Source organism: Carassius auratus, chromosome 6 (assembly GCF_003368295.1).
Source record: "Carassius auratus strain Wakin chromosome 6, ASM336829v1, whole genome shotgun sequence".
Taxonomy (NCBI): domain Eukaryota; kingdom Metazoa; phylum Chordata; class Actinopteri; order Cypriniformes; family Cyprinidae; genus Carassius; species Carassius auratus.
Genome location: NC_039248.1, coordinates 16,594,604 through 16,666,692, shown reverse-complemented (window position 1 = coordinate 16,666,692; position 72,089 = coordinate 16,594,604). Strand labels below are relative to the sequence as shown.

Below are 72,089 nucleotides of genomic sequence, written 5' to 3'. Positions count from 1 at the left end.
TTTTTTTTTTGGATGGATGTGGGAGATGAGATCTGGGTATTGAGTCCATTAAAACAAGAGTATCTGCAGATTTTTCCTGTTAATTAAGGAATATCACACAAAATGAGGAGAAGCACACTTGAGAGGTAACTCACCCTTTAGATTTTCCCTGTCTTCATTAAGCTTTGATTACAGTTTACGGCTGTTATTCAGGTCTAGAGTACAGTTAAGATGACTGACCATTGTAGCCAGTCATCCCTGAATTTTCATGTACAACAAAAGCTATTATGAATAATACTGTGAATAAATAGTTGATTTACCACAGGGAGTTCCAGTTCTGCTACTGTAGATTTAAACTCCAATCCTAATTGAACACAACTAAACCAGCTTATAAAGGATTTGTTGACAGGATCAGTTGAAACTTCCAGGCAAGTGTGTTTTGGCTGGTTGGAACAAGTGATGTATAAATACACACAAATGCATGTATATATTTTAGAAAAAATATGTAATGTTTATATATTGAATATATTTATGTATAATATAAATTTTATGAATATAAATGTAGATGTAAATATATGTAAATATTTTTCTAAATATATACTGTATGTGTGTATATTTATATATACATAATAAATATGCACATAACACATACAGTACAGACCAAAAGTTTGGACACACCTTCTCATTCAAAGAGTTTTCTTTATTTTCATGACTATGAAAATTGTAGATTCACACTGAAGGCATCAAAACTGTGAATTAACACATGTGGAATTATATATGGAATTATATACATAACAAAAAAGTGTGAAATAACTGAAAATATGTCATATTGTAGGTTCTTCAAAGTAGCCACCTTTTGCTTTGATTACTGCTTTGCACACTCTTGGCATTCTCTTGATGAGCTTCAAGAGGTCGTCACCTGAAATGGTCTTCCAACAGTCTTGAAGGAGTTCCCCGAGAGATGCTTACCACTTGTTGGCCCTTTTGCCTTCAGTCTGCGGTCCAGCTCACCCCTAAACTATCTGGATTGGGTTCAGGTCCGGTGACTGTGGAGGCCAGGTCATCTGGCACAGCACCCCATCACTCTCCTTCTTGGTCAAATAGCCCTTGATGCCTTCAGTGTGACTTTACAATTTTCATAGTCATGAAAATAAAAAAAACTCTTTGAATGAGAAGATGTGTCCAAACTTTTGGTCTGTACTGTACATATATTATGCACAAAAAAACGTAAGTGATTAATCATGATTAATCCTTTGACAAGACTAGTTGGAACCAAAATATGCGGGATGTTTGCCTTCTTAGAGCATGACTGGTCTCCTCTGATCTACTGTAAATAAAAAAGGACAGTGGAAAGAGGCTGACCATGAGACTCAAGATTTTGCATAGACCCTTTTGGACATTTCATGCACACTGCCCAGAAACAAGATGGTTTTAGATTTCAGAACTGAGCGTTAGGCCTACTGTGTTTTCATTTCCTCCGATGATACACATCTCATCCTAATTTTGTTTACTGTCAGCCCATTTTTACTTGTGAAGTTTGTAAAATCCAAACAAGAGTTAAGTTTGAAACAATATTTCTTTGGAGTACTTCCCAAATCTATGCCAGCAAAGTTTAGGTGTAGCAAGTGTAGCAAAGTATTGCTTATATTGTCAAGCGCAAGTCATGCATTTGTAAAAAATAATACTAAAACTAAAAAATAAATAACAAATAAGTTGTCTATTAGCCTGCATTTTCCATTTTATTTATTTTATATCATTTTCACTTTGTGACTTATTTATGCATGGTCTATCAAAACATCTGCATGAAACAAATCATGTAAGGTGAGGGATAAGTTGTCTATAAGATATTTCATATATAGGTTATAATTAAAATAAAGCACTAGAGTCATTCATTACCATCCACGATGACAGACTTTACCATGCCATGTCGACACACCACTTAACTTTGCAGTTTGGATGTTTCTTTAGGTAATACGATATTTCCAACTCCACTTGCTGGTTGCTTGTTTCACTCCACTTGTCTGTGTTTGCATGTTCAAGGCAGGCTTTGAGTGAAAACATAATCAGCACACTCCAGGTGGTAAAGGAATCCTTTAAACTTTTTTTAAACTTTTTTTTTTTTTTTCGCGGTAAGTCGCGGAATTGAGATTTTCTCATCACAACAATGGCGTTCCTGAATTAATTTTGAAAAAATCGGCTAAGGGCATTTCTTTAAGAACATCCACAATAAAATACATCAGTACAAGCAGCATACATTTAAATAAGCTAATTAAATAATTAATAAAATTAACAATAAAAATGTAACATTTAAAATAAAATAAAATAAAAACTTTATGGGGATAATCAATACAAATTGCCGAATATTTCAAGAGTTTTTTGTTTTGTTTTTTAATGGCACAAAACATGTTTTTTTTTATCAATAATAAGTTATTATAATAAATGTCTCCAAAGAGATTTCTGCTAGCTTATTTTTTAGATTGGTACCCATTCTAAATGCTCGTATCAGCACATGAAGGTTCTAAGCTCAATGAGTTTGTTTCATGTATATATTTTAGACCAGTCCTTAAACTATTTCAATTTAACCATTAAAAATATCGGACTATTTGCTTTATTATAACATTCCCAGAGTGTGAGATTTGTTCAAGGGTTATTCTCAAAGACGTAACATAGGATTAAATTGAGAAAGAATGGAATTGTGTCAATTCAAAAAAGCACTGGTTTAGATGCACTGTGACTTGCTCTCCCTTGTGAGCTGTGCGTTAGTCTACTGCGATGCATGAGCCATTGTGAGCATGGCAAACGTTATACCAAAACAAACAGCATTCAGGTTACAGGCCAATCGATCTCCAGTCATTAGCCATGTGCGTGTGGCGCCAGTGGATGACCAGCAGAGCTTAGGGGTAACCCAACCTGCCCCTAATGAGACAGCACCCCAGCAAGCCACAGATAATTGATTCTGGTCAAAAAGGCTTTGTGTCACAGGAAACGGGACAAAATCTGGAGGCCAAGATGGACGCAAAGATTTAGAGCAAACTGATAAGAGCTCAGGACAGGACATAATCTATTATTCATCCCTCTGTGCTGACATTCCTGGAATATGTGGCACAAAAAGGCTTTTTTTCTATCTAAAATTACTGGAGAGAAACATTTTATGCACTGTGAAGTTAGGTGAATCACTCTTCTCGGTAACAAAGGTAGCACTTGAATTATGTTCATTGTGACATACATCATTCATAAAGAAACTTGGCTAGTGCAGACTAAATATATTCCCATTAGCACTCTACCATACCCATAACTCTCAGCTTGTCTTTGCCTGACTATGTTGAGCACAGAGACACACTGTCTACTAATAAACCCCGAATGGCAATGAGGAGGCGCATAGAACAAACTGTCATACCAAACTGGAAATCATAAAGTATTCTATTAATACAAGTTGTGTCTTGTCCTCACCTAGCCTAATTTATTCCATTTTCTACATGGAGTTAGTGAGTCCTCCTTCACATTAGGGCAGTTCATTTACAGTAGGAGTCTAGTGAGGACTGGTACATTACCATGGGGCAGAAGCCGGAACTCTAATAGACGGGAAGAGTACTGGAGGGCAGTTCCCGCTTGTGGAATACTGATGATTAAGTCTGTCCTGGGTCCTAAGAGGAGAGTAAGTGCTGAACCGCCTGCCCGAGCTGGAACACGCTTGTGCAAGCAGGCAGCGCAGAAGACTCAATGAGATAATGATGTACCTGTCCTCCACTATAACTCTAATCATGTCTCACCTCCAGATCAGGCCTTTATAAGGTCACAACTAATTCACTGCAAGGAATTAAATAGCCTTTATTGTTTTAATGAAGGGCGCTTTTTTTAAGAAGAAAGAAGAGGAAGATAAAAGGAGGATGGAAAGAAGTGTGCAATAGGTGGAGCACAATTATCTACCACAATCTTTTTTTCTTTATTTTTCATCTAAGCTAGCATGTTTAACTATATAGGGGTCAATGACAAAGAAGAGTCTGCACGATAAAGACATATTTTTAAAAGTATAAAAAGTATATATTTGTATCAATAGTTTTATTGTGGTTTTGGAATTTTTTTTATTAACTAAAAATGTCACTTGGGGGAACTATGAAGTAAAAGGCAATACAATATTTTCCATACACTTTGAATAAATGTAAAGTGTACACATTTGAAATCTGTAAAATATTGTTAAAAATATTAAATAATAAGTAAATAAAAATGAGTATAAATTCTATTTTCTTGATGATTTGAATAAACAGGGGTGTTCACAACATTATATCTTTATATATATATATATATATATATATATATATATATATATATATATATATATATATATATATATAATTATTTTTCTGGAGACACATCACATGACAACCTGATATTTCTCACATCTGATACTTTAAGTCACAGTCACGTGGTTTTCTTGGAATGAAATAATAATAATAATAATAATAATTAACAATAATGTAGGTCTTTTAGGTCAACAGTGTAGAGATTTTAATTCAGAACTGTAAAAAAAAAAAAGCCTTTACTGAAGAGGTGTTCATTTAGTTTTATTATACAAATTGCGTTTTAATGTACATTTTAATAAATGAATTGATCAGACAATAATGAGCATCACATCATTGACCCTTCCCCCTTTTACAACCGAAACATTAGGCAAACAAGCATTAGGCCTAAGATATTGCACTGGTGGGAATGAATGTCAATTTGTAATGAATGTGAAAGCCAGTCAGAGTACAGAAGTAGGGTAACACTGCCCAATACGATCTGAAATTATAGCCTTTCCACCGTGCAAATTAATGAAGTCGACAAACACTGGCCAAATGCATGCGACCGGGCTTTAACGAACATCTGTGATGGTACGGGGATCTGAGGGGAATTCCTCATAAAGGGGCCATGCAGCTAAATTTATGTTTCTCCTATTACCAGACCTTTAAATAATAGAGTAAAATAAATAGCATCCATTAAACTGATCGCATTGTGCTAACTCAAATTGTGTTTATTATGCTAATGGTACATGAAATTAAGAAAAAGACCTTGATGTCAGGAGAGTTAATTAATGGACTTTCTGAGAAAGCGCAGAGATGTAATTCTTTTCGGGGTAAGCGAGTCTCATTTCTCAGTTCCATGGGTCCGAGCACTGCTGATTGCATGAGTTATTCTTGCAGATGTGCCTCTCACAGCGAATTCCCTTCATTAGAAATGAACACCTCATTATATAAAGCAGCTAATTAAACATAATATAGCCCTGCAATGACTCATTAATACACGGCTCCTGTCCAGAAACGCTATGACTTTAGCATTTCAATGCATCTCTATATTTATGCAAACAATGTTAATAAGAACACTAATAGGGAGCTCAACACATTTTTTGCAATTCGTTTTATTGTTTTTTAATCCACCTGCTATTTTTCTTCACTAGGTGCACCTGTTATGGTTTCAGTCCGCATTCAGTGAATTTGTGCAGCCTTGGTTGTTAATGCACTACACATCTGTTCTTCAAAGGACTCATAATCAAGTTCACTACAAATCATAGTTAGGATATTGTAATTATATAGGACAAAACTAAAAAGATTGGAAAACCATCTAGGCCACTGTACTGAATCTCAATCACACAAGTTCCAACTTTCCCCCTCCTATGCAAACACACACTTTATACCATCACTAAGCTCCATAATTCATTGCTAATTAGAAACGCTCCAGAATACACACATGCTCCAAGAGAAAGGGAAGTCATCAATAGATCACTCTAAGTGTAACACTTTATTCCAGTAACTGTGTGTTTGAGGGAACAAAGACAGACAGTCCTTACGCCACTAGTTGGCGACAAGACTGTCCTTATGAGTGAGTCATTGAATCATTCATTCAACCAAACATTTCAAATGCATTGATTCATTGTAAATGATGTGTTGCTCATACATACTAGACAATTTAACATCTTTTGATCATCATTTGGGACTGTTTTAAATGCAGAGCAAAAATAGCATTTCAATATTGTGACCACATTTACACAATATTAACTTTATATATGTTTATATAAAATCAATATCATGCTTGTCTGAATTTGTCTTACTCTGGCAGACAGTTTTGTGTGTGTGTGTGTGTGTGTGTGTGTGTGAAGGAATGGTTTGCCCCTAAAAATATAATTTTGACATCATGTACTGACCCTAAGATCTTTTCATGACATTCATCAGACTTTAATTCATCTTTGAAACATAAATGAACATATATGAATGAAATCTAGACTCCTGTCCTGACAATGAAAGCTTAAGTAGTTGTAATGAGTTTCTGTTGACCATATTTGATGTCTTCTATGCATGTTCATTGATTAATTATAGATTAATTCAAGACTAAATTATTTTTTTTCATCATATAAAGTGATCCAAAATACTTAAACTGTTTGATTAAATATCTTCATTTTTGTTTCTAAGATATACAAATCTTATGATTTTGGAATGACACAAGGGTGAGCAATTGATGCATTAATATATATATATATATATATATATATATATATATATATATATATATATATATATATATATATATATATATATTAATGCATCAATCAATGCATCAATTAATTTTTTTCATCATATAAAATGATCCAAAATACTTAAACTGTTTGATTAAATATCTTCATTTTTGTTTCTAAGATGTACAAGTCTTATGATTTTGGAATGACACAAGGGTGAGCAATTGATGCATTAATATATATATATATATATATATATATATATATATATATATATATATATATATATATATATATATATATATATATATATATATATATAAAACCAATTAAAAACAAATAGAAAAAAAATATTTCAATAGGACAAAATACACTTGTATGAAGTCTTAATATCTTATGCAATGTTGCTTCTCAAGTAAATTTAGACTTTAGGCATTTATTATATATTTTAACCATGAAACAAAAATGAAAATGATTTAGATGATGCTTCACACCCAAGGCAACTGATACTTCATTTATAGCAGTATAGTCTCCATGGAGAAACTTTTTCTCCTCTCACTAACTCTTGCCGACACCAACCGATGTAAGAGATATTACTATGAAAACACAAGTGTAATTCTATGTTTGTACTGCTGTGGTTTAACATGCATATATACTTAACCTATGATTCATAGCTTTCATTACTCCTGGCACAATGCTAATTTAAAAATATAGCTGGTTCATATCAGCCAACAATATACATGCCACATAATTAAAAGGGTTCAACACACCTTGTTCCAACAACACTCACTTCCCAGGCTCTGTTTCATGAGAAAACATTTATTGTCCATTCTGTGAATCCACAGGAGACGGTTCAAAAAAGGCCTCTTGGTGGAGGTTCAACTCTGTCTGCTTCTGTGTAACACAAAACCTTCCTGAAAGTCTGGAGATCTGACAGTGGCTTGACGTTGAGCTGTGTTAATTACTGTAATGGCACACATTCTCATTAAGACATTTGTTTACGTGTCCCGGGGCCTCGTGGAGTCCAAGTGGCGCTCTTGCTCACTCGTATGCCACCGTGTCGTTTTGTTCATCATGACGACGATGGCCTCGTTAGTGTAGACAGCTGTTCCTCCCAGCCAAAGACAAGGCCGTGGCAGCTAGGGCAGGCTCCATTGGGTCAGGACAAGCAGTGGCACAACTCGGGAAAGGGGAGGACATGCAAGCCTGTGCCCCCACTGCGTCAGAAATGCAGCGTGCCACTAGGCGGGCTAATGTTAATGAGTTATCCGAGGAAGAGGAATAGGAAGAGGGTGCCCTAGGACATTCGCACAACCCCCACCCTTTTCCCAAGATACCCACTTACTAAGTCCATGTGGTGGGCTCCCACAGACCCTCACCCTTTCCTAAAGCAAACATGCATGCTCCCAGAATTGAAGATTGATGCCAGAAGCATCAGCAGTGGAATTTGTATCTCACACGCAAATATGCACATACACTGCCTTCAGGCATAGCCTGAAATATTGTATTTATGAGATCCAAGCACATGTATGACCAAGTTAAGTTTGCGTTCTTAAAAATAAAGGTTCCAAACAGTGGTTTCTGGAGTAATGCCACCAAACCATTTTGGGTTCCCCAAATAACCCCAAAAAATTTGCTTTCTTGGAATGAAGAGCACTTTAATAATCCAAAGTACCTTTTTTCACCATATACATTTGTGATAGACAGGTCCCCTGAATGGTGAAGATTCATTATTGAATAATAAATATAAAAATAATAATAAAAAAAAAAATAAATGTTTTTAGGGGTGTGTATTTGGAATCCTAGATGATAACTATAATGACTTTGAACGAGGCATGTTAATGTTAAACATGCTGACAAAGAAGTCTTGTTAATGATGCAAAGTGTATATATATATATATTAATAATATCAAGATGCATTTAAAATCATTGTTCACCCAACAATGAAAATGGACTAAACATGTTTTTGCCCTCAAGCAATTCAAGCTGTAGGTTTGGTTCTCCATCTGAACAGACTTCTAGAAATGTATTATCACATCACTTGCTCACCAATGGATCACCTGCACTGAATGGGTGCCGTCAGAATAAGAGTCCAAACAGCTGATACTGTAAAAACATCACATGTGCAATCCACTCAACAATTCCTTAATTAATTCACCTATTCACTCACCTTCCAATGTGAAAAAAATAAATAAAAAATTAAAGCATGCACAAAAAAGCAATATAGAAATAACTATATCAATATATGTAGCATATGAAAAATTTAAATAAAATATAGATAATTAAAATGATAGAAAACTTCACTTTTTTAATAATAACAATACAAATTAATCAACAACGAATGCTCATCTCGGAAGAAGCAGCTTCCCAGGTGCACTTAAAGGCAGCAATATATTCTGGCAGAACATGCTCTTGATTAGCTCATCAGAGAAGCATTCAATGTCTACTCATTAACCTTTGCATTAACCTTAGGTGAGAACATGCGTAGGTTTATCCTCTACTCCACTGCAGACAGCAAAGGCAGGGGATATTAGAAAGGAGCTCTATGTTCCCTCGCCAAAATCCCACCAAATCTGGGAAGAACTCTCTTTCACTCACTTCCGTCTGCTGCTCTGAATGCCAATCAGCACGTACCAACCTCCATTTTTAGAAGCTGGTATAGTAATCAAACCAGATGACGCCATATTTCTGCTCTCTCTGTCTCTCTCTCTCTCTCTCCGGAAAAACAGTAATGAGGAAAAGCAACACCCCTCCCACAACCTTTGGATTTCACACACTTTCGAACTGTGAAGTGTAGGTTCAATGAGGAATTTGTTTTTAAAAAAAATGTTAATGAAACACTATCAGTTGATTGTATTTAAATTGGTAAAATTTGTCTGTGTCTATAAAAATGTAGCAAAGGCAAAATACTTTTTTTTTTTTTAAGTCTAGTTATTTAATGTGAGTGTGCTAAACTATAAAGCTTTAATTTCACTATCATCTCTAGGATCTAGCTGAAACTGGTATCCTTTGTTGGGCACCCTTCTGTCGCTGCCACAGAAAGCCTTTGAAAAACAAATTCCAGGGAGTAAAAGAGGAAATAGATTAATTTGTCATTAAGGCATAGCCTAATTGCAGTCAATTCGGAGCAAACTTAAATTCAATTTATGCTCATTAAAATGAATATGCGGTGCGTTTCTCCCCATCATTGCTTTGAGCTCGCAGATGTGAATAAGGGAATAACTTCATCCTTATTAAATAGAGGGGAGTTTATTTGGCCCTATTGTAGCCGAGCCACTTTGATTTTTGGCACAGATCGGAGAGAAGAGCAGCTGGAGGAGAAATCAAGTTGAATCCATGCCTCGGAAAAATGACGGAAACGTGAGCGTAATAATATTTAATAATTAAATCCGCACAAACAATGTCGAGCGAATAAAGCAATCTGCAAAAAAACACGCAAATGTTATTTGCATAATTGACACTGGTCCCCCCTCACCATACCGTCATCCCCATGCAGCACACCCCTCCCCCCATAAATGAATAATGAAGATAATAAAAGATGTTGCTAAAATTGGGCACAATAACAGCAAAATTTCATCAAGGCCCCCGCGCTCTGATTAATCTGCTCTTGCAAATCAGCACAGTGAGGAGAGAGAGGGCGGGAAGCGCGTGATTAACAACGCCGGGGACCGTTGCGCTGGGCACGCTGCCCTGCGCGCAAGCCGCCCCTCCGCGCGCAGCTGCTGCGCTCGCGCTGTCTGGCGGTGCCGCCGCCCGGAGGAACGTGACCAACTTTCCGCTGCCTTAATTTGTAATGTTGTTAACCCCTCGCGTACCGGTCCGTGGTTTAAAGCATCATTAGGCCCTTTCCCGTTTCGTATTCCACCTCGAGCGCACCTCTCGCTTAAATTAGCCGCGGTGTAGCCTACCTTGGAAACAAATGAGGAAGCCCAAGGCCTATCTCTCTCTCTCTCTCTCTCTCTCTCTCTCTCTCTCTCTCTCTCTCTCTCTCTCTCTCTCTCTCTCTCTCTCTCTCTCTCTCTCTCTGTTTATGTGGGGGTTTGCAGTTGATATTGTTCCCCAACTCCAGTCTGGTTCTTTAAATGATTCAGTGCGTGATGAAATGGAAACTAATTTAGGTTATTGGAAACTGGATTACAATTCGTATGATGTTTTGTTGGCATTAAAGATTATGTTATTACCGCACTCTCATTGATTTAAAAGTGCTTACACAGGCTGCTGTGTCCTTCAAATCATGGAGGGTGTATGAAACGCTGTTTGAGCGTAATAGAGCATAGGTGTATCCCTGCCATTTAATTTGATGAGTAAACACAGCATGAAGCCATAGGCTACACAGACCTCCTGTGTGAATGCTAAAGGAAATATGACTCGACAAGTGTTTCTCTCCCTTCCCTCTCTCTTGGTCAAGAGCTGACTCTACTGCCGTCATTTAGATAATAACTGTGCTCATTTACTAATGTTTATTAGGAATGAAAAGGAAGCAGAGTCGTATATTTTCTCTTTTAGACTCCTAATTAAGTTTGTTTTTAATAGTCAATTAGCTTGATTAAAATCATAACTGTGGAAAACAGTTTAAAGGGCACCTATATGCCCATTTTAACAAGATGTAATAGTGGTCCTGGGTGTCTCCAGAATGTGTCTGTGAAGTTTCGGCCCAAAATACACAACAGATCATTTATTACAACAGCTGGAAAATGTCATTTTTGGGGTGTGTCTAAAAAAAATTAGTTGTTTTGGAGTATATCGCTTTAAATGCAAATGAGCTGCATATTCCCGCCCCTTCTCCAGAAGAGGCCATTGTGTAGGTCTCTCTGCATTGCATATTTACAGCAATAAACAGTCGATAGAAGCAACATAACTTAAGAGTGAGAGAACCAGTGTTCAGTCGTACATGTGGGAAGCCAAACGCACTGAAAGTGGGACGAAACGGCGCGTGCTACAGAAAACTTATCTCACTGATCAGTTAAAAATACTTAATATATACAAACAAATTCAGTTAAAACACTAATCACTATAACAACATGACATGACATTCACAAAGGAGTCAGGAGTGATTAACGTATTTAGGTAGATTTTGAGGAGCATTTCCTTGATAAATGAAAGTAATCCACAGTGTCCTCAGCAGATCAGATGTTGGGAGAAAATGAAGACTCGTGTTCAGTCTTACATCCAAACACATAGCATTGGGATTGTTAGAGACACATTGTTGATGTTACAGATGCTCGAGCACTGAGAAATGGAGAACAGAAACAACCGCTGAGGGCAGAAATCAGCAATGCAGAGCTGTCAATCAACCCTGTGGCCCCGCCCTATGCACTGTGATGTCACAGTGCACCAGAATCAAAACGGCAGGCCTAGTGAGACTAACTTGGTTTAAAGGGGATTAAAAAATGAGGAGTGGGTGGATTTCTATCAATGTATAGGGTGGTTATTTTCACACACTGCCAACACATTTATGTCCAAACAGTATGTAAAAGTGGAATTTGCATATTAGGTGCCCTTTAATGTCGCTGAATTGAGACTCAAAACGTGAAGTGTCACTGTCCAACTGTAAAACTATTTGCATATTGCCCCCATAGTTTTAATGTATTTATTATTAATTACCTCACTTTACAAGGACATTTCTATTCTTGCATCGTTTTAAATTAGTGGCATTTTTGTGATTAAGTGCTGAAATTATTGTTAATGGTTAGTTGGTAATTACAGTAGCTATAAGGTTGAGTTATGCATTTAGTATCAGACAGAAGCCCCCCTCCTCTCTCCACCCCATAATCAAAAAGACAACAAATGAAAAAACAACAGATGGGCGATGAGAGCACTCTCGATGTGCGAGTTCTCAGTTGCCATTCGCCCAAGTGCTTAAACACACATTCGATGTGATTAACATAGAACACACATTCAGAGCATCTCTATGAGTCAGATATGGGAAACAGACTTCAGAAGAAAAATATGAAATCACTTTCACTCTATTTTTCCCTCCCACTGATTGTCAGTCTGCGATTTGCTACAACAAGATATTTAAAAGCGTTTCAGATGTTCAATGAGCCCACATCGGTTCTTTGAGATATTAACAAAGATATCGGTGTGACAATTACACCCAAATCTCTTCTCAAACAGAGATTCAGATGGAAATTAACCTCTGGTTGCATAAAAGACATTCCAGGTGATATTGTATGTCACTCAGCTCTTCCTTTTGCACTTTAGAGATAAAATATTAATGGGAATGATTTGCTGAAATAGTTACAAAATCATTCAGTGTTTAATTCGGAAAAAAAGATGAGCTATTCAATTCGATTAACTTCTGAACAGTCAGTGTGTTAAAAAATGGGATTCCAACAAGTAAAAAGCTTTTGTCTTACAGAATTTGTAATCATTTGGACATCATTTTTTAATCTTTTTTTTTATTATTATTACTATTTTTAAGAAAGAAGAAAGAAATTAAAACTATTATTCAGCAAATATGCATTAAATTGATCAAAGGTGACAGACATTTACAATTTTCCAAAATATTTATATTACAAATAAATGCTGTCCTTTTGAGTGTTTTAAAATATATATATATATATAATAAATGTAAAAAAAAATTATATTAGAAAAAGTGTTTTTAACATTAATAATAATAATAATAATAATAATAATAATAATTTATGAATGGTTCATAAGAGAAAGAATACTGTAGTAATGTCTGCTAAATATTCAGCTTTTCACAACAGCACATTACATTTTAAGAAATATTAAACTAGAAAACAACTATTTTAAATTGTAGTAATATTTCACAATATGGATCTTTGATCATATAAATGTGGACTTGGTGACCATAAAATAAATCCTTAAATATATATATATATATTTTTTTTTTTTAGATATGAATGTACTGAAAGTAACTCATGGCTCAAAGCTGTGCAGAACAATCTAAATGACAGTAACGGTTGGAACTCCAGACTTCTCTGTGCTGTTATTTCTGCAGGCGTATCTGACCTCAAGTCTGTCCATTGTGGCATTAACACCTTTGACATCATTAGCACTATAATCCCTCCACTCATTAGTGTATTAATAAAAGCTATGAACATCTGTGATGTACATCAGCACACAAAGCACATGTATGAATGACACTTTCCCTTATTTAATGACAACAGTCTCCCTCAAGCACCCAGCAAAGATCACTCATGACTTAATGTTCCCGCAAGTCAGCCAGTCAGCCTTGTAGCCTAACTTGTAAATTCGGTACAATTAGTGGCCTCTTGCATAGCCGGAGACATCATTTGATTTTAACCTCCTCTGTCCAATTAACACAATGTAGGTTGGAAAATAAATGGCAGACGCTGGGGCAAATTAATTATGTGTCCTGCAAGATGTTAGCCAGCGAGCACCATACTGAGTTGCCATTGGAGGCGAGAGTGTGTGTGGGTGCATGTGTGTGTGTGTGCCATATGGCTTGTGTGAGAACGGACATCATTCGGGGTGCAACAGAGAACCCCCTGGATGTCTAGCAGATATTCTCACTTGGATCTCTCAGTTTCGATTGGACTACATGCAGAATCGCTTTGTCTCTTTAAAGAAGAGCAACATTTTATGTTGTTTGTTTGGAGAGAATGTGAAAGTTGAACGCAATTACAAAAGCTTTTCCAAATCTGGGTACCATTACATTGTTTGTTCTCCTATGTCCTTCCAAAATTCTCTTTCTGCAGTTCAAACATTTCAACACAAGCAGTTTGTGTTTCTCATTGTGCAATATCGCCCTCTAGAGATTAAATTAAGAATGTTGCAAAACATTTCTTTGCTTCGATCAGTAGTTGTTTTTTGTTTTGTTTTGTTTTGTTTTGTAACAACAACAACAAAACCTGAGGTAGAAAAGTTGAAATAGAATAAAAAAATAAAACATACTTCATTAATCTTAATAATCCAAATTGTATTTAAACTTTGAAAAACATCAAAAGCTGAAGTTTGCATAAAAGGAATCTTTAATGTATGAAACCATAACGGTGGAGACGGTGTTATATTTTTATTATATAATCAATGTGCATCCATTGAGGCCAAATTAAACAGACCAAACAAATATTTTTCAAGAGAGGAGGTCTTTCAGAGCTTTGCCTCAGCATGGAAAACATCAAAATGCATTAATTCCCCTGGCAGCTGAATGCACTGAAACAGATCTGCCTTAGTCTAAATATTTGATGCATTTTTTGGTGGTCTGAGTTGACTCGGTGTGTATAAACATGAGGTGTGTTCTGTGCGTCATGGCTCAGGTGGCGGATTTGTAAGCTAGAACTCATGAATGTCACAACATCCTTGTTCGTACACTGGCCCGTAATGTGCTTGATAAACATAACTACTGCCATCTGCTTCAAACTGCAAAAGGAAATGGAAGAGAAATCTGTGATTACACATTGTGTTCTCAACCATTTCAAAATATGGCACATACAAAATTGGAAAAAGACAAGATCAGAACAACAATAGCTTAGTCAGCCCACCCAAGGAAGTAATCATCCTGCTGAACAGCAGATGGGTCAGTGACAAACAAGAGTATACACAAAACAGAAAGTTGATTTTAAAACACATGTGCTAAGTAGAAATGTACTGGATTCTTGTTGCTTTCTTTTTCTTTTCTTTGGCAACTTTTATCTGATTTTTTCAAGAAGAATTGAAACATTTAGGCTTTTTTTGTTTGTTATGTTTTTGGGAATTCACACTTCATAAATTTTTACAACTTGAACTACTCTTGGCTTATGGTAAAAGAAAAAACAAGCCCATATGATCTGATATTTTATGTTTTATTGAGCCTGACACAGTCAGGAGGGGTCTGTATGGGCCTTCTTTATGATATCATTTTCTTGTGTTATGGTGATCACACTGCATGACTCTTGGCAGACAGAGAGAGAGAGAGAGAGAGAGAGAGAGAGAATTATGTAAGCTACAACTCAAAGTTTTCTTTTTGAAACATTAATCACCAACACTTTTTAGAATTTGTTCTTTTATACTGGTTTGGAATGACATGAGAGTGAATAAATAAATAAATGGAATCTGTCACCTTTTTCAGTCCTTCTGAGTTTGCAGGTATGGTTATTAAAACTACCTTTAAAATAATGGAGATACATTATGTGTATAAAAATATAAATGTGAAAAATATATATTAAACACAACCATGTACTGCTTTATTTAATTTGCTTTTTATTAAGACTACAAATCAGAGATTCTGTCGAAACTTGTTTATTTCCGGATCCCTTATTTCAGCGATAATATCAGTAAATACTACTGTACATGATCTGTCTATGACTTTCAATAATAAGAATAATAATATCAATAAAATGTTTTATATTTTATACTCTTTTCTTCATAGATACAGTATCCTGACAAATATATATATATATATAAACCGATTCCAAAACAGCTGGGACACTGTACAAAAAATGTGAGTAAAAAAGGAATGGAATAATTTACAAATCTCATAAACTTATATTTTATTCACAATAGTATATAGATGACATATCAAATGTTGAAAGTTAGACATTTTGAAGTTTCATGCCAAATATTGGCTCATTTTGGATTTCATGAGAGCTATACATTCCAAAAAAGTTGGGACAGATAGCAATAAGAGGCCGGAAAAGTTAAATGTACATATAAGGAAAAGCTGGAGGACCAATTTACAACTTATTATGTCAATTGGCAACACGATTGGGTATAAAAAGAGCCTCTCGAAGTGGCAGTGTCTCTCAAAAGTCAAGATGGGCAGAGGATCACCAATTCCAACAAAGCTGCGGTGAAAAATAGTGGAGCAATATCAGAAAGGAAGTTCTCAGAGAAAATTTGCAAAGAGTTTGAAGTTATCATAATCCACCGTGCATAATATCATCTAAAGATTCAGAGAATCTGGAACAATCTCGGTGCGTAAGGGTCAAGGCCGGAAAACCATACTGGATGCCCGTGATCTTTGGGCCCTTAGACGGCACTGCATCACATACAGGAATGCTACTGTAATGGAAATCACACAATGGGCTCAGGAATACTTCCAGAAAACATTGTCGGTGAACACAATCCACCGTGCCATTCACCGTTGCTGGCTAAAACTCTATAGGTCAAAAAAGAAGCCATATCTAAACATAATCCAGAAGTGCAGGCGTTTTCTCTGGGCCAAGGTTCATTTAAAATGGACTGAGGCAAAGTGGAAAACTGTTCTGTGGTCAGACAAATCAAAATTTGAAGTTCTTTTTGGAAAACTGGGATGCCATGTCATCCAGACTAAAGAGGACAGGGTCAACCCAAGTTGTTATCAGTGCTCAGTTCAGAAGCCTGCATCTCTGATGGTATGGGTTACATGAGTATGTGTGGCATGGGCAGCTTACACATCTGGAAAGCCACCATCAATACTGAAAGTTATACCTAATTTCTAGAACAACATATGCTCCCATACAGACATCGTCTCTTTCAGGGAAGACCTTGCATTTTCCAACATGATAATGCCAGACCACATACTGCATCAATTACATCATCATGGCTGTGCAGAAGAAGGATCTGGGTACTGAAATGGCCAGCCTGCAGTCCAGATCTTTCACACATAGAAAACATTTGGTGCATCATAAAGAGGAAGATGCTACAGAGAAGACCTAAGACAGTTGAGCAAATAGAAGCCTGTTTTAGACAAGAATGGGACAACATTTCAATTCCTAAACTTGAGCAACTTGTCTCCTCAGTCATTTGCAGACTGTTATAAAAAGAAGAGGGAACGCCACACAGTGGTAAACATGGCCTTGTCCCAACTTTTTTGAGATGTGTTGATGCCATAAAATTTTAAATCAACTTATTTTCCCCTTGAAATTATACATTTTCGCAGTTCAAACATTTGGTATGTCATCTATGTTGTATTCTGAATAAAATATTGAAATTGGAAACTTCCACATCATTGCATTCTGTTTTTATTCACAATTTGTACAGTGTCCCAACTTTTTAGGAATCGTGTATATATATATATATATATATATATATATATATATATATATATATATATATATATATATATATATATATATATATATATATATATATATATATATATATATATATATTATAGTGTGTGTGGGTGTGTGTGTTTTTTTTTTTTTTTTTTTTTTTTTTGGCAGCTTATAAACACATTGTAAAGTGACAGGTATTGCATATTGTAATCTTTTGTGCATTCAACGCATTCAAATCAGATATATCTCAATTTACACGAAAAACAGAAACATGAGCAAGGAGCTTTATCTGGTAAGCCAGGGTTTGCTTACCTTATTAATGAGCATCTGAGGTGACACAGGGAATTATTTACATTTGTTATTTGCTCTAGTTAATATGGAGATTAAATTAGGTGCTGCTCCCTTTAACCCTGACATTGACAGCTGTGCTCTTTTAAAGTTGATCCCTCACTCGCATTCACAGGGGATTAAGGATTGGAAATAGCAAACAGTTTGAATGTGCATAAAAATTGATATCTGGGGATAAGCTATGGATAAATGAGCTGGGAAAATGGTTATGAAAACCTCTGGATGAATGGTCAACACCTGCTGTGGTTTGAATGGCTTTTTTTTTCCTATTGCTGGTTATTTTGCTTCAGCTTTTTGCCAGATGCAAAATGAATCCTAATCGAATTGGAATCATTTGTAGAAGAATGTTCAAATAAACCAGAAATGTGTATAAAAAAAAAATATTTAAATAAAAGCACAATTAAAACAGTGTTCTGGATATTTGATAAAATGACAGTCTAAATTCAAAAGTTTAGAAACATAAAAACAGACTGTACTTCACATGTGGTGTTTGCAGAAGGCCCATCCCATATGCAAAAAGAATGCAAACTCTATAATACAATTAAACATAAGCACATGTGATATATGGTGTGACCTGAGAAAATGTAAATACATCTTATGCTCTTCCTGCATACTGTAATTGACCATGATGAATGCCTTTAATTGTTCTATGTAGATACCATCATCATTCTATGCATGCAGGCTGTGTGTACATCAGTTGGGCCAACTTTGTCTTAATTAAGTGTCTGTGTGCATAGATTTCAAACGGGGAGATGGAGTGGATTTGGTCCAGATACACCACCACCACAAAAAAAAAAAAAAAAAAATCTAAATCATATTACTAAGCAACCCCTGAAGGGGCTTTGAATAAACTGGAGCGAGTTTTTGTACAAGCAGTCATACCCAGACCCATATGAAAATAATATACTGATGTGACTGTTTTACTTGAATCTTCATAAAACATGATCAGATCGTGGGAATGTATTTAGATTATTATTTATAACAAATTATCCTGATTAAAAAGAGCCCAAAATCACTATAATCTGACACTTATATCTAAAGATTTTCTAAATCTTTGGTTCCAAATTTTGAATTGTATACACCTTGGTTGAATTTTTCTCCTACCTTGTTTATTTCATGAGATATTGAAAATCAATTTTTCAAATTTCCCTTGACCACACTAATTTATCTGGCATTTTATCACCCATTCCTCAGCATGAGAATATACAAATGAAAAAAAAAAAAACTTCCCCCATAAAAATATAGAAACAAATGTTATCAGACAATCCCTACCTTTTGATTCTCATTGCTATGGTCTTGGAGTTATGAGTCATTATCTTTGTGTATGGCACTCAGTTTTTTTTAAATTCCTTCAAAGAGTCATGAGCTAAACAAAAAGGCCTGTTTCGTTACAAAATACTGTAACATTTGGATACTTTAAGCTATCACCACAAAATCTGAACGAGATACAGCTAACATGCTGGAGAACATCATCAAAACATCATCAAAAAAAATAACATTTTCCTCCTACCTTATTTCTGTCCTGAGATATTGAATGTCAAATAAGACAGGTCACCAAAAGGGTTTGATTACTAACATTCTTCAGAATATCTTCTATTGTTTTCTGCAGAAGAAAATCATACAGGTTTGAAATGACAAGGGGTTCACTACATGATGACAGGATTTTAATTTTTGGGTAAACTATCCCTGCTGTTTTATATTTCACAGTCACAAAAATTATACATACTTTGACAATTTATTAAAAAACAATAATAAGTCTATAGTATGTTATGTTCAACTGACTGTAATACGAAATGAATACCTGTAATACTATAATATTACCAATATTTTACTTTAATAGAGGTAAATGATATGTGTAACTGTATGAATTCCAATTTACGATTTTATTGTTTGATTACTTTATATTAATATGATAATTTTAGATATCATGGTGTCATTTAAAGCAGCCAAAACTATAACCAACTAAATCAAATCACCACTAGATGGCGTAAAATACACGGTAATGATAAGTTTTCACCATGAAAAATCAAGGCAAAAAGCGTTGTATAATAATAATAATAATAATGTTTATAATAATAATATAAATGGTTTTGTGTGCGTTTTCATAATAGCCTATTTATACGAATACAAAGAAATAAAAAAGTATAAAATAAAAATAACTAATTAAAAGATTATGCAAAACAATTAAGGCTTAAGGTTCTCGTCATTAATAACAATAATAATACTAATACTAATACTACTACTAATAATAATAATAATAATTACAAATAATGATAATAGTTTATATTTCATAATGTCGTTTAATTCATCTAAACAAAAAAAGTTAAGGGTACAATTAACCACTAGGTGGCGTGAAATACATGGAAAAAGCCAGGTGGAAGTATTTAGATCTCCAGTGGGAATGTTGTCTCTGATAGGACTGCTTTTGCCAACACTGAAATGGATATAGCCTAGTATTCAGCAGTTTTATACAGCACAGTTTAATAAGAGTCTGATCGTGTTGTGTGTTTGTGAATGTGCGCATGATGCTATGTTTTCAGTCTCTATAACAGCCATTGAGAATTACAACTCTCAGTTCATTTTTGAATCATAAATTATTTTGTTCTAAAATATGCATATGTGTAACTAAAGAAGTGTGGAGGACAGAATATACAAAACCTGTAAAACTCTGCATTGAATGTTAACCCTATTTGATGACCAATCGAGTAAGAGAATACTGACGCATCTCTAAGCTTGCTTGATTAGTCACGAGTCATGAATCATGGCCAACCTGAAAAAATAAAAAAATAAAAAATCCATTGTTATTGCCCCAAAGACTGGTTTTACTGGTTTTCCCTTGAGAATGCACAGAGCTAATATTCCATTCATACTTTTATGGTAATAGTCGTTTCTCCATAGTTGCATGATTTCTCATAAAGAACAACATTGAGTCTTTATATTAACTGGGCCATAGAACTCCATAATACTCTGTCATTCTAAATGAGGAACTCCTGATGCTATATTGCATGCTTTAGTCCAATATCTACTAAACAAATTGGTGCAACCTATTATAAAAGCAACAGCAGATTATCATGGATGATAGAGAAACACATGCTCTTACACAGGAAGCTCAATTGTTACTAAAGGAAGTGTCTACCTCTTAGCTCCTTGGGAGATTGGAAGTCAAAAAGCCAATGGTGGTTTCAGAGGTTTCAAACTCCCCGTGGTATCAACCAAATTCAAACCAAAGAGAGAACAAAAAGCAGCCCGAACAGATTTATGAACAGTGTATTTAGATATCCTAATAATCAATATAAACTAAAAAATATCATTCATCAAATAAAATATTGTTCATTAATAAAGAGGAGAGAAGAAAACATAACAGAATCTAAGAAAACGTGAGAAGATTAATGCATCAAGATTACAGTCCTTACAATGACTGTATTATACTTTGTTCTTATTTCATCATGTAGCTGTCAAACCTAAATGATTTATACATACTATATTTGTGTCTAAGCTTGATTTTAAAAAGAGAAAAAGCTGCAAGACAGAAATACTGTTTAAAATATATTTAAAAAGCTACTATTTAAAATTAATAATAATGTCATTATATCATATTATATTATATAGGGGCTATTATGATACCTTATATGTAATACAATATAGGCCACTGTATTATTATTGTTATTATTATTATTAAGTGCTATTTGATATCTGTTTAATTTATTTGTGCTTTACATAAATCCCTGTATAAATGTCATAAATAAACAATACAGCCTATAAAACACCTATTCCTACATTTTTGAATGGTTGAAGCCTAGAAAACTCTGAGCCCCATGCACCTCGCAGCCTATTTCAGTCTTGTGCAAAAATGTAATTCCACAAATGCAGAGCATATATTACTCTCCGATGTGTTTCTGTCATTTTCAAACATTAGGCGCTGGTGTAATCTGATACGAGGCTCTAGTAAATATTTAAGAATGATTTAAACTCTATATTTGGCAGTGTGCATGGACACTCATGGGAAAATGCTTGCACAGAGTTTCTGATCACATGACTGGAAGTGTAGGATTTGACTCCAGCTGGGAGAGCAGAGGAGCGGAGCGTGTTCAACTATACACGCGTTCAGGACACTCGCATTTCCACGTCCCTGTACGTGGATCTGTCGCGAAAAACTATTGCATTGGTTTCCTGAAACCTTTAAAGCTTTTATACAATTGTTTATACATACCATACAAGGATATTTCGGCAGCGTCATGGGAATTGGGAAGTTTACCGGCTGCGCTATGGAATAGCCCAAGTCGTGGATCCGATGTGTTTTCTCCAGAATCATTAAGAAATACGAGCTAACCAGGAGTGAAGTGGAGAGGTTTAACTTACTGACATTCCTCCTTTTTGCTCCCTTGAGTCTGATTCAAAGTTATTAAGAGGCAAGATGGCGGCCGATCCCGTGCAGGTGAGAGAATGATTTTATCTCTTGTTTACTAACCGCGCGCTTCAACACTGTCAGCTCACTTTGATCGCTGTGGCTTTGTTTTTATCTGATCACTTCTTTAACATTTCAATACTCTTCCTAAGCGTTAGATAGTGACTTTTAACTGTGTCTGAAAGGGTTAAATGTGGCCTAGAAATATTGACAGACCAACTGTTGCTTCAGTCCCAGCCCATAGATAAACTATGCTTTTTTTTTTTTTTTTTACTTCAGACGAAGAGTGTTATTTGTATATAATATGTATATAAACATAAATTCAGTCGCTTTCAGAACAGCGGGTAGCCTACATAATGCTACCTCTTTGTGCTTAATTCGCAAAATGTTAATTTACTGTTTCTTAAACGTAATATTTTTGATACAGTTAGCCAAACTATTTGAAAAAAAAAAAGTAGCATTTTTGTATACTGCCTGAAAATGCACTAATAATGTCCTCTCGTCTTCTCAAAACCCCTGTGAGCTGTTTTCATGAAGAAAATATGAATGTTTTAAAAAGGAGTGTAGCTATGTGCACACGACATAAATGTAGAAACTGTGGAGCAGAAGCTCTCTTTAGTGCCTGTGGTGAGGGAAAATCTGGAGTAAAATCTATTATTAGTAACATATCCTGAACGATTCCACCCTGGCAACTCCCTGAAACACTGCTGAATACTGTATGAGGTAATGTCAGTGTTTGCTTGCCTGCTTAATAATAATAATACTAATACTAATAATAATGATAATAATATATTATTATATTGCAAGGTATTTGAAGAAAATACTTAACTTTATAAACAACTGATGTCAAACACCATCACTGAACAATATGCAAGTTTTGACTTGTTTCAGAATTAATTTAGATAAGTATAAACTCTTTTTTTAATGAAAAAAACTGCAGGTCATAAATGGATATTTTGACTTATGTAAGGGTTTTAGTCCAGCTGTTGCAAGATTTGATGGCCTTCACACCATTAGTCATGTAACAAAATTTTCTATCTGATTTGCATTTGTTTATTTCTTAAGGCATGTTTTCTCAATATGTTGTATTGTGCTGTTGCTTTTTTTGAACTAGCTACATTTACAGTTAGTCATTCAGCAGTAGCTTTTATCCAAAGCCCTTTGTTTATTTTAGTTATGACATAGGCTAGGTTTTGTACTGTCCCAACTGTCATTCTTAAGAGACAAAATATGTTTCAAACAAAATGTGATTCAGGTGAAAACAATACAAAGTGAAGTAGTGTAGAGAGTGTAACTGGTTGTGAATCAGTCCTTTGTGAATAGGAGCATTTCTAAACTCATGCCATTTTGTTGCTTTGAGAGGGAGTAGTTTGATTGCTGTGTTTGGGTTGTCTCCTCCCCACCTAATTGCAGTGAGACTCAACTGAAACCCAACAAGTTAACTGATACTCTCAGTTCGAAAGTTCAGAGGGACTCCGACAGGTTGTTGCTTTTTTTTGTTTTGTTTTTTTTTTTGGCCGGAGTGTTGGACAGGTATCCTCTAGCCCTTATCTGCAGCCAAATCCCTGAAAGAGAAAGAGGCATTAGCTCAGAAATGCTGCACTCTTTGGGTATGAAGTTATTTGTGTAGCTAAGGGAAGAGAATGTAAGGATAAGCAAATTTTATTTTCTTTAAAGATTAGTTTATATCATTTTGACAATGATCTAAAAACTAATCTTTAAGAAAAGAAAATTTGCTTATCCTTACATCCTCTTCCCTTAGCTGCACAAATAACTTCCTAGCCAAAGAACTGGCATAAGCAGTCCACAAAATATTTCCTTGTTTGCTGAAGTTGAAAGCACACTTTTTTGGAAATAGGTCTGGGCCAAAACAATTGTAGTTTTTTTTTTCCGATTAATCTTTTTTTTATATATATATATATTGCGTTGATATCTGACAAGCTATGCAATATCGCGTTCATTATCGCAGATGAATCGCCTTCAATAATGAACGCAAAGTTGCGTAGCTTGTCAGTGATCTACGGCTCTGTCTGTTAAGTGCCGCTCCATTTGAAAGCATGTGATGGCGATTTAGCGCTAACCACGGAACCAGATTTACTGACTAAATGTGAATGATCATATTATTACATATATCGCCCAGCCCTGTATTTACCCTGCACTATATTACAACGAAAAGCCTGTCATTCATTCAACACTTATCATGGCGGAGATCCTGTTGATGAGAACCAAGAACAAAGTCATATGTGTGATTAGCAATGCTCAGCGGAAATTCTATAGTAATACTATAAATATGCGGAAGCATTTAATATCACTCATAAGGCGCCATGATTTCCGCAATCAATCAGTGAATGAATGAATGGCGGGGCGCACTGTTTTGTTTACTAATGTAACGTTACACACATACTAGGGGGAAAGTCGTGGCCTAGTGATTAGAGAGTTTGACTCCTAACTCTAGGGTAGTGGGTTTGAGTCCCGGGCTGGCAATACCATGACTTAGGTGCACTTGAACAAGGCACTGAACCCCCAGCTGCTCTCTGGGCGCAGCAGCATAAATGGCTGCCCACTGCTCTGGGTGTGTGTTCACGATGTGTGTGTTCACTGCTGTGTGTGTGCACTTTGGATGGGTTAAATGCAGAGCACGAATTCTGAGTATGGATCACCATACTTGGCTGTATGTCGCAGAGTTTTTTTTACCCTCTGTCGTCTCACTATGTTGATATGAATACACAAATATCATCTCCAGCTGCTATGAGAGTCACTTCATTGGCATTTTACCAGTTCATTTATAAAAACTCATCATATCACAATACACAGCAGCTGCAAGTTCCTAACTCGTCAAAATAAAAGCATTTAAAAAATATAGTCAGAATATATTTCTATTTAGCAGTCTTAAGACTTAATGCTACTACTGCTAATACATATTAATAAATCTTTATTTTTAAACAAATAATCATATTTGTTTTCTTAATTTTAACAGTAAACCTCTGTTGTACAGCACTTTGTTTGCCAAAAAATAAAAGGGTTTACTTTTCATTTGATTAGGATAAATACATTTTTTATCCTAAAAAAAAAAAAAAAAGAAGAGGAACATTGTATAGGGCCCTAGTATTGTTAAAAAAAGGACCCTATACAAAAAAGAATATGTTAGGGCTGCACGATAAATTGCATGCGATTATTTAATGTGCATCTTGTCAGTAAAGCCGGTTCTGTAATCAGCGGTAAATCTCCCATCACCTGTGCGTGTTCACATGGAGCGTGTCATTGTTTTGTAACACCTGTGGTTTTGGTTTCAATCCGTTGTGCTCTGGCTGAATGCAGATTTTAGAATACACACACACACTAAACTTGCAGCATGCATGCATTAATATTGCAGTTCCTATTCTACTGGGTATTCTCTAAAGGGTTCTCCTGCCCGATATGCCCGATAGGTAGCAGTTTGCAGAATACATATGATATAGGAAGTTATTATAAAGAAGTAAATGAAATGGACTTCTGTATTGATAAATAATCAGCTGAAAGTAACAGGAAAGTAACAGTGTAATGTTGCATCTCAACACTGATACCCGCTTATTTACATTGCAGATTGCTTGCAGAGAAATTTCTAGCTAAACCAAGTACCCAGTATATAATAACCATCTTTCTTTTTGAAATGATTAAATGTAATGTTATTAAAATTGCAATTATTACAACTGCTACTAGTTTAATTATTACTATTGCTACAAAAGAATACATCCCATCCATCAATCAGTCACAGACCTGTCAAGAACCTCCTAGTCAAACAGGATAGGGCAGCTAAAACATGTAGAATGACAAACCAGGTTTTTAAGTCATTATTATTAGTGCTTTTATATTTGGCAAGATGGAAATTCGGTTAATCTTGATTTTTACTTGGCAAGTCACCTGAAATATGTTCCCATTTATTTCATCTAGTTCTATAAAGAACCCTGTGCATAATGTTTCCTGAGTGATCTGTGCCAAAGCACCAGGTCTATTGGCTTATGTGTTTGCTGTGAGTGCGAGTTAACTGCAGAAGTGGTAATGGAACAAATAAGGCAGTGGGTTAGAGCAAAGTCTTTTTCACTGTCGAGGGTGATGGGGGTCATGGTAAAACCATAATAGGATGAGCTCTGAGCTCAAACTCTCGGGATGATGCTCAAACCCTCATTGGCTCTGAGCTCACAAATGACTCTTTTCACTGGGTGGAGTTTCAGAGACTTGGCCAGACACTGATGTCACCGAGGGCTTCACATGTAGGAACTCCTCTGCCTAGCGCCTACCCATTTTGAACTCTTTAACTCACAAAAGTAAATCTAAACGCATGAACACTACAACTTGGGGATATAGCAAATAATAATATAATATTTTATGAAATAGTTTAGTATTTATTTTTTAATAGTTAATTTATATTTAATATATTAGTTGTATGCATTAATGTAACAATGATAGTAATATACAGTAATATTAACCTGCATTATTGGAAGTATTAAACTGAGCTGGTTAAAAAAAAAAAAAAAAAAAAAAAGTTTATAATGCTATTTAAATAGATGCATCACTAAACAAGGAGAAAACTTCAAACTAGTGTCAAACTAAAATGGTCTAGGAAACTTATTGATGCATTCAAATTATTGTAGTTTTAATAATAAATAATGATAATAAAAACATGTATATAAAAAGTACTTTTCATACATTAAATGCAGCTCAAAGTGCTTCAAAAATATAATAGTGGCATTAAAAGAAACATTGGCAATATAATTTCAGTAGTTTTCTCCTAGAGAGGAACGAGAATGTTAAGGGGAGAGGTTGAAACTGCAGTATCAGTTTCAGTCTTTCTCTGGGTGTGTTTACGCTTGGCATTAACATGCAACCTGCATCTGGACGTTGTCCACATACTCATTGAAAAGACAAGTGAGACACAAGACAAGGTAAGTGAATGTTATCCGATCAGCGTGTCCTGGTCCAGAGGTAGTCGAGCACGCACTGTGATCGGATCTCAGTGTAAACGCAATCCAGCCAATGTGTCTGCATTCACGGGTCGACATCACACGAAACCCCACCCCCTCTCTCCCGAACGATCACAAGAAAGCAGGAGAACACCCGTGTGGAGTGCTAGTGAGACTCCTACATTAATCTTTGTTTTGTAAAGTGTCCCATGACTGAAAAAGCTTTTCAAAAGAAAACCCACCACTTCAGGTTGACTTTGCGCTGGGCCATTCTCTGCAGACTTATTTAACTACTGTGTGTGAAAAACAGATCCGATTGTTTATCCAGACAAGCCCCTTTGTTGGACTCGGCAAATTGCCGGAACATTGCCGTGTCGCCTTCTGTGTAAAAGCAAACACGTCCCGGGATTGATTCCGGCATTGAACCCGGATCAGGGACCTAGTACCATTGCCGGGTTCAGTCCCGGGACGATCGCTGTGTGAACAAAAGCCAGATCTAATGCTGTGTCTTAGTGATGACGCACGATGTCGCGCGACTCTTTTACCAGCTGTTTTGAAGCAAGATCAACATTCGCGACAAAAAAATATGTGCAAACTGTAATGAAGCAGAGGTCAGTTTGTTTAGTAAACCCAGTGTTAATTTTAGCTGGAAACTGCAGTGAAGTCTATGTGTAGTAGGGGTGGTGAAAAAAATCGATTATTGATTAATCGCGAGTATGTTATGGACGAGTATGAATCGATTATTACATTTTCAAAAATCGATTTTTTTTTTTTTTTTTTTGCATTATTTTATTTTGTAAAAAAAATTATACCGGGAGTTGAACGTCACGAACGCGCCCAGTTCCAGTTAGCAAGCAGCCAGAACAGGTGTGTAAAATGGAAAAACCAGGAGCGAGCAACCAACCGAACCACCCAGCTCCATCTGGGCTCAAAGCAAGCGTGTGGATTTATTTTGGTTTTCATGGCAGGAGCTCTAACCCTCTTGGCGCCATGGTCGAGTTTACTCGACCAGATGCGGCACTGAATAAAACGGCCGATTTTGTCAAATAGGGTGTTAAATTTCACGCGACCTCCCCTGCACCAGATAGCAGACATGTAATACTTAATCTCTGACTCAAAAAAACGTAATGCTCCTTAACAAAATCTTCGAGAGCGCATTGAATCAGTGCGAAAAAAAAGCGGAGCTAGTGTGAGAGTGAGCCATTTTAACTGACCAATGTTGTCAACGTCAGCGAGTATTGGCATTAGATTATTATTATCATTATTATTTTTATTATTATCTAATGGCATCAATAAAGCTTCAATAAACCCGCAATGAAGTGTTGGGACTTCTATTCGCGGACACTGATTCTGAAGGGGAATATCTGTATCCAGAAGATGACGGTGATATTGAAAGTGAAAGTACACCAAGCACAAACGGTGAATCCTTTGCCCAATGTAAATGGTCCTTTGCCAAATGTCAGAGGTGTGAATGAACAATGTTTGCAGGGGTCGGAGTGTTCATTGCGAAATTAGCAGGCGTGTTAGTGTTGCGGGGACGAGGCGGGAGATTTTTTCCGCGCTAGACATGTATATTTGTCTTCTGACCGCACCTCTCCGCAATCGCGGCGACAGTATTGTAGTGAAGACTTTGTCTAATGCCAGTGGGTATGTTAAACGAGGTCGAAGTATTCATAGGACAGTTAGGAGGCAAGGTGGGGAGTCGCAATGACCCTGACAGTAGTCCGAGCTGTGCACACTCGGCGCGTGCGCGAGGCAGATCTGTCCGCGCTGCTCATAGCAGAAGCAGAGGCGATGTGACACGGGGCATAGATTTTGAACTAAAAAGGTCTTGTCTACTTGTGTTTGTGTGTCATATGAATAATATATATGTGCCCCATACATGGAATCAGAGTGCCTGCTGCATGTAGTAAACTGAAAATCCCAACCGCTACATGCATTCGGTTTGTTTCTACCATTTATTAGTAATGATTTACACAGTTTGTTTACTACTTACTGTTGTGAAATGGAAAATCAATAATCGTTAATCGAGAATCGTTAATAATCGAAAATCGACTGTAATCGAATCGGGACTTCAATAATCGTAATCGAATCGAATCGGGAAATCAGACAGATTAACCACCCCTAATGTGTAGATATGTTTTTGATATTTTGCAGTTTGCTTTGGTCGCCTTATATCTTGTACAGGTAGGCTAAATAATCAGAAGCTCTTTCTAACCTCAGTGTGTCACAAGCCATGTCGTCTGCTGTTTGGGAGTTAGTTTATGCAATGTAGCCACTGTATCCAGAGTGGATTTGTTCCACAGCCAGATCCTTCTCATAAGGTGGGGCATTTATTATGGGAGAAAACCCCAACCAAGAGTCTTTGCCAGTGTTTTTTGTTCTTAATTTCTTCCTATATACAGTTGGATATGTTCAAACCCCCCACCCTGTCACTGACTCATGCTTTTGGCATTATCTTACTTCAGCATCAACTCCTGGCTTTTCTGTTAGCTGCTTTACTTTCCGTGTTCAGCCAGCCAAAGCATTTACAGGACTCTCCACAGACAGCACACAGAAGTTTCCCTGTCTCTTACTGCTATATATCAGAAAGCTGAGGAGGAAAGTGAGGTAGTTCTCCATCCACACAAGGTTCTTGGCTCTGAAAACCAGTTTACATCTTCCATTCCCTTCTTGTGACCCGTTATACATGGGTGGCCAGGGGGTGGCCAAGGCTAATTCAAGGGGTCCATAGACCATGACAGAAAATCAGTATAACTCCAACCTGGCATAAAAAAAAGCATGAATAAATCCTATGATTGCTGATTACTTTACATTACCCCACATTAGCTATATATTCCTACATTACCTTCAAATGTTAGTGTATTGAAACGTATTTCTTACTTCTATCACCTCATTAACCAGTGGTCGAAGCAAAAGATCTAACGTTGACTTGTAGGCTACAATGAATTTTGTATATGTTGTTCAGGGAACCTTAAACTTCAACTTTGTTCAAACAGGGCTGCCAGTTTTTTTGTTCAGCCAGGAGTGAGAATTATTCAGGAATAATTAACAAGCTTGCGATTAAGTACACTACCAGTCAAAAGTTTTAGAACAGTAAGATTTTTTTTGTTGTTGTTGTTGTTTTAAAGATCCAAAAAACAGCAAAACTATTTTACTATTTAAAAAGAATTTTTTTAAATATATTTTAAAATGTCATTTATTACTGTGATTTCAAAGCTGCATTTTTAGCATCATTACTCCAGTCACACAATACTTCAGAAATTATTCTGATTTGCAGCTCAAAAAAAAAAAAAAAAACATTGATTATTATTAATAGTATGTTGAAAACAGCAGTAGAATTCTTTTCAGGTTTCTTTGATGAATAGAAAGTTCAAAAGAACAGTGTTTATCTGAAATGGTACTTTTGTAACATTATAATTGTGTTTATCATCACTTTTGATCAATTTAAAAGCATCCTTGCTAAGTAAATGTATTCATTTATGAGAAAGTTTTACTCAACTGTTCTAAATACTGATAATAATAATAATTTTTTATATATATATATATATATATATATATATGTATATATATATATATATATATATATATATATATATAATATTGAGCAGCAAATCAGCATATTAGAATAATTTCTGAAGGATCATGTGACACATGAAGACTGGAGTAATTCAGCTTTGATCACATGAATAAATTACATTTATAAATTATATTCAGATATGAAACCTCTATTTTAAATAGTAAAACTATTTCAAAATATTACTGCTTTTGCTGTAATTTGGAATAAATAAAGGAAGGCTTGGTGAGCAGAAGAGAATATATATATTTTTTTTTTAACATCTTAAAACATGACTGGTAATGTACGGCATACAGGGAACCCTGTTGTTAAGGTTAAAAGTAACAGTTGATTTATATACAAATTATGATTTGTATATGCGTGATCTGTCAAGTCATCCGTCAAGTATTTATCGTTTGAAATTCTTAAAGCAGGTCATATGGTATTTTTAAGTGTCTTAATATTGTGTTGGAGTCCCTATAACAGGTTTAAATGCATCTAAGGTCAGAAAACATTGTAATTTTCTCAGAATAAACATTTAATATTAGAGTCATTTGCCAGTGATTTCAAAATGATTAGTTCCAAGCAAGTTCGGAGCAAACCCCTCCCTTCCATAAGCCTACTCTTCTCTGATTGTTCAGCTGGCTAAGTCTGTTGTGATTGGCACTGAGAGGAGTCCTTGAGCCAGTTAGCGAGTGCTACCATTGCTAAAGCACCTTTACATAAAACATTTATATAGTGATCCAATCTGTTCTTATAATAATGACATAAAATATAAAAAAGACATGCACACAACAAAAGGTTTCAAATTGTATTTATGTTCTGCTGCATCTGTGCACGGAAGTTATCAGTCTAAATATTCAGCAAAATCAGTCAACAATGAAAATCAATAGTAGATTTAAAGTCCAACAGTTTAACACTAATATTGGACATAAACGAACACGTTAAATATAAAGTATTGAAAACGGGTTGAAAAAGTTGATATATTTGGAGTAAAGCTGAATTGAACTGCTGCATCAGTCTTCAGCCTCCTTCAGAGTTCCCACCCACTCCCCTCCCCATGTTGTTTCTTAGGTGCGAGGACGCAATCGTTCTATTTTACATAGAAGCCTAATATAAAAGTGTTTGCGAGCAAAATAACCTAGAATCAGATGATTTCATTATGTGCAAATGTCAAAATGTTTCCATATGCTGAATATCATAATAGCTGCTATGAGGCGCTGTGCGTGTGAAATTGCTTAGTTTTAATATTTATTTTCATTTTTTGATTTACTGCTAATCACGGAAACTACTTTACTGACGAAATGCGCATGATCATATAGTTCGATATATTGTCCAACCCTATATTCAATACTTATTTTATCCGCTGTATATAGCACACATAAATGCATCACTTTATTTGTGTTCATAGCACATTTTTTGGAGGACAATATTGGGCATTTTATAATAACTTAAAATAAACACTGAGGAAAAAAATTGGCATTTTTAAACCTTGATTCAATTCATCAAATATATAATCGACATATTGATTATTATAAAAAATAATCATTAAAAGAATTGTGATGCATTAGTAAATGTATTTATTTATTTATTTTTCTTCTTCCACTGCCACTAAAACTGATATGATTTCTTGTGGATATAGGCAATAGCTTTACTATTTATGGACCGTTGCACTTTAAAGTTTGTGGTGACCTTCTAGATGTTGATTCTTCTCTTTTTTTCAGGAAGCCTCTAGTTTTAAATCACAGCACTTGAGTTTTATCGCTCTGTGTGGCCACATCTAGTTGATTTGAAGCAGTTGGACTCCTCAGTCAGTGATCTGTGTGTGCTGACCCCACCCTGCTGATAACATGCGCTCTGAATGCCAAACCCCATGTTTGCTGTATGTCTATAAATCTTTCTCAGGAGGGGTCTTCTCATTCACCACACAGGCATGTTTGTGTGAACTTTGAGAACCATGTTGTAGTGAGAAGGCACTGAACTGACCTAAGGTGGAAAATAATTCCCAGTTGAACTTGTTTTGATGAATCCTTTAACCTTACTAAAGCGAGCACTTGCATCATCCAAGAGTCTGTTGGATGGATGAAGACAAACTGTCCTTAATGTCTTATAAATGGTGAATTGGTGCAGATGTCTTAAACAGTTGCTGGTGGCCATTGTCTTTTGTAGTATGGAAAAGACAATGGGTACCAGCAACTATTTGCTTAGACATTCTTCAAAATATCTTTACTATTATAATACTAAGTACATGTTGTGGTGTTAGTTAACAAGGACAACGTAAAATAGTGTTACCGAATTTCCTAAAGGTTTGGAACAACATGATGGTTAGTAAATAATGACACAATTTTCATCTTTTTTTCTGTCATTTTTGATGCCTAATGCTTGGCATTATTTCGTTTCAACAAGTCAATTCGCATTTATGTACTAGTGCTATATACAATTTCAGATTGTTTCAAAGCAGCTTTATAGTAGTAAACAGGACTATAACATTATTAATATTGCAAAATTGATCTCTTTTGAAACACTTTAATTTCAGCTGTAATCCAGTTCTGCAGAAAACAGTAGTGAAGTTATTTAGATCAATTGTGATTCAGTGTGGAGTCAGTTCAGTTCAATAATCGAGTTACTGTCAGTATGGCTAAGGTTATGATATAAATCCACATTTTAATAAAAAAAAAAATTACTTTCCCCAAATCAGTCATATGGTGCATTCATGGAAAAAGTAAATAGATAAATGAACACGAAAATTACTTCTTAAAGAGGACCCTAGCAAAACTTCTTGACTGTCAGATTCAGTTGAGTCTAATAAAATGAAAAAAATATAGTTGTTTGTCAGGCCGATGGCAAAGCCTTTTTGGGCAAACATATGGCACAATTATGCTAGCACCTGAAATTAAGTCCTCTCATGATCCATTCATGATCCAATTCCCCTCATTTTTCTCCAAATGTTTCCTATATTTTTTATTATTAGTAGTAGTGGTCGACTGATATCGTCAAGGCCGATATATCGGCTGATATTTGTCAAATATCGGCATCGGCCGATAAAATTTTCTGCTTGGCCGATGTGCTCGAGGTGGGACTTTTATTTTGAGAGCACTGAGAGCGGCAATGCCCGAGCGCGCACAGTGCTCACACTCTCTGTCTTGTTTATGGTCATTGTTAACAGTTCTGTCTAATACAAATAGAAGTCTGTTTAATAATCAGATAGAACGGTTAAACAAAGGAATTAATGTATACAGAAAGTATTATAACAATTGCTTTTATATTAGACCTATTAGTAATATAAAAGCAAACATTATAGTTATTTCTCGTTTGCCGTCAGCATTAAGAAAATACGCATTTATATAATTTAAACAAATCTTTGAATGACAAATGAACATTTAATTTCACAAACCTTGCAAACTTAGTTGAATCCAGCTGTGAGATATTGTGAAATGTGTATCCTACATGATCGTGTGTTCTCTGTGTGACGGTCGGTCCGCGTGAATTGAATGCTTTAAACTCGTGATTTCAAATTATGCTGCACTTTATAAATTTGCCCACGGTCTTATTCATGTAATTTTCTCTGTGTGCTCTATGTAAAATGTACCTTGGCTTTATTTGAAAATGTAATTCCCAATGCACACAAATGTCCCAGAATACTGAGTGCCCTGTTGGTTAGACAAACCCCCCCCCCCCCCCAAGATATCGGCATCGGCTGTCAAAAAACACATTTCAGTCGACCACTAATTAGTAGTAGTATTATAAGTATTAGTTTACATGTTTATGTTTATAGTTATTAAAATAATGTTTGCTTTTTTTATAGTTAAGTTTATAGTTTAACTAGATTTTCTTTTTTCTTTTCTTCATTGTGTGTTTGTCTCAGACCTTTGTGTTTGTCTGAAGGCGTTGCATTGTTCTTGTGAGATCTCTGGGCCTCCTCAAGCTGATTAGCTGGTGATTTATTCTGTTGCATAACAACCTGAACCGGATCATACACTCTACCTTGCATGTGAAAGTGAATTTCCATCATTCTGCAGCACAGAAAGGATATTACACTGACAATGCAGACCAGTTATCCTGAGAACTTGCCATTGCATTGCATCTTGAGAATGATGCTTCATTCCAGGATGCATTCCATGTCTCTGAATGCCTCGGATAATTGTAAACATTTCTGCTATCTCTTTCTCTCTCTTGCTCCTCAGAGTGATACTCGGGGTCAGATGGTTTCAGAACGTCTTGGTCTTGGCCAAAATCTGGACCTCTCAGACACCATGGTCCAACAAAAGCTGGATGAGATCAAGGACCAGATAAAACGAGAGATCCGCAAAGAGCTGAAGATCAAAGAAGGAGCTGAGAACCTGAGGAAGGTGACCACAGATAAGAAGAGTCTGGCTTATGTGGACAACATGCTTAAAAAGTCCAACAAGAAGGTGGAGGAACTGCACCAGGAGCTTCAGGAACTGAACGCACACATAGTGGTGAAGGACCCAGAGGAGCTAGTAGGTATGGCTGAATTCACTCCTCCTGTCTCTTTAGCTTTTGTATTTATTGTAGCTTTTGTTTTTAATCACTGACAAAATTGTACTGAAAAAAACATAGTAATATCATTTTTTTTAATGGATTTGATTGATATTTTTCGGCCTAATGTTTTTAATTGAAAAACATGAATTGATTTTAGTCATTTAATGACAAACCATAATTTCTAAGATTAAAAATGCTATAAAAATCTAGTTAAAATAAGTTTTCAAAAGGAAGCATATTTAATTATAATTTTATAGAGGCACCAATATACTAATCCATAGTAATAAACAGCAGTATTTACTAAGGTTTATAAAAAAAAAAAAAAAAAAAAAAAAGTTTAAATCAATTTAACATCCGGTAAACAGATAAATTGAACTGATACATGGAAACGAATCACTTATCAACTCTTTTGTGATTGTTTGCTGCTATGGCCAAATAGAAAATAAAACATAAAAAATCATTGAGAATATCTATCTCAAGCCTTACAAAGTGCCGTGGAAATAGACTGGTTTGATGGCAATACCATGTTTTGGACTAAGGTAATACCATAGCTTTCTTTGAACTGTGTTGAGGGACATTGTAAATAACATGGTACATAAATATTGTTATCATCAGTATAATGGCATACTTTCCAAGTACCATGTTATTACCATCGTATGCTGTAACTGCACCTTGGTACAACCACAGCACTTTTTTCTGTTCTACTTTGGTTGTACAACCAAGGACTTTGTGTCCAAAACAACAGTTATCCATGGATATTACTGTACCCTGTAATATACTGTTGAAAAAATCACCACAACAAAGAACAATGATAATGATTTGCCAGGGGTTTAAGGGATTATCCTAAATAGAAGGTTTTGCATTTGAGCTTTTGGTTATACAAGAGGCTTGCTGTTAAATTTTGATATTGTTGGTCATTTGCACCATGAGGTTGCTACAGAAGGAAGAACACTGAATTTTTAACCAGTTGTCTTTATTTCCCTGTGAACTTTATTATAAATAATATTACAGTAGTATAATGTTACTTAGAAACTGTCAAGTTAATCATAAATTAATTCTTTTTTTTTTTTGTATTTTTAACTGGTCACCAACACTTATACTTTCTAATTTAATGTAATCCTAATTTAAAATAATCTTGTTGGTTAACGGTTAATTATCAGTTAACGAGTGTCGGCTGTTGGTTAGGTGAAATAAATTAAATGAACATCCCTAAAAGAAACAGTATGACGAATGAATGAAGTCTTTGCATCCTTTTGTGTGTAAATGTTGCATTATGCGTTGCATTATGTTGCAATCATGGCGTTGTGGGTTATGACTTATATTATAGTGTGACTCTTTGTGGACTTGGAGAACATGATGAATGCAAAGTCATGATTACAAGGCTGTAATTTCTTTGCTCTGCTAGTGCTTCAGGGGACCTGTTTGAAAAAATTTATTTTAGTTTCTCTGAATCCACGTACATTTGTTGGCTTGACTTTTTCACACCCAGAACGACAACTAAAATAACTATATTAGCATCCACACCAACATATGATGACATTGTTTATTCATAATTGCAGCACACACTTTAAAGTATCAAGGGTTTTGATTGGCTGTCAATGTTTTTATCATTCATCACCTGTGAAAGTGATTCCAATGTCATTGTTAATACACAACTGTAGTATAGGATACACTTGGTGTAAATAGATCAAGCCTATACATTGCTTTAAATTTAAGGTATGTTTACTGTATGGTGCATTCAGACGCATGTTTTATTGGTCAGGCAGAAGCGACCTGCTCATCTTCAAGAGAGGGAGGGTAAAAGAGGGATTAGAGAAAAATTGGGACCCAAATCATGTCTTTCCTGGCACTTAGTATTGGGGAAGCCCATGGCATACATAGTACTGTGTGTTTAGATATGCCACAGAGTTGTTTTATGTGTGTATTTATTTATTACTCTGATCCATTTTTAGATAGGAACTAGTCCAATTGCAGTAGGTTGCATGTTGACTGAATGTCTCTTGGACAGTTCCTTGATTCAGTTGTTCACTCACCAAACTTCAGGAAGTTTTAAGTGTTTACAAATAGGATTCGCTCTTCTACATAAGGTTATAGGAATATTCTAAATCTCAGTATAATTAGCTGAGGAATTCCCATTTATATTTTTTTGTTTTGTTTTGAATATGTAGGACTGAACTTAAGATGCATTACTTCAGTTTAAAGTGAAAACTTACTTAATGCCTGTTTACTTTGTTTATGCATTCTTCGGAATTGAACTCATGACCTTCATATTGTTAGTGCTGTTCTGTACCAGAAATTATTTTTGTCAATGTACAGTAGTTCAGTATTCATTAAATTATTGGCCAAATGTCTGTCATGGCAAGATCCTATTATAAATTTAGTATTAATATCAGATACAGACTGAATGTTGTTGCAAGCATGTAAATAGCAAAAATGAATGCAAAATCTTTTGTTTTCTTTTGAAATCCAAAATGTAGTCTTGTAATCTGTCAAAATAAGAAACATTTAAAATTCTTAGAGGGGTGGTTAACTGCTGTTTTGCATTTATGGGGTGCAGTCTAACATGTGTTAATGCTTTGTTTAAAAAAAAAAAAAAAAAATATATATATATATATATATATATATATATATATATATATATATATATATATATATATATATATATATAATTGTTTGTTTTTTTTACACATAATTTTCCTTTATTCCACACCGGTCTATCCATTCTCCTATGGACTTCTGGATGATTCCTTTATGAAGCTCCTCCCGCAGAAATAGGTGATGGGCTCAGATTGGTTAGCTGGCTGTCTAAACGTCACGCCCCTCCGCTTGTGACATCACAAATGTAACTCCCGGGGTTTTTTTAAAAGACAGATATCTCCATTTGCATTGTACTTTCAACATAGTGTCTTTGCAGATATTGTTTATGCTCAACAGCAACACTAACTAACGTTAAAAAAGTTACATCACAAATAACCACCCCTTAAAATCAGTATACAGAAGCAGTAAAGGAAGGCTCTATAAACCTTTTTTTTTTTTTTTTTTGCAATGCAATTGGCTCGTTTTGTCTGCTAATAATTTAACAGGACATGAATGATAATTTTTTATTAAATTATTGTGCAGAATGCATGAAACTAAATATGTGAATTATGTATAAATGGTACCCTTGGACATCTCCAGTATTTCCATAAGACAGTAGCAAAAAGAACAAACATTTATACAAGAATATTCTGAATTCTCATATCCTCTCTATGTATGTGTTACTAAGAAATCTGAAATAATCACTTTGCACTCAATTACAAAAAAGGAAATCATGGGAATTCCCAACATACAGTATGAATCATACAGGGAGGTGTCTTCTCCTTGGAGGAATTAATCGCATTCCTGTTTGGTCTATTTCTAACAAGGTCAAGTGAAATACTTTAAAACCAGTAAGATACTTTGGTTTTAAGCCTGGTTTTAATTACAGGCCTTTTTAATAGTCAAAGTACAGCAGTATTATCTAGCTTGTCTTTATGCAATGATGACTGGCAGTAATTTGTAATTTTAGTAATTTTTATTTATATAATTACAGGGAAATACAATATTGCATATTTTGTGTGTGAGTAGTTGACACAACCAGTTATTGGGCCTTTTTTATGTTTAAGTTTTATGTTTTTAATGAATTTTAAATGGTCCTTTGTGGTGTGACAAATTCACCATTAAACAGTAGTACACAATGTCCATATTGTCCATTGATATAAGTTAATATTATAAAAAGCAGTACAAAAAGGCAATTTTCCATTGATATGAGCTGTGTGTAATAATAAGCAATATGATATTTAAAACAAATAATTTTAGTATTGCATGTCACAATTCAGCTACCAGTTATACTGTGTTACTGACTATTATTGTTTTATAAATCTGAATGTTTTGCCTTAGTCCTCTATATGCCATGAGGGAGCTGTCAGAAACAGGGCTTCCACCTTATCTTTGCAGGTGTATAATTTGTGGTTAGTGTTCTTGTCAGGACATGAGTAGATGATCTCATCATTCTGAACCTCAGCTAATCATAAAACAACCCTGAAGTGCATTGTGTGTGTGTGTTTGTGTGTGTGTGTGTGTGTGTGTGTAAATTTCAGAGGGAAAATTACAAAATTAGCAATTACAAAATAAACATTTGTGTTAACTTGATCAAGTTCTAAATTGCATTATAGTATTTTAGCAGTTTAGGTATTGTTTTGATCAAGATGAAGCAACTTTAATACTGGCTATACAGTTTTGCCCCCTTCTTTTATTTTATTTTTTCTCCTAAGGTGTTTTTGCTCATGTTTGTGTTTGCTCAATCTTGTGCAAGTCTTTCCATGATGGCCTAGTTGTTCTCACAGAGAGTCTTTGAGAAGCTGGCTCACTGTCACCTGAGAGAACATTTGCATTTTTCCTGCCTGCACAAGTCCTTCACTGGGTGTCATTATATCAATGTCATTTCTGTTTATTACACAACTCATCAAATGCTAAAAAAAGAAAAGCCATGTTATTTTGTTACATGTTTTAACAAGTTGTGATTTCTCAATGTTCTTAATGTTTCCAATATGTGTTGAATATACCTTAAAACGATTTTAATAGTTTTAACTTTTGTTGTCACAACTCTTGATGTATCCAAAAAAAATTAAAAATCACTTCACATTACTCTGGTAGGGAACAATATATGTAAAAAATAGTTTTGAAGGGGTAGTTCACCCAAAAAATAAAATCCATCCATGTTCTACTCACCATTGAAGCATCCTAGGTGTACGTAACTTTCTTCTTTCAGATTAATCCAATCAGAGTTATATAAAAAATTGTTCTTGCTCTTCCAAGCCTTTCAATGAGGGTAAGCGGGTGTTTGTTGTCAATAGTTCAGAAGACATGAAATAAAGTGCACACAAATGTAATAAAACGTTCCTCACACGGCTCCGAGGGGAGCATACAAGGCCCCTGTATCGAATCCACGTGTTTTTGTAAGATAAATATCCAGATTTCAAATGTAATAAACACTTTTTTTTCTCACATCTGTTGACTGTGGGACTGTGGTTGACAGGTGGAAGATGGAAGACATGCATCACGCGCAACCCTCTACGGACACCTTGGCAATTAAATCGCCATTGGGTAGTAAATATTTTAGTTTACTTGCCAGACTGACTGGTTGAGAGATATATATATATAATTTTTGTAAAATGGCACAGTTTTTTTTTTTTAAATACTCTCTTAACATCAGTACAGTTTTTCGCTTGAACTGATTTGCTGAAATCAAAACTGGGTCGATAATAGATGAGCGCCAGCCAATGGGATTGCCATTTGCACATTAAGAGGCCGTTCACATATCGCGCCTTTCTCCTTCTTTCCAAAGTGCTCGGGCAGTTGCGCCCCTGAGGCGGCTGCCGTTGCTAAGCAACCATGACGTGCTCTCTCCATGAAGACGCGGAAATTTCAGCAAAGGATAAATGGATTTGCAGCTCTAAAAATCGCTTGCAGTAGCTCTGCTACTAAATTTATTTCAAAATGGAAATCCATATAGAGCTATGATCAGCTGTTCCTTCATCTTGGCTGAGCTTTCAACGTTGTTACGGGAAAGGATGAAGCTGATTGGTTAGTTCTTGTCACATGACCTGCGGTGCGCTTGTGGCATTCTGAAAAGTTGAGATGTTTTTAACTCGATGCGGTGTGGACGTGCCTGGAAAAAATGTGCACATCACGAACGCGTGCGCGTCACTTACATTATGAGCCCGCATACCGCGATCCTACATTGTAAATAACGAACTTTAGCACGCAAAAGACGCGATATGTGAACAGCGATTTGTGGTTATGGTACATCAAATACAGGTGCTCAATGGATGAACATCTCAGTTCATCCATTGAGATGAACTGAGAAATATCACCGATTGCTTGACGGAGAGTGAAACTCTGAAGCCCTCAGTCAGAGTTAGTGTTTGCGAGTGAAAATATATTGGTGCTAAACTTATACGTAGCCTCCAATTAACACAAATCTGAGAATTTTATTAGCCACTTGCTAATATTAGACATAATGAAGTTTTAGACTTGTGAGTGATTTACCAGCAATGTAGAGGGTTGACGCGTGCGCCTCTGGGAAATGTAGGAGTAAAGGAAACAAAGTTTCCTTACTTTAGCAAAGTAAATCCAGTCTCCTTTTGGCTTATTTCAAAATCCTAAAAAAGTTTTCTTTACAAATCCTAGTTTTATGCTTCTAATTTGTGACCAGCGTTTTGTTTTGTTCTCTCTCCATGCTCGTCACTAAACATGCAATGCTGACGTACTATTCGTAAATCTTCCGATTTCCGACAGTCAGCAGGCACCGGAGCTGTGTGAGGGATGTTTTATTACAGATGCACGCACTTTCATGTCTTCTGAACTGTTGACAACAAGCACCTGCTTATCCCGATTGAAAAGCTTGAAAGACCAAGGACAGTTTTTAATATAACTCTGATTGGATTATTGTGAAAGAAGAAAGTCACATACAACTAAGAGGCTATCTCATTCATATGCAACCTAGAAAACACTTTTTTCGATCTTGCAAGCTCTAATATTATTGGCAGAGTTTAAACAGTTTTAATCTGAGGTGCTTTATCTTAATAGCAGTTAAATAAAATATTCATTAGCAGAACTGTGTATTTAATCATTCATCTCTTCTTGTATATGTAGCTGGTTCAAGTGGCCAGAATTACTTATTTAGACCGGACTGGACCTTTTTCCATTTAGTTGAAGGTCTGGCTTTTAGAGAAAAGGTTTACAAACAAAAAACTAAGATTTTTTTCTCTGTTAATCAAACTTTTAGCATCATCTGTCACATCAGCCAGACTTTATTTTTCAGTGTTTTTGTTTTGTGGTTTACTATCATAAAAATGACAGTGTGCTGCTATCTCTCCTGCATTAAGCATTTCCTACCTGCCCTGAAGGATCGGGTGTGGTATCACTAATCTTGTTGTGTTTCCTGCCCATATGTTTAGTCACATTTCTCCAACATTCCCAACAATGTTTTGTTTCTTGGTTTAGTTTTTTATTAACTCTTTGATGTTTATTTGTGTTTGTCCAATATCAGAGTGCCCGCCAACCCCAGATACCCCCTTGAGTGAAGCACGGACGTCCACCAACAATAGCAGACTGGGCGCTCTGAAGAAACAGGCTGACATCGAGCTCAAAGTGAAGCAGGGAGCAGAAAATATGATTCAGATGTATTCCAACGGCTCTTCCAAGGTAGTAGTCAAAAAGTTATTTACGTGGACATGGATTCTCTCTCTCTTTTTATTTGTTACAAAGTAATATTGGAAAAATAATAAAGGCCATTTCCAAAAAAATTCCCACTTTTTGCCATTAAGTAGTCCTGCCCCAAACTCATACCACTGGTTGAACCAATGTTTTGATGGGGCCACTGTTTACATTTTTCAGTTAAATCAAGTGAAAATTTGTTACCTCTATATACAGTGGGTACGGAAAGTTTTCAGACCCCCTTAAAATTTTCACTCTCTGTTATATTGCAGCCATTTGCTAAAATAATTTGTTAATTTTTTGCCTCATTAATGTACACACAGCATTGACAGAAAGTACACACAGCATATTGACAGAAAAACACAGAATTGTTGGCATTTTTTTTTTACATTTATTAAAAAAGAAAAACTGAAATAGCACATGATCCTAGGTATTCAGACCCTTTGCTCAGTATTTAGTAGAAGCACCCTTTTGATCTAATACAGCCATGAGTCTTTTTGGGAAAGATGCAACAAGTTTTTCACACCTGGATTTGGGGATCCTCTGCCATTCCTCCTTGCAGATCCTGTCCAGTTCTGTCAGGTTGGATGGTAAAAGTTGGTGGACAGCCATTTTCAGGTCTCTCCAGAGATGCTCAATTGGGTTTAAGTCAGGGCTCTGGCTGGGCCATTCAAAAACAGTCACAAAGTTGCTGTGAAGCCACTCCTTCGTTATTTTAGCTGTGTGCTTAGGGTCATTGTCTTGTTGGAAGGTGAACCTTGGCCCAGTCTGAGGTCCTGAGCACTCTGGAGAAGGTTTTCATCCAGGATATCCCCTTACTTGGCTGCATTCATCTTTCCCTCGATTGCAACCAGTCGTCCTGTCCCTGCAGCTGAAAAACACCCCTACAGCATGATGCTTCACTGTTGGGACTGTATTGGACAGGTGATGAGCAGTGCCTGGTTTTCTCCACACATACCGCTTAGAATCTTGGTCTCATCAGACAAGAGTCCTTCAGGTGTTTTTTAGCAAACTCCATGCAGGCTTTCATGTGTCTTGCACTGAGGAGAGGCTTCCGTAGGGCCACTCTGCCATAAAGCCCCGACTGTTGGAGGGCTGCAGTGATGGTTGACTTTCTACAACTTTCTTTCCTTCTTTGCCTCTCTCACCAAGGCTCTTCTCCCCCGATAGCTCAGTTTGGCCAGACAGCCAGCTCTAGGAAGGGTTCTGATCGTCCCAAATGTCTTCCATTTAATAATTATGGAGGCCAATGTGCTCTTAGGAGCCTTAAGTGCAGCAGAAATTTATTTGCAACTTTGGCCAGATCTATGCCTTGCCACAATTCTGTCTCTGAGCTCTTCAGGCAATTCCTTTTGACCTCATGATTTTCATTTGCTGTGACATGCACTGTGAGCTGTAAGGTCTTATATAGACAGATGTGTGGCTTTCCTAATAAAGTCCAATCAGTATAATCAAACACAGCTGTACACAATTGAAGGTTTAGAACCATCTCAAGGATGTTCAGAAGAAATGGACAGCACCTGAGTGAAATATATGAGTGTCACAGCAAAGGGTCTGAATACTTAGGAGCATGTGATATTTCAGTGTTTCTTTTTTAATAAATGTGCAAAAATTATTTTTTCTGTCAATATGGGGTAATGTTGTCAAAAGAACCAGTACTTCGGTACCAAATCAATACAAAAAAAAAAAATTGACAGGTTGACTGGTCAACCCGGTTCTTGATGCATACAGCGCTATGATTTCCGCGAAGCAGAAAACGCGGACGGAATAAAAAAAAACAGGTCATGAAAATAAAACTTACATTTTAATATGGACAGTAATGGAACTTGTCAAAGTTAGCATAAATTAATCAAATCAAATCTCCGCATGGACCAGTATCTGTAAATGTTAAGCCGCAAAAGTTGGTTGAAATATAAACCCTGCATGTTCTGCGCATGTCTGTGTGAATGAATAAATGGCAGAGATTTACGGGTTTGTTTACAACATAGACTGAAGCGCGTGACGCTTGCAGTAATTTCAGCATCTGCCGTCTCAATGAGGACATAAATACATAAACAACATCACCAGAACTGTTCTCAAGCATTTTACCGTTTCATTTGAGTAAAACCAGTGTCAAAATAAAAGTAGCCCGTCAAAATAAAAGTAAACTTTTACATTACGGCATTGTGCTAGACATATTTATATTATTTAGTAGAATGTATGTGATACTGCTACTACTGTTAAAAAATAATAATAAAAATAATTTTTTTAAGAAATAAATCACACAATATGTCTCCCATGTTTAAATTTTAATAGCAAATCCCCTTTATTTACCAAAAAATATAATTTTTACATTTCATTAATTAAAAGACATTCAATTTGGGTGAAACTTGTTTACTGTTTTTCATAATTATAATACTTTTAGAACAACTTTAAACACCATTGTAAATTAGTATAAAGAATGGCAATGGTTTTATTTTTAGTGAAAAAAAGTGTATTTTTTATTAGCATATTTTTGTGTTTTGCATTGGTACCCAGAACCGTGGATTTTCCCTGTTATTGGTACCAAATACTGAAATTTTGGTACCATGGCAACACGTGGTTTTATTAACAAAGTTTGGGAGAAGCACGATCAGATAATCATCCAATTTGGCACAGGTGCATCTCGTTTAGCTAATCATCTTAAATAGCACACAAGGGTATATATATCCAGTCTTCCTACCTCCTGTCCCACGACAGTTTTTTCGGCATCCCTCCTCCACCCCAACTCCTCACTTCTAATCTATTTATCCCAAATTGGGGATAGGGGGAGTTATTTGGGTTCGGGCTGTGCTCCGGGCCCGGACCCCTCCCCCAGGACAGCACGCCAAAATATGCTACTATTCGCCTTCAGATTAGATGTAAGGGTGAACTCGTGAATAATATGGGGTGCTGTATGTACATTAATGAGGAAAATAAAATTAACAAATGATTTTAGCAAATGGCTGCAGTAAAGAGTGAAAAATGTAAGGGGGTTTGAATACTTTCCGTACCCACTATATTAAGCTGGAAAAGGAAAAGTATTTAAAAAATAATCTTCATCTGTATATTAGTATGTGGTGCCACATACTGTACTTTTCTTTTACTCCCAGAGAGGATAAGCTGTTTGATCTCTTAAGGACCTTGGGAGACAAGATTCATCACAAGAAATGAAAACAGATGTTAGCAAACATGTCCCCTAAAATTGAGTGAAATCTCCTCTCCTTTTTCCAAAAGAGGTAAAGGAAGCCAGACTAGACTCATTTATACACATATGCCAATGTCATGGTTGGAACCCCCAAGGGTGCAGCTGACATTAAGGAGAACTGGAATAGAACAGTTCAGTTATGTTTCTCCACCCTCCCCCTCAGGAAATCAGGCTTTGGTGCTGTGCATGTAGAGTGTCTGAAAACATGCATGTAGTATCAGTAGAATCGCTCTCATGGTTTGACTTGGCTTTGGTCTAGAGTGTCCGACCCTCCTTTCCTCCCTTTTATCAAGAACGACGCTGTTAATTAAAGAGGCTGTGTGCCTAAAATTAGCGTCTAGGACTCACAAAGGAGTTCTGTGAAATCAGCAAAGTCTTCGGCTGGAAATATATGAAGTGATAAACACAGGGAGGCAGAACTGAATGGAGTCTGACTTCTTTCCAGATGTATGAACGGCTAGTACCCTTTAAAAAACTTTTATAAAAACATGCTCAGCACTACGACGTATGACTTCATTTGACTCGCACTGATTAAATGATACTCCCACATTTCTGCTGGCCCATAACTTCTCTGTTTAAGAACTTTAAAGCTGTGTTTTTGTGCCACTTGTGGCACCGAAGGGAATTGCTAACTCTTTGTCTTTAAATGCTGGGCCAAGCAGGTATTCCCTTCCCAAACTTGCACCATTGGTTGGACTGTGTGAAAAAAAAAAAAAAAAAAAAAAACGCGTCAACTGGTATGTGATGTTTTTTTTTTAAGTGGCGATTCCTGCATGCAGGTTCCCAGCTGCTTTAGACATCCGGAGGAAAGGCCTCTAAGGTAACGTCAGCCCAGTAATGGCTGCTTACAGGAAGTTTAGTCCACAGAGATTCCTGACTCAGTCACTGATTTCAATGTGTGTGATGAGCAAACATCCCTTTTCACTTCAGACGAGTTTTGGATAGTTTCGTTTTCGTTTTTACTTTTAATAACTTTTAAATAAGATATATTAAGAATATAAATTAAGACCAAAGTACAAGTAGTAAAGTATTAAAGTAAATATAAACTGTCACTAATTACTCACCCTCGTGTGTCCTGATCAGTGGATACTCCCAAAAATGGGCGAATTTTTGAATAAAGTCATTCTTTCTTTTTTTTTTCCTTTCCCTAAAAGATATAGTCTTTCATATGCCAACAAAATGGGAATGTGTTTTATAAGTAAATCTGTACTTTAATAAGAAATGGCAAATTGAATGGAGTGAATGTATATACTGTACAACAACTATATGAGGTGAATCCAGTCGTAAATGGAAGAAGTACCGGTTTCAAAAATTGCTGTTTTGAAAATCGATATGACCGGGTTGATAAGATGTCGAATTAGACATTCAAGACCAGTTTTCAACCGGTTTGTCACTTGTGTAAGAATAATTTGAGTGCAAAACATATTTTAATAAAATGTCCAATCGTATATGATCATATTTTAGTTCTTCTAACATAGAAGAATTGTAGAATTTTTTTTTTATCACTGATTAAATGTTAATATTTTATATGATTTGTATAATTATTGTTGTTGTTACTTGTCTGTTTTTGAATAGTGATTGCTTTTTAAGCAATGTAATATTATTGTAAATTGATGTAGTGAAATGATAATGATAAACCGTTAATGTTGGCATGAATATAGCCATTGTTGCTGATATGTCGTTAAAACAAATAAATAATGAATGAGTGCTACGCAGTAATACGTTTTGAAATATTGAAATCTATAAAGGGATCATTACTTAATCTACATTTAAATCAAAATGTCATGAAACCTTGGTTCATGCATTGCTGTAGCAAAGATTTAAGTCTGTACGGTTATTTTAATGTTTTTTTTTAAAGCCTCTGATGCTAACCAAGGCTGCATTTGTTTCAAATAAAAATGTAGAAATATTGTGAAGTTTTAGTTTAAGATACATAACATGTTTAAAGTAATGATGGCAAAGTGAGATTTTCACAAGACTCTTCAGAAATCTTTCTAATTTGCTGATGTGAGGGACTAAAATCATTTCATATTATCAGTGTCATGCAGTTTTATCACAATTTCTACAAAAATATTTAAAAAAATGTATTCAGGTTTTTTTTTTTTTTTTATAGAAAGTTCAAAAGAACAGCATTTATTTGAAATAGAAATGGAACCGAAGTGTGTATCTATTTTTGAAGGTTTATGATCTATGTACCTGAAATAATACTTGTAATTAAAGTGCTTTTTGTGCACTTTTCAGTCCTCTGTTCTTTTGTAAACTCCTCTTCTGTTTTTTTTTCTTTTTCCCTCCTCTTGTGGCTTCATCTGTAGGACCGCAAACTGCTCGCAGCAGCTCAACAGATGCTTCAAGACAGTAAGACTAAGATAGAGTTCATTCGAATGCAGATTCTCAAAGCCAGTCAGACCAGCGAGATGAACTATGAGAACAATGACGGTATGTGGTGTAGCTGATTTCCTCTCTATTTATATCTGTGATTTGCAATTTAAATGGGCAGGAGTGTGGCAATAAAACATAAATCTGATGTTTGCAGTGACTTCAAGCAAGTCTATAATCAGTCCTCTGGACTTGAGGATAGAGGAGCTCCGACATCACTTCCGGATAGAGTCTGCTGTGGCAGAAGGTGCCAAGAATGTGATGAAACTGCTGGGAACAGGGAAGGTGACGGAGAAGAAAGCTCATTCAGAGGTATCTGTATCCATTTTATGAAGTTATTCATTTAACTATATACTTTTAATAGCCTACATTGCCTCAAGGGCCAAATGTTTACAGCTTTTCTCACTTTACACCATAAATGTGGTATGACACAGAGTGGTTAAATGGTCTTTAGAGCTATCATGCAATTGTTTTATTCCTGTGTGTGTTATACTCAGTTTTTCCCCATTTGTTGGAGGATTAAATAACTTTTATTTAATAATGTCCTTTAAATTATTTTTTTTTGTAACACAACATACATGAAATGTCACACCTACTGCCTGACAGAAACCAGCTTTGTTTGACTATAAAGAATTAATGAGTATAGAATTAATGAGATGAACTTGTAGGAAAGTGCAGTCCCAGTGTGTGTGTGTGTGTGTGTGTGTGTGTTTATATATATATATATATATATATATATATATATATATATATATATATATATATATATATATATATATATATATATATATATATATATATATATATAAATATACGAAAGCTATATATAATATATATATATATAAAATATACGAAAGCTATATATATATATATATATATATATATATATATATATATATATATATATATATATATATAAAATATACGAAAGCTATATATATATATATATATATATATATATATATATATATATATATATATATATATATATATATATAAAATATACGAAAGCTGAAGAACATTTTAATAGAGTTGAATGGTTTGGAAAAACACAATTCAGATTTTTTTTATTGTGATATTATATATTAATAAATAAATAAATATAAATGTAAAATTATTTCACAGTAATTGTTATTTAAAATGATTAAAATTGGCATTTTATAATAATAATAAAAATAATAATCTACAACAGTTTCTAGTATTAAGACCTTTTGTCTCATGGAGATTTTTAATTTCTTATTTTTAGAGGCAGCTCTTTCACATTCAAAATGTGAGTATTTATGTCTGTAAGCATTTGAAAGCATTGTCTGACTTTCTTGCAGGCACAAGCACGCTTAAATGAGTCCAGTCAGAAGCTGGACCTGCTGAAGTTCTCTCTGGAGCAGAGACTCAGTGAGCTGCCCAGAAATCACCCGAAGAGCAATCTGATTATGGAGGAGTTAGCAATGGTGTCCTCCCCACCTCTCAGTCCCCGCCAAAGCATCATGTCCACCAGCAACAAGTACAGCACTGTGGCCAAACCAGCAGCTCTGACCGGTAACATAACAGAATTCATAGTCACATGGTATTTGCTTGTTTACATTTTAGTTTGGTTTTAGAAATTAGACACCTTGTAATGGGGTTAAAACCTATTCACACTGGGAGAAAAGGGCAAAAGTGAAGTGAATCTCAAAACAAACCCAATTTTCATCAAACATTTGTCATAAAACCAAATTCACTCCAGTCCAGGTGGCACAGTGCATTTTTTAGATTGTCTGCCATTCATAAAATGCAGAGGTACATCTTCAAAACCAAAATAGAGATTTTTTTAATGAAACCTGTGAGATTTCTGTCTCTCCATTGAAAGCCATTCCACTAAAAATATGATGCTTCGGAAATTTCATAAAAGTGAATCTTTATGAATTGAGGATTAATTTAGTTTAGGCTTTTATTCAAATAAATCATTGATCATTGCACATCCAATATGGAAAATGGAAGCTCAAAAGTGTTTGCTTGTCACAACAGCGTTTGTTGTGACTTGTCAAGCAAATATGTTTGAAATGCCGTTTGACCATGTTTAATGTGCTCTATTCATGTATTCATCAGTGTTTATATGTGAATTAAAGCCTTAAGGCCAGAACTTCTGAAGCATCACCAAATTGAAATAAGAGAAAGCAAATGGATTCTACTATATGCAGGATTCTTCTTCATTTAGCATGCAATACTAGTTGGTAAAATAGCACCCCCCGAATTGTACTGGAGTATGTAGGAGCAATTCCAAAAATCCATATGCTTATATTTTATTGGTAGATATGTTTTGGCACTGGTAGAAGAAAAAACAGCCTATACATGGGGAAGAAAAACTCTTCCAGTAATTCTTCCAGTCTTCAGACGAATTTAGTCTTTGTTAACAGATCCATGGGAATTCATTGTTTCAATTTATAGTCTTGTTCACTCCAAATATTCTCTCCTAGTGTGAACAGGCATTTTAGTCCTTTATCACAACACATGGTTCTGCACATATAGCCCCGTTTGAGAAGGGTAACAGCTGTCTGGGTATAGGCATGTAGGAACTGCATTCGACTTTTCACACTGTGTCAACACACTTGGCACCCAGTGGTCCCCTCCCCCACCCTTTGCTTTATCACACACAACTTTGACCTTCCCTCTGAAGGAGAATGAGAGCTTGCGTTACCATTATAGACTCGTAGTGCTTTCCATATAAGGCTCTGTAACCACTGTGTGTGTCTTGAAATATACATTTGCATTTGTAGCACACTTATTATCTTGTGTTAATCAGAATAGATGTGTTCGGTGATTTACATCTCAGATCACGCAGCGTTTTGGCTCTGAGTTGGCTTTCTGTTGTAAATCCACAGGCACATTAGACGTGAGGCTCATGGGCTGTCAGGACCTCCTGGAGAACGTCCCAGGTCGCTCTAAGACAGCATCTGTTTCCCTGCCCGGCTGGAGCCCCAGTGAGGCACGATCCTCATTTATGAGCCGAGGAAACAAGAACAAATCTGGCAGCAGCCGAACGCTCTCCAAGTCTGACGATCTGTCCAGTTGAGTGGCTTTATATTTGTTTTCAATGCTAGTAAAAAAAAAAAAAAAATCCAAGTTAATCTCATTCATGGCCATTGTACTTCACTGTTTTATTCTGAAACGGAACAAATTGAGTAACCACTGTAAAGTAAGCTAAATTCAGACGCATTAAACTACATTTATCAATCACATTTAAGTGAAACGTGGCGTTTTGCTTAATTTTATTTCATCTTCACTCATTGTCTCTGCTGTTAAATTGAAAATAACACTTGTTTTAACTTGGAGGCTGTGAATACACTACCATTCAAAAGTTTGGGGTCAATATGTTTTTTGTTGTAATTGTTGTTTTTAAGATCATTTTTTAATTATAATTATTCAGCAAGGGCACATTAAATTGATCAAAATTGACCATAAAGACATTTGTAATGTTATAAAATATCTCGTATTTCAAATATCTATACTTCATATAAATGGTGTTATTCTGAAATTGACATTTTTCAAAAAATCCTGGGAAAGAAAATCACAGCTTTCACAAAAGTATAAAGCTGCACAATTTTTTTCAGCTATGATAATATAAATAGAAATGTTTCTTGAGTACCAAATCTGAAATTATTTGTAAAGGATCACGTGACCCTGAAGACTGGATAATGGCTTCAGCTTTGCCATTACAGAAATAGGTTACTTTTTAAATTGTAATTGAACATTTCAGAATATTACTGTTTTTTAATTTTGTCTATATGTTATTGTTTTTATTTTATGCAGACAGACATGTTTTGGGAGTATTTTTATAAAAGACATCCCTAATGAACTTGTCATGTTTTTGTTCTAAAATAATAGTTAAAGGGTTGTTTTGCACTATTATGACAGATGAAATCAGTGCCGTCCTGAAGCTGGACAACACCGTTGTGGGACAGACCCATTGGAAGCCAGTTAGCAACCAATCTTGGGATCAGAAGTTCACGCTTGAACTTGACCGGGTAATGCAAGAGAAATCGCATAAAACACACTTGTCAAACCACAGTCTTATCCCATAATCCTCTCGACACATGAGTAGATGGGCACACATATCCACACATGCTCTCCATTCCAGCCTCTCTCAATTAACTTTGGAAATGTTAATCCCAGATTTGACCCAGTTCTTATGGAAACTCAGACAAGGCGGATCAAAAGCCATCATTCGTAATCTCTTCACTTTCACATATATAATTGTCCTCTTTTTATGATGGCTATGTGTTTGAGTTACACTCTTGCACAAGCCAACGTCAGTTTAATCTTAACGTTCATATGTTTACAGTCAGCATTAATTCCCTATTTATTTCCCAACTTGTCCTTTATAATGTATCTCCATTCCTCCACATTAAGAAATAGGCTGATTTTTAATTTACTTTTAGGCGCTTAAAATTTTTTGCTGATGGAATTGCTCAGGTTTCTGTTTGACATCTCCCAAAGGTGCAAGCGGTTAAATAAGAGTGAATTAAATGAGTCCTTCAGTTACTTCAGTAGTGGTTCCTGTAAACCTAATATTGAGGGTTGCTTGCTATGTTATTTCATTCATTTTTGAGGGTTGATTATTATTTAAACACACATGTCTATGAGTTTGGACTCGCTTTTAGCTGTGTGATGGCATAAGCGTTTAATCTCATGGCAGGCAACGTGAGAGCTCTAATCAGCTGTTGTGTAATGGCAGACAGACTCTGAAAAGACCTGTAAAAGGCCTGTAAAAGTCAAACCGTTGGCTGTGAACTGTAGTAAATCTCATAAATGGTAACTGTTGGGCGTTTTTAACTTGATCAATAAATTAAAAATAAAAGCACTTGACCAGTACTCCTCTGAAATTAAATTTTAAACTGGCATTCAAAAAAATAGTTAAAAATATAATGTGTTTTGTTTATCTAACATTTTACATTTTAATTGAACTGTCGGAGCCGGTAGCCTCGTGACAGCGAGCTATCTTTATTAAATAAAATTTGAATGTATTTATTATTATTATTATTATTATTATTATTATTATTATTATTATAAATGGTAAAATTAGGGGGGTTGACCTAATTTTTAAAAGGCAATATTTATTGTCAATTTAAATCTGAATTATTATTATTTTTTATTTTTTTTTCAGCTAATATGCTGATAATTGATTGCTTAATTTTATTTTCTGTTTTAACTTTGTCTTCCATATACATTTATTTGGTGGTGGTTTAGGAGAGTACAGTAATATACAATAAAGCACCATAATATATGCCTTGTTCATTTATTTATTCATTCATTCGTTCAACTACCCTGGCAACCACTCAATACAACATCATAATGAAACCTAAACAAAATATAAAAATATAAAAAATTTTAAATGTTAAATGTAAAGTAGTCAATTATAGTGTGTGTGTATATATATATATATATATATATATATATATATATATATATATATATATATATATATATATAGATAGATAGATAGATAGATAGATAGATAGATAGATAGATAGATAGATAGATAGATAGATAGATAGATAGATAGATAGATAGATAGATAGATAGATAGATGTATATGTTTGTGTGTGTGTATACTTAATATAAGATATTGAATGTTTTTTGGTTGACCTGTAGTCTCGTGAGCTGGAGATAATATTGAATGTTTTTTGGTTGACCTGTAGTCTCGTGAGCTGGAGATAGCTGTGTACTGGAGAGACTGGCGCTCGCTGTGTGCGGTTAAGTTTTTACGGCTGGAAGACTTCCTGGACAACCAGCGTCATGGCATGTGCCTTTACCTGGAACCGCAAGGAACACTGTTTGCTGAGGTAATTTAGTTTTTTAATCACACAATGAAAAATACAATTTTGATGGCCTTGTAGAGGACATTTATATTGATATTCTCTCTACCTCTTTGGATACAGGTTACCTTTTTTAACCCAGTTATTGAGAGGCGACCTAAACTACAAAGGCAAAAGAAAATCTTCTCCAAACAACAAGGTAAGGTTATGAAGTGGCAAATATGCCTCAGTGTTGAGAAGGGTTGACATGTTCACTTAAACGGATTAGATTAAGCAGCCTACTTTTGACATAGTACTGTGGTTCAATATTGCACTGCTGTGGGGCCAGTGGGGCCAAGTCAGAATGAACTTTGACCTTCTTTTTGAACTCTTTTGAACCATTTATAGACAAAGAAGGTGAATAGCTGGTTTAGAAACTTAAGCTTTGTTTAAAAAAAAGTCCCCCAAATAGTGCCCTGCAGGGAGACTCAGGTTAAATTTCCGTTAGCATTTTGCTAAGCTAACAGTGCAACGCTGTTATTATGCCATCTCAGGCCTTTGTAAAATCAACATGGATCCGGCATGTAAATTTGGTTTTCACTATTGTTTTGTCTGTTCAGACCAATGCATTAAAACTACAGACCGGGCTGAATGAACATTACATTCAGTAAATTCAGTTTCTGACAGTAAGTGGCAATTCTAGAAATGTAGTAGTACCCAGTTACTCGATACAAACAGTGCTTTGGAACTTTCTGTTTACATGTTTTCTAACATCTGTTCAGATTTTACTGTTTGCTTTGGTGTTTATCAAAGAACAATAAAAGAGTACAGAGACAATAGAGACTGTCATTCAAATGTAAATGTTTATCACACTGTTTTCTCACACACAATATTTGTCCTGGTGTGAACAGGCTTTCACACAAATATTTAGCCATCCTGGATTTGCATTTCTTATGGAGCTTATCACAGAGCATTCTGGGATTGCATTGTACATAAATAATAAATGCTATGTTGTTTCAGAATTTTACTAAAATAAGGTATCTTATACCTTTTTTGAATGTGACGAGAGAACGTCTACAGTGCATTAAATGAGTTTCTACATAGATAGAACTCTGGGTTTTGGAATTAATATTATCTGCTGTTCAGAAGTTACTTTCTGCTTTCTTCATCTCACACATAAACCTTGTTCCTCTCAGGTAAAACGTTCCTGCGTGCCCCTCAGATGAACATTAACATCGCCACCTGGGGCAGATTGGTGAGAAGAGCCATTCCGTCAGTCAATAACTCATTCAGTCCTCAGGCGGCTGATCTAGGCTCAGCATTGAGCCATGAAACAGTACCCACTGGCCACCCAGACGCCCACTCCCTTCCCAGGTACATATGTGTTCAAATGCATTCCAGCTCATCCAGACAGACTCATTTCCTAAAAGAGCATCTGGTAGCGGAAAGCCCTCAAATTATTGCGCAGTCTCTGATAAACAATGACTAATCTGTCTGGAAACATAATTGGTGCTCTATATTTAGTTAATGACATGACATAACATTCCTGTTCTGTATCCCAGTGTATGCATTCCATAATGTAGCTATTCTGCAAATCTCCAACCCACCAAACAGAGCCGCTGGACTGTTTAAAATAGAAACTTTTATGATTTGTCTTCTCTCCTTCAGCGATCCCACTGTGACCAAATTAGATTTTGACAGACCAGCCACCCCTCCCTCAAAACGGCACTCCATAGAAGTTGAGGAAACTGCATCACCGGATAAGATCCCAGATGGAAAAGAGGTGCAGGTACAGGAGCAGTTGTTTTAAAGGAATAGTTCAGCTAGAAATAAAAAATATCATCATACACTCATGTCGATCCAGACCCATCTGACTTATTGTTTTCTGTTGGAACGCAAAAGGAAAAGTTTAGCAGAACCATTCTTTTCCATACAATGAAAGAGGATAGGATGAAAATGGAATTGGGACGGAAAGCTTTGGGTGATGGAAAGTCATTTAAGTTGTCATTCACGGATTATCTTGGCAGGAGGACATTTAAATACATGTTAAGGCGAATGAGATTTGGCAACTTCCATTAATCTTCTTCGCATAGAAATGGCATGACAAGTTGTTTCGAATGATGTTTGCTGCCAAATGTTGTTGGTTCTGTCTCTTAACAGATGATGTGTGAATGTGATGTGCTCAGTCGGTTCTCAACCAGCCTTACCAAACTTCCAAAGATGATTTAAAATGAGACAAAACCAGCTTTAAAAAAGCAACTAAACCATCCAGATGTTTAACATTTTAATGCACCAAGAGCTGTGATTTCGGCTAAAATGTGTGATTTCTTGCCCTGTAGAAGTCACGGAAATTAAAATCTTGAAACACCATGGGCATTTTATAACCAATATATATGTTTTATAGTTCTGCTAAGCTCAAAAATATTTTATTGGGTAGAACCGGTGAGTAAAGATTTACTTATTTTTTCAAATCCTAATCCTTTAAAAAAAAAAAAAAATATATATATATATATATATATATATATATATATATATATATATATATATATATATATATATATTCAGTATCACTAATGACAGGAAAAATCATGTATATTGATTGGTTAAAAATAATTGGATGCCTGAAGATTCTATAGCTCTTAAAATCTCTGGATTGCTGATATTTGATTTATAAATGTTTTAATTATTTAATTACGTCTATGGACACTTCTAATACCTCTAGATAAAGAAAGCTTGGGAACCACTGGCTTATTCAATAATATAACTGGATAAATAAGATTACAGAGCTACAGCTAAGTTGCCTTGGTCAACATTCACTTTGACTGTATAGAAAAGAACAGCTCGAAAATCTCGTTCTGTGTTTGTTGTGAAAAAAGTTAAGTCATATGAGTTTGGAATGTTATGATGACAAGTAAACAATGACACAATCTTTTTTTTTTGTTTTTTTTGGCTGAACTGTCCCTTTAAGGCAAGTATTATTAATAAGGGGTGTTCTCTTGAAGTACTTCAGAATGACTCTTAAATGCCTCTCGCCTACAGGATGCCCTAGCGACCTTTGACTTCCTGAACAAAGCAGTAGCTAAACCAGATTATGATAATGAGCAGCCTGACCCGAAACTGACTGTAGTTCAACGAAAAACTGAAATAAGGTAGTTTGTTCCCCTTTTTTGGATGACTGACATCACGGCTACATATAAACACCATGGATACCTTAACAATAGTCAAATGCTTAAAGTGTGAGGTCATGTCTTTAGGAAAGAAGAGGAAGTTGAATTCAGTTTGAAAGACTTCAAATGTGTAGCTGTTCTGGGGCGTGGCCACTTTGGAAAGGTAAACTTAAACTTGCTTTCACATATGCAATAAGGTGAGCTCTGTAAAATATGCAAATGTGTCATAAATGTACAGTATATAGTAATGGTAGCAGATTATGTCTACATGCTGCCACGTTTTGATGTGGCTCCTGCAGACAGTTTCATTGTCTCATACCTTTAATTATTCAACAGGTTTTACTTGCCGAGTACAAGACCACTGGAGAAATGTTTGCCATTAAAGCTTTGAAGAAAGGTGACATTGTTGCAAGGGATGAAGTTGACAGGTAAACGCTATCTGTATGTGCTCACGTAAAATAAATGAACAACTTCATTACAATGCCTGAAGCATTTGTAGAGGCATCAGTTATCGTATACTGTAGGGACTGTTCTGCTTCTGTTTTACTTCCTGTTATTATTAATGCCAAAGAGTCAGAGAGTACTCTAGACATGGTGGAGCCACCATGCACAGTGTTTTTTTTTAATTAATCAGTATTTTAGCATGTCAGATTCATTAATTTTAGTCCAATTTATTTTGACTAAGATGCCATTCAAATAATATTTTATTCAACTTTTTTTTTTTGATAATTGACTTTTTGGTTAACTTAAGTTAGATTGACGCTGGAAGTCCTCAACTCTCTAATTTGCTGTAATTTTTATTTTGTTTTTTTTATGTTCCTGTCATATCTTCATCTCCAATTAAAAATTTTCTCTCACGCCTAATCTTTCTGATATCATATTCACTTATAATTACTACGCATCCAGTTAATGTGGTCATGTTAACTGACAGACAAAGTGGAATGATTCTGCTTTTAAAAATGCATTTGTCACACTGACTGGAGGATTATATGTTGAAGTAGAAAGTCTTAAATATAGTGCTATAGCTTAAGTATGTATGCCTCGTATACGTTTTTACTGGAATTGTCGGAGGAAAAAAGTTAATGACTATGTTTTGTGTCAACTGTCCATTTACTCTACATATCTATCCACAGCCTCATGTGCGAGAAGAGGATCTTTGAGACAGTTAACAGTGTTCGGCATCCGTTCCTGGTGAACCTCTTCGCTTGTTTCCAGACCAAGGAGCATGTGTGTTTCGTCATGGAGTACGCAGCAGGAGGAGACCTGATGATGCACATTCATGCAGATGTGTTCTCTGAACCGCGCTCTGTGTAAGTGACTGAATTTACTATTGCTGCTGTCACTTTGACATGATTGTTTCCCAAAAGTTGGATTTCCGTCTGAAATAACTTGTTTATATGTCCTCAGTTTTTATGCTGCTTGTGTCGTCTTGGGGCTGCAATTTCTGCATGACCATAAAATAGTGTACAGGTAAGTGTCAGTCCTGGATGTAAAAACAGAAGACTTGATGAACGTTTTATGAACAACATGTGACTGTCATGAACTTTCTACTGCAGGGATTTGAAGCTAGATAACCTTTTGCTAGATACTGAGGGATATGTCAAGATTGCAGATTTTGGTCTTTGCAAAGAAGGTAAGATAATGTATTTGTATTACTAATGTTACTAAAGATTGTGTGATTTATGTGTTGTTTGTCAGTAATGTGAGTGTAACTCATTCCATCTCTCATCATGTAGGAATGGGCTTTAAAGATCGTACTAGTACGTTCTGTGGCACTCCTGAGTTCTTAGCACCGGAAGTTTTAACTGAGACGTCATACACAAGAGCAGTGGACTGGTGGGGTCTGGGAGTTCTCATCTTTGAGATGTTGGTTGGAGAGGTATGATGGATGGATGGATGGATGGATACTTCATTGATCTGCAAAGGGAAATTTATGAGGAGTACAGTTAATGTTGTTAACTTGAACTATCGCTTCGTTAAAAGAAAAAATCGAACAAATTAAACTTATCACAGTTAATTAAAAAGGTCCCCCTAAAAAGTTATCTTTGAAAAGTAAAATAAAATGTGACTTTAGAACTTAAGGCACTTCAGAACTGTTAAGGCCCCGTATACTCAAAACAAAATAACTTTTGGTTTATAATATAGAAGTTTCTCTCACTAAGAAAAAAACACAACAAAGAAACGGCAAGCATTTCTTTATAAAAAGCATCTGATCATAGCAACATGGTTACGTTTGTATGAGCTCTGCAAAGTAGCGCTCCCATGAAGTCAAGTCAAGAGTATTTATGACTCTTTATTAAATATTTTGCTTAAAAGCAATCGGCAGTATTAAACATGAAAAAAAGGTGCCAGTGTCATTTCATCAGAAGCACAACTTGTATTTTCACCTCCAAGGACTCGAGAGACTAAATTAACCCAGAGGAGAGTTCCCTCCAATGATGTAATCATCAGGGACCAACGGTTATACGAAGGTGTTTTGCAGCCCTAAAGAACTTTTGCGTAAAGTTCTCTTTGTCAAGCCATTTCGAACTTCATTTTGGCTGGATTTTATTCTGAATTAAGTCACATCAGTTCGTTCTCCTATTTCGTTTGAATTATATTGGGGTCTTTAGTATTTCACTGGTTTACAGTCTACAGCAATCCACGCAACAGAGTTAGTCAACCTACCTATTGATGTAGACCAATGGATCATTCAAAAGAACTTCAGACATTCCATCTGTGCTATTTGACGTCTCAATGTTTTTCAGCGTCTCGCTCTATGAGCACCATATTTTTTATACAGAATGTCAAGCAGTTCAACTTTGCAAAACATCATTAAGTTTCCTGCATTCTGTTGCCATTTTGTTGTTATCCATTCATGTGAACCATTCTCAGTTGTTTTGTTAGGCGTTTTGCTTGTAGTAAAAACGTGACACTTCAGTTTTGAATTGACAATTTACATAATTACATATTATAGTTGAACATTGATAGCACTATTATTAACTATAATAATTAAAATGTATGGTTTATTAGTGATCAAGAACCGATAGGCTCATGTTCAGTCATATGGAAATGATACAAACAAATAATTTTTTTTAATTATTTTCAGTACTTTATTATGTGAAATATTTATATTATTTTAATTACAGTCCCCGTTCCCTGGTGATGATGAAGAGGAGGTGTTTGACAGTATTGTTAACGATGAAGTTCGCTATCCAAGGTTCCTCTCCACAGAAGCCATTTCCATAATGAGAAGGGTATGTCTGGATGTGTCCGGCTATGGTTAAACCATATTCCTCGACTACAGCTCATTTTATTGTTTACGGCTATCCTTAAAATCACATCACAGCTTTATTAGAAAAGACTGTTTTGTTTTTCCTTTTTGTATTGCCACTTTTATTCTCAAATTAATTTACCAGCTAACTGTTCATAAACTTTAAACATTCTCTTTCTTATCCAGTTGTTAAGGAGAAATCCAGAGCGTCGCCTTGGCGCAGGGGAACGAGATGCGGAGGAAGTAAAGAAGCATCCATTTTTCAGAGTAGGCCATCTGTTTAACCATTTTTTTTTTTTTTTTTTTTTTTTTTACTTTAAGGTGTCACTGAAAATCTCCTTACCACAAATGTGTTTATTTTTCCTCAGGATATAGATTGGGCTGCACTGCTGGCAAAGAAAACCCGACCCCAATTTATGCCGACCATCAAAGGCCGTGAAGATGTTAGTAACTTTGACGATGAATTCACATCAGAGGCACCAATATTGACTCCACCTCGTGAGCCAAGGGTTCTGACAGTAGGCGAGCAGGAGATGTTTGCAGACTTTGACTACATCGCTGACTGGTGTTAACCCAGATCCTCATAAACCCTGTTCACACATGCTCAACACTGAACCAACCGAACAACTCCCTCTCTGTAGGACACATTGGAAAAGAAACCCTCTATACTCTTATTGTGCCATTCAAAGGATTGGCAATACCTATTTTAAGAATCAAGAATGAAGTGGCTGAGTCTTGGTAGCCCAATGTGGCATCTTTTTTTATTGTCAGAGCACTGGGACACTGATTGGTGACCATTATTAACTTGCGAGGAATCAACAGGATCAACTGCACGTTCCCTCTCCATTTTCCATACATTTTCTCTGCTTTTAAAAGCTGAAATGTGCCTACTGTCTTCAGATTTTGAGATTTTCAACACACAACTGAAGAATTGAACCTGACAAAGACGTCAGATTCTTCAATCCATAATAGGAGCATCTTACAAGATGAGCAAGCTCAAAAAAAGTTCTCTTGCTTTATTTATTTTCTTGTATTCCCTTCAAATGCCTTAAATTTTTTACAGGGCTTCCACAAAATAACTATGAGGTACAGGAAACCTACCAAAGTGTTCCTGCCAAATGTTCTTCTACCCATTTTATTGGAATAAAAAAGACCTTGGCCAAGAGCACAGATAAATGAACTTGAATTTATCATGGCAAAATGAGAGAAAGCAACAATTTAATTGTTGTTTTGAGAATTTTTTAATTTCTATAAAAGTATCCTTGTACTCCAATCAACAAAAGAAATGTAAGTTATAGTTTTATACTGTATTTTTAGAATATTAGCCATTTGCATCTGCTGTATGTTGTGGTTGTACACATATATATGAACTGTAAGATCATCATTTTGGAGAGGGCAGCTCAAAGTTGAGAGCAATTCTGAACTTTTCATATGGAATGTAAAAATGTATATTCATGAAAACAAACAAACAACAAAAAAAGTATATTTTGGCATGTGGTCATGCCAAACTGGCTGTATGTTTTAATAGTTGACATTTTTTAAAGAATATTTGTAGTCTGTTTCAGATCTTTGTAATTTTGCAACGATTTCTCACAATTTAGCCATTTTGTGTTTGTATATGTCAACATTAAACCACCTTTAATAGAAATGGTTTCGCAAGTCTGTGATCACCATTCCTACATGTTCAACACATTTTTTCCTCCAGTGAACTCACCCCTCTCTGAGCAAGCTTATGATGGACTCCTGCCAACAATTCCACTCAAGTGTATCAAGAAACCTACCTCAAATAGCATTCTGTACACCAACTAACACCTGGTTTCTATCTATTCCTCTTGGTCGAGCTTCAAAGAGGAATTTGCTTCAATCTAACTAACGAAGACACCCCTAATATCAACTAAGTACATTTACAAGCATTTTAAGTCATACTTGATTAGAAATTAAACATTTCAGACACTAAATGGATGTTTGACGTCATTAAATCCATTTAAAATGATGCCGATTACAGCTTTTTGGGATGTAAACCCAATCCATATTTTTCCCATAATTTTGACCTTATCGGCTTGCCATACCGAAAAACGTGATGCTTTACGTATATTTGGTTATGCCATTTGTGCGAATTCATATACCTGCACATATAAACATGTTACTGGGCTCTCTCTTTAGAAATAAGACCTGATGGATTTACTTACGAAAATGTGATGTATGTAATTTTTTACTACAGGCGGAAGATGACAGATGCACCTGTCTGGTCAAACCCGACGGTCAAGTTCTATTACTCGCTTTAACGGTGTTTTTGTAATAGTGGCAGATGAAAACCGGTCTAGAGAATTTACCCATAAGCTGGTTTATGCCGTATCCTGTTCTGGGTGGCGTTTGATTTATTCTCGGTAAAAAAAAAAAAAAAAGCAGAAGCAGTTTTGATGTTTGAGTCACTCATCACCTCACCTGACTGAGAGGAAAAAAGGTTTTCGCTCTGCGGGTATAACTGGTCCTGTCTGGGTGTGTATGTGAGAATCACTACGTGAGTAATCAGGGTTTCCCATGGAAAGCAAGTTAGTTTTGCTCCTTCATCCACACTCCGTGAACTTTCATAACTCCCTCCTCTCTTGTGTTCAAGATTAAGGTAATGTGTTTGAACCGAATCATACACGTAAAAAACTCCCAACTGTGCTGTTCTTAAAGAAAACCAATTATTTAGTGCAAAATGGTGTATGAAACAGTACTGTGTTATCCAGCACGATTTGAGAACATTCCAAAGAACATCTTGCTTCAGTGGAGGAAGCTACAACTTTTCATCATTTGCTCAAAACAGCGCACATGGTAAATGTCAAAATGCACTTATTTGATTAGTGACATATATGGAAAACTCTTATATATATATAAAATTTATAATAATACAAAATGTATGCCATGACCCTTTGTTTCCTTTTTTTTATATTAGATTAAACCAGATTTTGTAGCTGGATTTAGACTTTTTAACTACAGTGATTCTATCTGATTTTGCAGTCTGATAGTCAGTGACCAGAAGTTATCTTTGAAAACTGTGATAGAAATAGTAAGGGTACATGCTCTCCAGGGGATAGTCAGGACATGGGACAGATTTACAGACAGGAAGAGGAAAGGGAAGCTGGGAAATAGGTTGGAGAGGAGAGGCTCTGCTCATCACTTTGCTGGAACCTTTTATTTGCCTTTATTATTATTATTATTATTTTCAAATTTGCAGGGAATTTGTGTCACTGATAAGACTTTACATTGGAAAATAATTATTCAGACAATTTAACTGTCTTTGAGCACAGTCCTATGGATTCCATGTATTTCAGCAGGTTGGGTTTTTTGTATAAATACTTTTATGTTTATTTCATTTTTTTGTATTTGCAACTTATTGTAATAAATATATCCACCTAAATTATTAGCGAGTACACACTGCTCTAAAAAGTGATAAATTTGGTAAAGGATCAGCTTAGTGTGTGATTTGTGCATGTTAGGAAATAAACGTAAAAAAGTACAAGAGGTTAAATGGGGTGGTGTTGGCGCAGTGGATAAGACACACGTCTGTGGTGTGAGAGACCCGGGTTTGAATCCACTGTGAGACACCAATGTGTCCCTGAGCAAGACACTTAACCCCTAGTTGCTCCAGAGGCGTGCGACCTCTGACATTATATATATATATATATATATATATATATATATATATATATATATATATTAGCAAAGCGTCAGATAAATGTAAATGAAAATTCACTGGACACTAATATATAATTAATAAAATTTTAGGTTCCACACTGATACTGAAACATTTCAGGTTAAATGATGCCATCTTGAGGTTGACAAATGATATTGTTGTGTGAAAAAACCTATTGGTTCTAATATATATATATATATATATATATATATATATATATATATATATATATATATATATATATATATATATATTATGGGGGGGTGGGGGTTAATGAACAGTGCTCTCTTCCGCCCTCAGTACCCATGGCTGAAGTGCCCTTGAGCAAGGCACAGAACCCCCAGGTGCTGGATCTATAGCTGTCCACTGCTCTTGGTGTGTGTTGACGGTGTGTTCACTTCTCACTGCTGTGTGTGTGCACTTAGATGGGTTAAATGCAGAGCACCAATTCCGAGTATGGGTAACCATACTTGGCAAATGTCACGACTTTCTTTTTTTCTCTTTCTTTTTATATATTTATTTCCGTTTGGTTTCTTTATTCACAGGTCACTAAACAGTGACAGAAATGTACTAAAAAAGCTAAATTAAATGGAATGCAGGTCATCCACAACATGCTGCTGCACCTTAGCTTGTGTAAATGTTATTTACTGTAAACTGCAAATCAATGCAAAGAAAAACACTGGACTTAATTTCACACTTCTGTATGAATGGTCACAGTGTTGGAAACTGACCTCAGAATTGCAGACAAACCAAATACTACAAGGTGCTGCATTTAACACTGTTTCAATCACCCAGGGCCTGACCTAAAAGCACCTTTTACACATTTTTATCTACACTACGATCAAAAAGTTTGGGGTTAAAAGGTTTTTTTTTTTTTTTTTTGGAAAGAAGCTATTATGCTCACTTACGCTAAAATAGCATACTGTGAACAATTTAGAATATCGTTTTTCTATTTTAATATATTTGAAGGTGTAATTTAGTCATGATAAATTTTCATGAGCCATATTACTCCAGTCTTAAATTATTTTGATAGAGCACACAATTATGTTTTTAAAGGTACCTTTAAAAAGCCAGACAAAAATGGTTTCTTCACGTCTGATTTATTTGTATTTATTACTATTCAAACGTTAAATTCAGTCAGTTTTAAACCACTAGTAGCCTGTGACAAAATATTAATTTAAAAATTAACACATAATTCATAATCCCAACAGGCTTGATCCTGCAAACTTTCAATACAAGCTCAAAAACACTTCAGCTATAGTTAAGGTCATTTTAAGAGGATGTAACAATATAACAAGTTACATATTTTATCTGAGCAGTACCTCACATGTATTACTGCATTATCAGGCTTTCAAACATCAGCCTTTGTTCCAGCTCTTCAGAATGACCTCTGCTGCATCCAAGGTGCTTTCTTGCTGTAGTAAAAAACCCATTAAACACCATCAGCACCAGTAAGCCATACATATTATTAATATAGAGCTAAATATTCAGCTATGCTTTCTTTAGATACTGTTGCTGAATGATATTTTGCATTTCCTGTAAAAACCGAAGGTTAACCCACTCCTTACCTTGATAAAGCACAAACGAATATATTTCTCAAACTGCTTTACTGAATCTTCCCCCACAAAAGCTGTTACAGGAATCGAAGCCAGTTTCTTAAAAAGAAAAATGTAAAAAATATACATATAATAATAAAAATAAATGATATCCTTCCTATATATATATATATATATATATATATATATATATATATATATATATATATATATATATATATATATATAGGGCAATTCAGTGCATTTCACTCTGCTTTGTCTTGTTATTTATTCCTAAAATCACAAAACAGAATACCTTCTCTTTTATCATCCATTTTACAAACTTGTAGTCATATGGTTCATCATCTCCCATATGTGACAAGTCCTGATCTATAGTCAACAGGCAAGACAGAACAACACTTATCAGATTTAACTTCCCACAAAAAAAGTCACCTTTGCCTTTGTAAATATATATTTTTTTTCTTTAAGAAACGTCACTTCAAGCCACTTACTGAGTGCTGTGACATCCACTATCATGAAGTATCCTCCCTCCGGGACCACTGGAGTCATGCCAGTCTGTCTCAACATGGCTGCCATGCGGTCTCTTTTCCCTTCCAGCTCTACTGCTAGAGAGGTAAAGTAGCAGTCAGGTTTACCCATCAGCTCAAAATCCCGAAGAAGACCCTGGCCAACAGCCTCCTACCGAGCAGTACAACCATGTCACAAACACGTCATCTAGAACAGTGTATTGAGTACAACTATATAATAATAGACCAAACTCACCTGTAATGGGGTCGGACATGTATAGAGACTGTTCTGCATAACAGTCTGGAGGTGTTTGATCAAGTGTTCAGGCCCGATTGACCAACCCAGCTGCAAATAAAGAGATAACATTTGATCTTTGGATTTTATTTTGAAAATGTTGGAATTATTTGTTTAGCACCATTTGATTCCAAGCCTGTTTGCTACTTTTTTTCATTAAATACAAAAGGAGAAAGTTTTAGAAATCCTAAAGCATCTCTCTCTACCATACAGTGGTGATGTGTCAAGATCAGCCTAAAAACTGTACTTTCTGTCGCATGCATATGCTCTCATGTGGACTCTTAAGTTTTTGGACAGGGTAAAAAAAATCTATAATTGCAGGAAGCATTATGAAATAAAAGCCATGAATAAATAAAAATATTTAAGTACTTTTTTAAAAAACATTTTTTTGCAAAATTTGGGCTAATGCAAGTTTTCAAAATTATTTCAAAAGCAACCTCTGCATTTAAACAACGAAATGAAATGATGTGCTTAAAAAAAAAAAAGTAGGTGAGTTTTAAAGGTTTATAAATTATCCTTAAAAATCAATTCCTCTATGGAGAGAATCAATGGAATTTTATTTTATTTGATTTGCACTCTTTTTCAGCCCGATTTAGCCGGGATGTAAATCGGGATGATGATGGCTATATGATTATGTCAGTACTTTCACAGCCAATCTTCTTTGGCTTCTTTGGATAGTGGAGATAGAGGAAACTGTTACTTGACAAACACAACTGTCTGTAATGTGTCGAAAACGCATCACAGTTGTAAGGAGAAATAGAAGTGCTGGAGTGAAATGAGTGAAAACCAGGTGAGTGCCGAAAGCTAGCATACTAAAAAAATAAAATAAAATAAAATAATTCAGTGAGGATCTGCTGCGTGAGTTCAAGTGAGGCGCTCCCTCTGGCATGATAATCTTAATGATATCTTGCAGTGTGTGATGTGACATGATGTTCAAATCTTGTAGTGTGTGTGTTTAATATTTGAGGGAAAATAATCTGCAAAGATTCTCCTTATGTGTGTGCTGCAACCGGATTTAAAAACCGGTTATGATTTTCAAACTCCTGTAGTGTGAGCCAGGCTTAAGTCTGCGCCAGGCCTCGTGCCTTGATTTTCCATTCACCAAAGATCTTAGGATCTCAGCTGATGTCTCTCTTAGTCCTATTCACTTTCCACTGGGAAGAAATTCCCAATCACCGTTGAGTCAGGACACCTTTGGAATTCATCACTCTTCAAAACTGGAAGAATGTGATAGCGACTCCTACACCACCGAACCTGATGGTTTTACGCAGGTGGTTAACTGACTCTTTTCATAGCTTCATTTTCTGGTTTTCCTGATGGTATCATCCATCAAATCTCATTTGCCCTTTCCCTTGTATGAGTGATTGTAAGTATGTTTGTTTGTTTGTTAGACTAGTTTACATTAGTGTTTAGTTAATAAAAATCTTGTGCACAAATTACGTTACTGATTATGCCTTACAAATCAATGTGCCTTTACGATTCTGATTTTGCTACATGCTTTAATGCCTTAAAACTGTATAAAAGGGTTCGATAGACAAACAGATTAGTTGAAGGCAAATTAATTCTGCTACAGTTACTGCTGGCAGCTCATATAAATAATTGTAATTAATTATAATTAATTGTAATTATTTATACATTTCCCTTTTGAGCTTAATTTACTACATTAATCTGAAGTTTCAATTAAATTAATGCATTTAGCAGACGCTTTTATCCAAAGCGACTTACAGTGCATTCAGGCTAACATTTTTTACCTAACATGTGTTCCCTGGGAATCGAACCCACAAACTTGCGCTGTTATGTAATTCTCTACCACTTGAGCCACAGGAATACAGGAAGTTTGAACAAGATTATATAGCTCATATAGACATTATGCGGCTTTTTTGTTCGTTGTTGGAGACAGGACACTTTAAAATGATTATTTGCCAGAGAAAAAGTGTCAGCAGGAGGGTTTGAATTGACTGGATGGCGAGTAAATAATAACATAAGTTTCATTTTTGAGCGAAATACTATTATAAGTATGAACAAAGAAGACAATAACAGTCAAATACCTTCCATCCAGTGACGCTGAATGTTTTTCCTGCACTGCCGATAGTGATGGTTCTGTCCCACATTCCAGGGAGGGTTGCTGTAAAGAAAAAGTACAGCAGAATCACACATCTTTATACAACTTGTAATCCACTGACATGAAAAGATAAGATGCACCGCTGGAGAATCATACCTATCTTAACATGCTCATGGCCTTTATATATCAGCCATTCATATACCTCATCACTGAAGCACAGGGTGTCATGTTTGATGCAGAGGTCTGCAATACCTTGCAACTCACTCCTACTGAATATCTGGAAGCGAAATAGAGCTTTAGAATATTAAAATGCATTTTGGATCTAAGACAATATATGTGACCTTACTTTTCCAACAGGGTTATTGGGAGTGTTGATTATGATAGCCTTGGTCTTGGAGTTAAATTTACTAGCAAGTTCGTCCTGGTCCAGAACCCAGTCAGCACTACTTACACTGGTTGCTGCTGATGAAGACTTCTGCAGATCGGGTCAAACAAGTGTTATGTTTCATGAAAAAATACAGTAAGCACTACAGCAAGCAATATTCATCCTGTTAACCTACCAATCGCAAAGGTATAAAAACAGGTTTCCCCCCTGCCATTTTCACCATAGGAACATAGCAGTCAAAAAAAGGTTCTATGATGATAACCTGGATTAAAAACAGGAGAAAAAAAAAAGAGTTGAGAGAATGCATAAATCATAATCTAATGCAATTATATATTGAAAGTGCTAAATATACCTCATCTCCCTCCTCAACCAGAGCCTGCATAGTGCTGAACAAAGATCCATATCCACCGACTGTAACCAGGATCTCTTTAAACGGGTCAAGCTCACGGTCATAGACTTTTCCATATACTTTTGACAGGGCTTTAACCAGTGTTGGGTGTCCCTGAAAACAGAAATGAAGCTATTTGAGTGGTTTTTCAACATAATACATGACAATCATAAAGTGTGGGGGGAAACATACAAAGCCACGTGTGTACTGGTTCAGCCTGTCAACCATTGCAGCCTGAGCGAGACCCTCTTTCACATAGGAAGGAGGAGGAATATCTGGGTAACCCTGTCCAAGATTGACAATGGAAGGGTCTGCTGCCACTGATGTGAAGGCCACCCTAAAACACAACCGACACTGTTAGGAATATTTAACACAGGTTTGTGAGAAAGTTTTAGCAAATACTTTCTATTCTTACCATACATTCTTGTCCAGACCTTCTATCCTTTTCGTGTTCTTGTGTTTTATGGATGCCATCTTGTACTAAAAAAGGGAAAGAACAAAATAAAGGCATGTCAAAGAGAAATGAATAACTCGGTGAAACTTGCACTCACTTGGCACGATGTGAAATTTCTAAATCTATTGGTTTGTGATATGCGTGGAGCACATCTGAAAACACGTAGTAGATGAATAGGATTCATATCTTGCCAAAAAAAAAAAAGAAGTCAAGATCGTATCAAATATTCATTGCTCACTTCAAAACATTGCGGTCACCGATATAAACTCCTTTCAGTTCATTGGTTCCCGTACAGTATAAATATTTTGTGTTTGAAAGAAGCAGATTCGTCCTGACGCAAACGTTCTACGCCTCCAAAACGGACCAATCAATTGGCTCTTTTCAAGGACTCAAGACTCTTTTGAACAAGTCTGGGTTCTGGAAGTGACTGGTCCTTTTAGGGTGAGGTTCGTCGATATAAATTAAATTACGTGATAACCGTGCTCTTCCGGAACTTTGGAAGACACCGAAGTCCGCATAAGCTGTTTAAATATTTATGAACGATCTTCTTAGTAACGTTAGAGCTGAGAATTCCGAATCACTCTCACGAATCAGTTCATTTCAAATAACTTAAAAAACGACTGTGACTCTTTTATTTATTTATTTATTTTTACATTATGTTTAATTTATGATATAAAATAAACATACTTTAATAAAATGTATTGGTAAAAGCTTTGTAAACTGCTTAGCACCGATCAAGGCTGAATGAACGAATCGTCCAGACCAGTTTTCTGACCCACTTGAAAAATCTAACTCGAAAATGGTTCATTCGTGAATTTGACGAGTTGAGGTCGAATTTGTAATTTATAGCTTTCGAGACGAGGTCAGAAAAAAGAAAACATGCAAAAAGATGACCAGTATCTATCTAAAGCCCCTAGCATAAAAAAGAAAAGCGTACCAGGTCAGGAAAAAAATTAAAACATGCAAAAAGATGATCTATCTGAAGCTCTAAGCATAAGAAAAAGAAAAGCGTTCATAATCAAAACAATGAACCATGCTAGGGTTCAGCAACGACTGTGTAAAAAAAAAAAAAAACTTTTCAGTTTTCTGACAGTAATTTTACTCACGTTTGTAATGGTCTCGCTTAATTTGAATGCATCTCTATTGAAAGAAAAGGTCCCGCAGGAAAAATGTGCCTCGGGCAGAAGTTTTATGTTTGTAGTCCGAGTTAAATTAATCACTCATTGAGCCCACTAACCCTAATCTATTTTAGACATTAGTATTAAATCTTGGATATGTCACCAATTGTCTAATGTCAACATAAAGTTCCTACGAACGCCACAAATTATTTACGTGTGTGTGTGTGTGTGTGTGTGTGCGTGTGTGGGCGTGCTTCAATGGCTTTTTACCACCAATTTGTGATACCGCAGTATCGAGCCAAACCAAAGGTCCTGAGTGCTGGTTTGAGCGTCTCTGTAAATGTAAAATATTGACATTTGTTTACATGAACTTTAACACAGCAGATGGCGCTATAATCACAAATACGTGATGAATTTTAGCTTAACTTTTTGTATGCAAGTCAATAAATAGATAATTAACATCTCAAGATTTAAGATCACACGAATCTTGGAACAAAAGTTTTGTTTTGATCATCTCAAGACAGTGAATATGTTGCTTCATGTACTTGGAATATAGTTTAATGTCATAAAGGTCTAGCTATTATTTTTCTGGTTCACTGAACTAGAGGCTAATCCTGCTAACCAAGTGAAAGAAGAAATGAAAAGTGTAGCCTATCTCTTCACAGAGTTTAAATAATATCCTTTCAAATCTTTGAAATGTTTAATGTGGAAAGAAACTTCCCAGCAGCTGTTAGGGATAGCATGTTATGGAGATTCTATTCATAAACTGTCTATGGATACAATCTCAAAAGCTTGCTATTTTAGCAGTCTCATTCGAAGTCTGGATTTCTAATTTGTCTGCTAATAATTCAACCTTCATTTAAACAATGTTGTTCTTATTTGAATCTACAAATTTATATTTGACTTAAATTATTTTTCCAGTTAAATCACCAAATTTAGCTCAGGTAGTTGTTCATATTCATTCATTTATGGCTTTACTAGACAATGGAGTCTACAAAATCAGGGGTTTTCAGATAGAAATAAACAAATAAGCTAAAACATTATAACATAATTATTATCAATTCATGAACCACTCAAGTAGAGAAAAATATCATAGACATTTTGAAATACAATTCTATACATATTGCATATCTTGACTTCTCCCTTTGCAATACCTTCAGAGTCCTCCAGGGGTCCATAAAACTCTGACATTTAATAATAGATGATCTCAGTATGTGTGTCTTTTGGGGCAAATTATTCTAAATTAAAGCGAATTCAATACATGTATTTCATTTTTCTCTTAGGCATTTAATATTTAATTGGCTTCCAGTCAGTACTGAATAGTTTCAGAAAAAAAAATGAAAAGAGATCAGTTACAGCACACACTAGAGAGCCCTGAGATTTTTTTTCCTGTGGTATTATTTTAAATAAACCCATGATAAATAAAATAAAATAATATAATAAATAACACAAACAATGCTGTTACATA

The 72,089-nt window shown here is 35.6% G+C and overlaps 2 protein-coding genes across 5 annotated transcripts; one reads left to right on the top strand and one right to left on the bottom strand.

Annotated features, from left to right (window-relative positions):
• Positions 1–21,793: 21,793 nt before the first annotated feature.
• On the top strand, positions 21,794–61,826 carry pkn2b (protein kinase N2b). Of its 2 annotated transcripts, none has more exons than XM_026263651.1 (22): positions 21,794–22,195; positions 34,846–35,146; positions 42,237–42,391; positions 47,921–48,044; positions 48,142–48,296; positions 49,307–49,520; positions 50,843–51,028; positions 51,876–51,985; positions 53,660–53,803; positions 53,900–53,975; positions 54,952–55,129; positions 55,424–55,538; positions 56,795–56,904; positions 57,010–57,085; positions 57,259–57,350; positions 58,056–58,232; positions 58,330–58,392; positions 58,479–58,555; positions 58,659–58,801; positions 60,051–60,158; positions 60,362–60,442; positions 60,544–61,826. In XM_026263651.1, the coding sequence occupies exons 1-22, from the start codon at positions 22,175–22,177 to the stop codon at positions 60,745–60,747; spliced, it is 2,910 nt and encodes a 969-aa protein (XP_026119436.1). In that variant the 5' UTR covers positions 21,794–22,174; the 3' UTR covers positions 60,748–61,826. The 2 variants fall into 2 exon arrangements, with proteins under 2 accessions (XP_026119436.1, XP_026119435.1); XM_026263650.1 differs by having other exon boundaries at positions 21,795–22,195; positions 55,424–55,544.
• Positions 61,827–64,938: 3,112 nt separating this feature from the next.
• On the bottom strand, positions 64,939–70,780 carry LOC113098538 (kynurenine--oxoglutarate transaminase 3). Of its 3 annotated transcripts, none has more exons than XM_026263648.1 (13): positions 70,610–70,780; positions 69,465–69,529; positions 69,242–69,386; positions 69,014–69,163; positions 68,837–68,923; positions 68,623–68,751; positions 68,433–68,553; positions 68,263–68,339; positions 66,176–66,265; positions 65,905–66,091; positions 65,709–65,782; positions 65,426–65,512; positions 64,939–65,272 (listed from the first exon to the last, which is right to left on the bottom strand). In XM_026263648.1, the coding sequence occupies exons 2-13, from the start codon at positions 69,521–69,523 to the stop codon at positions 65,216–65,218; spliced, it is 1,263 nt and encodes a 420-aa protein (XP_026119433.1). In that variant the 5' UTR covers positions 69,524–69,529; positions 70,610–70,780; the 3' UTR covers positions 64,939–65,215. The 3 variants fall into 3 exon arrangements, with proteins under 3 accessions (XP_026119433.1, XP_026119434.1, XP_026119432.1); XM_026263649.1 differs by lacking the exon at positions 70,610–70,780 and adding an exon at positions 69,742–69,803; XM_026263647.1 differs by lacking the exon at positions 70,610–70,780 and adding an exon at positions 69,601–69,756.
• Positions 70,781–72,089: the final 1,309 nt, after the last annotated feature.

Coding starts and splice junctions, on each gene's coding strand:
- pkn2b (XM_026263650.1), top strand. CDS start 22,175: ATGGCGGCCGATCCCGTGCAG. Junction 58,233..58,329: donor TTCTCTGAACCGCGCTCTGT/GTAAGTGACTGA, acceptor ATATGTCCTCAG/TTTTTATGCTGCTTGTGTCG. Junction 60,159..60,361: donor CCATTTCCATAATGAGAAGG/GTATGTCTGGAT, acceptor TTTCTTATCCAG/TTGTTAAGGAGAAATCCAGA.
- LOC113098538 (XM_026263647.1), bottom strand. CDS start 69,687: ATGAATCCTATTCATCTACTACGTGTTTTCAGATGTGCTCCACGCATA. Junction 68,752..68,836: donor TTTTTATACCTTTGCGATTG/GTAGGTTAACAG, acceptor CCCGATCTGCAG/AAGTCTTCATCAGCAGCAAC. Junction 68,554..68,622: donor CCAATAACCCTGTTGGAAAA/GTAAGGTCACAT, acceptor TTTCGCTTCCAG/ATATTCAGTAGGAGTGAGTT.